This window comes from Coenobita brevimanus, chromosome 69, assembly GCF_032717465.1.
Source record: "Coenobita brevimanus isolate Jiangsu-jjx chromosome 69, ASM3271746v2, whole genome shotgun sequence".
Classification (NCBI taxonomy): Eukaryota; Metazoa; Arthropoda; class Malacostraca; order Decapoda; family Coenobitidae; genus Coenobita; species Coenobita brevimanus.
Genome location: NC_137022.1, coordinates 30,459,918 through 30,511,715, shown reverse-complemented (window position 1 = coordinate 30,511,715; position 51,798 = coordinate 30,459,918). Strand labels below are relative to the sequence as shown.

The following is a 51,798-nucleotide window of genomic DNA, read 5'->3' as shown; positions in this document are numbered from 1 at the left end:
AGTATTCTTTGTCATAGGGCATCAAAATTTTGTTCATAATGGTTAATGACATTTTTTAATTTGTATATTCCTATTATTTACGTTCCTTACCTATTGCCGCAACTTGCGTCAAAAAGTTTCTTTATTGGTTACCCACATTTCATATTCTTTGCTTTTAATGGACAGTAAAGCTCCTAGATTTGTAAATTACTGTATATTATGCTGTGGTCATTTAGTTAATGGTTTAATAGCCCATACCATATTCATTGATGTATTGGTTGGTGTTATGATCTAGTTCTTTGCTTGTCTTTGGTAAGTTTCTTCTATAGTGTTATATGGGACCTTTTTCTCCCATGATTTACTGTCACAGCTTGAATACTGTGTTGTGGTCGCATGAAATATGTTAAGTCGTAGGAATGAGATGGGAATGAGTCTCCTTGTTTACCAGTGAAATCAACCTTCCTGTGTATCTAAACTTGGCCATCAAGTGAATTGATAGGGGGATAGGGATCTTTGTCTTATTAAGAGGGAGGAAATCTGCTGTAGTGGGTAAGTGTATGCTGTCATTTGAAGGGCTGAGTGTTGACCCCACACAAGGACCATCTGCTGACATCTGGTTCCCCTGCATTGTACCTGACTGCACTTTGTAATGCGGGTTGCAGGCTTATCAAGTTAATAATCATAGGCATCCCACAAATGGCCATCAGTGTTTGGGGTTTGTCTCCTTTTGCAGTGTCAAAGTTTTACACATGGGGCCTTTAACCCTTAATTTGGTGATATTATGAACTTAGGCGTAGTCTAACTTGATAGGTGACACCTAGCTTCATGTTCTTGTTGGCCAAGGAAGCTTCCTAACACCTCCTTACCAATTTATTTTGTCATTTGGCAGATTAATACAGTATTGTCTTATATATTATTTGTGCACTATACATCAATGTTAGTGGTGGTAGTAGTAGTTGCAGTGGATTACAGGACAAAGTTGCCCTTCCCTGGCAGTCCACCATCCTCATTTGGCAGGATAGGGAGGAACTTGAGTGATGTTTGTATAACTGGGCAGTGGGTCTGTCCAGTCACATTAGTGCCACCATGTGAAGGTGTCCCTTACCAGTGCCACATCAATGTGAAAATGATAAAAATAACATACAAGAATAGATTCATATGTTGTATGGCAGATAGACCACTCAGAAGGTGCTAGAAAGCCTCCTTAGCTGATGATAATGTTAGGCTAAGTTAGGTTGATGGATGTCTTTCTGTCCCAGAGTGTGAAAGTTAATGAGGGTTTAGTCCATTCCAAGTTGAATCATACCCTGAGTCACACCCTTCCATATATACCCATACAGCCTTTCTTGAACACCAAGATCTGTAACTGTAATTCCAAGTGAGTACAAGATGGGCCAGTGTCCCCAATGCCTGTTCTGGGTTCAACCCATAAAACACCATCTAAGTGAGGTACATTTCACTGGTAAAAGTGCCAGTCTTTCTTTAAGTGGGGAAGATTTCAGCTGTATTCCTCGAATAAACATTCGATCAAAGCCTGAATTTGTAAAGAAGTTTAACATCTCTTTGTGTCTCTTAAAGAATCGAGTTTTTTGGCCTTTGGCCTTTTTGTACTCAGTCAGAAAGGAGAGGGTGGGTGTGTATGGAAGGATGGCTGAGTGTAATTATTATTTAGATTGGGCTATAGGTAGAAATTTCTCAAGGTGCAAAAACACTGCAGCTTCAGATGTGTTTCTCTTAAGTGCGACAGTGATTATTAAATGCCCACCCCATATTGTAGCAGGTTTTAAGTTGGTTAGGATGATGATTATGATAGTGTGAGTGGTTTAGTATTGCAGTGAGGTGAGAGAGAGAAAGACAGGATCCCACCCCATTTTTTGTTGGGTGCCTGGTGGCCCAGTGGTTAGGATGCCTCAATCAGATTAAGGTGATGATGATATGTGTGATGTGTGAGTGAAGTGTGGTGCAAGTGAGAAAGAATGCAGCACACTACTGCCAATAATAAAAGGGTAGGAGGTAAAAAATAAAGAAAATTAATTCTGGTCGTTGTGAAATTGACGATTGTTTTAGCACCAGATAAATAGGACATTGTAGGCAAGTTTATACATTGTTAAGGTCACTGTACAAACAGTTGTTAATGGAGAAATTAATCACCAAGGATCATTCAGTTCATCTCATATCTGTTATCACCTTTATTTATTTGCAGTTGGAGGTCAGTGCATTCATTCTGTAAGGAGTATGAAGAGTTCTTATTATGTGTGTGCTTTTTAGATGTTCTTTTTCCTGCACTCGAGTTCATGGATATCACAGAAAAATTTCCCCATCCAGGTTACATTGCTGCCTAAAAAGCTGGTTGCCTTTACTCTAACTTTGCTTAAAGTTACCATCTCTCCATCTTGAATGCTGAGTTGTAGCAAAATATTAACACTTATATATTCTGAGTTGTAGTAAAATATTAACACTTGTATATGATGTTAGTCATGCAGCAAGTGGTATGAAAACTATGGCAAGCTGTAGCATTGTCTTTTTCTGACACTGATGTACATGACATGCTGGAAAAGGACAACAATCTGGGCCCAGATTAAGGTAAAAGAACTATATTGTGGTAGTTAGAACACCTTAATCAGAGTGACTGCCTTCCTTAAGTTTGATTTCGTAAAGGTGACTGGAGGCTTTTTGATCATGTACTGCCACCAAGGGAAGTAAACTGGTCATTTACCCATAGAATGGACGACAGTAACCTAGCCCTGGACCCCTAAACATTGAACGGGGTAAAATTGGATTGCTTGGCTGCTGTACAGTACGTCTTTTACCTTAACTTGGCTCAGAGTTTCATGCTTTTGTAGCTCAGTGGCAGAAAAAGATAGGGCTACTGCTCTACATCCTTTCTATAGCACATCTTCACTTCTAGCATCATACAGTGTTAATATGTGCTTACAATTCAGTACACAACTTGGGGAGGTAGCAGTTCTAAACTATGTTTGAGTAAAAAGAGTATAGTTTCACCCAACTTGCATGACTAGTTGTATGGAAAAATTTGCAGTACCAGTATATTGGAACACATCCCTGGCATATAGTGAGTACTTACTGTAAATGCAGTCTGAATTAAAGGGTGTTGTTTAAAAATTATGTCTTTTTGCACACAGCAGGTTCTGTTCTCTTCATCTTCATATTTGGGTTGTAGCATTATACTCACACCTAAATACTATGCTAGTCAAGAAGAAGTGCTGTGGAAATATGGAGCCGTGGTATTGTGTTGCTGCCAATGAGTAACGAGCAATAATCTGCCAAAAGACAAAAATCCGATTAAGTGAAAACGGTACATATAGGTTGCAGTGGAACTTAAACCCCATGAATCCAGTTGATATCCCTTTTTAAATTTATTCTTGTTGCTAGTATTGTTTTATTCAACTTAGGAAAGGCATCTCGTATTAGAAGGGCTGTATCATGCCTCCAATTTGAAATATCTAAGTAGAAGAAAATTGTCGGATGAAAATAATAAGTTGAATAATATCCCCAGTTCAGTGGATTAATAGGGAATTTTTTTGTGGTTTACCAAGGACTTAACCCCTTCAGCCAGTACTGTATTTTTTATTCTTGTTACCTCCAGACTATTTTATTCATACTTGGAGAAGCTTCTTGAACTTGAGAGGTTAGATATAGCCTTCATTTGCCTCCTTACTACAAGAGGTCTCCCCAAAGCTGAATTTAACTGTGTGGACGTAGCAGAAATAAACTGGTAGTGTCACTGGACTTGGACTGGAGAGATTAATAGCAAAAAAGAATGTCAAAAAAGAGAGTTAGAATGAGAACTTAGCGTATCGATTATGGCGTCTAAACAAGGACGACAGTAGATGCAGCTGTGTTTTCTGCAGTATTTTACTAAGGCTATATATATTATCCAATTTGTTGTGATTGTTGCTCATTGACTTGACTCAACCTGACTTGTAATGGAAAGGAACTTTTTTATTTTTATTTTTTTATATACTGTAATGTGATTTTAATCAGTCTGGTGTGAAATTGTGGCTCATATACTCACAGGGTAAGCAGGCTCCCCAGTACCTTTTCCTTATTTATTTATTCTTGCATATGGCACTTCAAAATATTCTTGTGTGTTATTTATGCAGCTTGTGTTGTTTTTAAACAGATATAAGTAGCACAAAGCAGAATATTAATGTGTAGTTTGCAAAGTAGATGAAGAAAGAGGTACTATACTCTTTTCATTTTCACATGTCCCAAAGTTGCCACCTGTCCATCCAGAATGCTGAGTGGTAACAACATATGAATACTAAAATACAATGCCAGTCATGGAGAAGTGCTATGTAGTACAGTAGTATTCTTGTTTTCCATTGCCGAGCTATGAAGTAAACTGCAAAAGGACATAAATATGGGCTAAGTTAAGGTGAAACAACTATAGGAAGCCTACTAAGCTGACGAGAGTATGAGCCTGTGTGTGTGTGTGTGTGTGTTCCAGGGGCTTGTGTATAAATGTGTATGTACGAGAGAGTGGAGCAGGCTTCACAACTGTATAGATTCCGTTCCCCTGTCTTACCATAGCGTCATACCCGGCACTGGGAAAGTTTCAAACATAGGAGAAAGAAATTATTGTTGTTGATACATGAGGTTGTCAGGTGCTTGCCATTATTTATTTTTCTGCTTTTAGTGTCCCCCTTCCACAGCCAAAATCAACAGTGCCGGTGCATAGACACTGGCCGCTGGAACAGAGGGCCATTTTTTAGTCGCTTTGCAGATTTTATAACACCTCTTTGTCAGTGATTTATTTTGCCTGTTACATCTTATTATCCTCATGTAATTGAAACAAATTATGCTCATACCTGAAAATTATATAAGTAACAGACGAGACTGCTAAGGTGTAACATGCATAAGAAATTGTGATGAAAAATGTGGTACCAGTATGAAATCTACCCTGCGACATAGAATAAGGCCGTCCATACTGCCACATACATCTCAGCTGTAGACTTTGCCAGTGCCCTCTATTTTCAGTTACATTAGACTTTTAACTATGTCGGAGCTCCCATTCAGATAGATGAGGACTGTACAAAAGTGACATGTAATTCTTCAGTTATGTATTCCTTCCAACATTTTAAACTTGTTTTTTTTATTTTGTTATCCTTTGTGACACGGTGTCTGATTACAGTGACCGTTCAGTAGTTTAAAGTATGTACTGTACCTTAGTTTTATATCCACAATATTTCCATGTCTTTCTGTCATGGTATACTCTGTGTTTTGTATTGCCTCTCTCAAGCTGTGTTTCAAGGGTACCAGGAGTGGCCTTGCCCAGTAGTCAGGAGTTAGTGGCTGGCAGGAAGTACTGTATTTGCTATACCACTATATTGTGGCAGTGAAACAATGTTAGCATAGTGCTTGAAAAAATGATTTGTAATTTGAACGGTGCCATCGGCAACATGAAGTCCAGGCATGTCTTCAGCTTCTCTCCTCGTGAACTTTGATAATCACTGTGGTGAATCTACATCAAATGGCACTGGTGACTTTATTTAGCCATAAGTTAGTGTCATCAGTGTTTGTTTCAGACTTCAGACTATTTTTCATAGTAAAGTACATGGAGACAAAAACAGATGTGGCAGGGCTTTTGTTGCCAGTAGTACAGTACATTACCCAAAGGCAACAAGCTTTAAAACTTTTATATGGAAAAAAGACGCTAGGGTACTTTTCCCAGATTTCCTTTTGCAACTTATTCGTCATCTTTTTATCAGCAATTACTGTGTAGAGAAGCTGCCTTAGACATGGCAGTTAAATGCAAAAGAATTTTTACACAATATGACAATATCTTGGGGAAAATACTGAACAATGAAACTGATGTGTGCTCATTGCTGTCACATGTTTTGGTAAGGCTGGTAATATTATACATTTGGTAGGGCTTGGCTGTTGGTACTACTGGTTTATCTTTGTGTATCTTGTGTACCTTAACTTGGCATTTGATTTCACATTTGAAATACTTTGTTTTGTACTTGACATAGTTAATATTCTAAACTCCACATACATTAATGAAAAAGTTGTTTTTGTAATCCTTTCATCAGTTAAACATTGCCTAACGAAAAGTAAGGCTTGAAGGAGGATACAAGTATTGAAAAAAATCAGATTTATTATGTGCTGAGCTGTGTAATATTCATGAACAGAAGCTAGTTCCCTGTGTTTGTATGAATTTCACATGAAAATACAATTCTGCAACACGTAACTCCTTAAAAATACAAAGACCGTATTATTCCAAAGGTTATGGGAACAACAATGTACAGTGCAGAGTTTACCACCTATGTAAATTACTATACTGTTCATATTTATACAGCTAGATTCCCCTCACTCCAAACACAAGTCCCACCTATGAAACAGTGGAAATTGTGAATATTCAAGAATATATTAATTAGCATTCTATGCAACACAAAGCAGAGGATTATGATGCATGTACTGGTACAGTACTCTAAAGATATGAATTTTAATAACGGCACAAAAAGTGTTAAGGTGGCTGAAATGTAATGAGTGTGGTCAGAGTTTATCCGTCCTGGTCACAGCACACCACTTCTCCCCCTGCTTTACCACACTGCCATCCTTCAATAGTTTGGTCAGGTGGTGTGACACATTGCCTGCTGCTGCTGCATGCAGGTGTTCTGGAGTGTCCTGTGGGTGAGCAAAGCTAAGAAGTATTACATGCATGAACATACAAACTGTAGATCATCTAACTACATTATGATACATAACAAGACTGTGGCTCTCCACACTGCTCAATCTTTAGCACCCTCTCTATTTACTGTAATCTCTTATCCCTTAGGTCACTCTGCATAACCCTGTTCCACACGACATTAATGCTTTATGGTCTTGTCCTTCCTCTCAATTCTTCATTTGCAACTCTAACATCCCCAGACTTGTCACTGAAGGACACACTTCACACCGTCAAATCACTATCATTTCTGTACATTTGAGCCTATGAATGTCCTCTTCCTTTACTCCCCAAGCCTCTCCACCATACAGCATTATACTCCTCACTCATGCTGCACACAAAAACACCTTAGCATGGAAAAAAAAGCCCTCTCAGTGTCAGGAGGGTCAACAGCTCCCTAAACTTCTACCAGCTACCCATCCTTTCTACTGAGCTAGCTCCAGCCCCACCTCCACCATAGATCGTGTCTCCTAATGACAAAACACACACTTAAAAGGACTCTCCAGTGAGATTAATTCTTTTTGACATCTCTCCTGTATGCTCTTCTTTACATACATGCTCAAAAGCAGCATTATTTTGCAATCTACCTCCAGTACCATTATAACTCTTATGCACCCACTTATCACAAACACTGCAATAAATGGAGTTGTTTCCCACACCCTTGTATAAACTGCACATGATCACACTCATGCTTTGACAGTATTGCCCTTAATATCATCACTTTTGTGTGTTGGCTCTCAAACCTTGTGCCCCATTCCATCTATCCACTTCCTAAAGATAGCGAGAATATATAAAATATGCCAACGGACTGAAGGAATCAGATATATGTAATGAACTAATGTACCGAACTTAGCCTTGGGTCCCTTCACCTTGAAAAGGGCAATATGGGTATGACTGTTTCAGTTTCCTTTATCTACAAAATATTAAGTTGACTGACCGTGTAGATGATCTTAACCAGTTCCATGGGTGTAAGGAACTTGTTTGTTGCACTGGTGAGGGCAGCCATGATCTGCTGCTCACGTTGATTGCGGTGGTTGATGTAGTGACTGATCTTGTCCAGAGGTTCCTCAATCACTGGACCGTGCCCAGGGTAGATCACTTGTGGTTTCAATCCATGAATCAGCTGAAATTGATATGATCTGTTTTTTTTTTGTTTTTTTTAACAAAATCTTTATAATATTAATTCCTTTAACACATTGCTCACTATAATCTGTTTACAACTTACGCTTAAGGCTGTCACACTATATATCTGTTTACAACTTGTGGTTTAAGCCCATGAATCAGCTAAAAATGGAATGGTAAGTCCTTGACATTATAAGCTGCCTACTTTTGTCGTTCCATTTCACCTATTGTAAATTACAGAAGAAAAAAAATTGTCTCCTGAAGTTTCTTTGGTACCCATGGGCTAATGCTGATGTGTTAGGTTTCCCAGCACACATTTCTCAATTATAAATGACTACCTTTAAAACCATCACTTATGCTGGATGATGCCTTCACATGGTGGCACAAATACAGCCAAATGCCTGGTTAAATTAATGTCCCTCATCTCCCACTTACTCCCTAAAAGGAGGATGGTATTGCAAAGTAGTTTCAGCCTGCAGACCACTGGGTTCATTTCTACACAAGTTTGAGACCATGAAAACAAGTCAAATTACTGTATACAGTAGCTGTGCATGGATACAGACTTGAAGTGAGGCCATGTACGAGTGTAAGTCCTCAAAGACGGCCGTGCCTTCGCCCAGGATGCAGTCACCACTGAAGATGGCACCTTCCTCGATCAGCTCCAACACAACGTGGTCTGTTGTGTGGCCAGGGGTGTGGTGGACCCTGACAGATATTTACGTATATACATGTGAATTATACCTCTCTCTCCTGCCTCTAACTGTGTTGTATTTTCCTTCATCATGGTGAAAGCTTTTGTCATTCCCTGATCTTAAAACTCATTGGGGGAATTTCTCTCTCTCTCTCTCTCTCTCTCTCATGCACAAACATATTAATAATCTCAATAAAACACAGATTAACCCTGGTATGGTAAATTGCTCACATGGTAAATACCTGCAGTACTTACTAACCTCAGTGTAGCACCCTCCGTCACAATCTCGTCTTGGTGTTTGAGCTGATGGTGTGTCGCGGTGGAGGGTATTGGTGTGTCATCGGCATCCACACGAGGGTACTTGTACACGGTGACTTTGTCTGAGGAATACACACATCACTGTCATCAATGCTGCCACTGTCATCATCACCACCATCCCCATCACCACAATCATCATCATCCAGACATAAATCATCATCATCATCTAGATCTCTTTTTCCCACCTAAGAATGGGGTGAGGCAGGGTTCAAAGCAAGAAAACCATGAAAGACAAACACTGCTCTCTGTCACTGCAGTACAGTATGGTTCTGGAGAGGGATGCCCTTATGTGGTGCTATTAATGTACTGTAATCAGGTGGTTCCACTTCCTGGAGAGGTTAAGCTGAGAGAAATCCAGTTGTCAACAACAACAGCACAATATTCTTAACTAATTACACACAGAAGACACACACTAAGTAGATACATGTAGTATGCAAACACATATGGTATGGAGAAACAGAGGAGAGACAGTAGGGACACACACAGTAAGCAAACACATGAAATAAGCAATGACATTCAATAAAAAAGACATAGGCAGTAGGCACACACATACAGAAAGGGAATACAGTACTGTACATACAGAAAGAAGACATACAGTAAGCATACACATACAGCAGAAGACATGTACACACCCTTAAGGCTGCCGAGGACATCACCAAGACCGCCTATGTGGTCGTGGTGCCAGTGCGAGATGACAATTTTGTCAATGGTGGTGTTGTGTTGCGACAGAACAGACATCAGTGACGACAGGTACTCAGTGTTATTGTGCTCCCCAACATCCAACAACACTCGGCTGCAGGAGAATTTGTACTGTTATATCTAATTCTTTCACTTTAATTTGGCTATGATTTCCATACTTTTGCATCTTGATTTCATATAATGCAATGGCACAGTGAGATAATTCTATCTATCTATCTATCTATTGCCAGATGCCATAATCCCATAAGGGGTGGCCATTTGACTCTGAGTTAGTTGTTTTACAGGTAGGGGCACTAACCCTCCACCAACCCACTTGTTGACACGTAGGGAGCTCATATAGTTTGGTTATATGGTTACCACCCAGCATTGTAAATGGTTTCTTGGCTTACAGGAAACCATTTGGCTTGTCACTCAATGTAAAGCCACCTGTAAGAAGTGACAGGAAAGATGGGAGAAATAGAAAGAGAGGAGGGCAGGCACAGAAACCGCTCTGAATTCTTTCCACAGCACTTCTTAGTGACCTGCATCATATTCTCATGTTATCTAGGCTTGAGATGACAATTTAAGGCCCAGTCAGTACAGTAAAAAAATATATATAATTTTTTGGAATACCAAAACCAAGAACAGCTATGTAGCATGTCTATTCCAACCTGACACACACTGCTAACCCATTTCAATGGAGCTGATGGTCATATGCAATCAGATTTCACCTGATGGAACCAGACCACTCCAACTTAAGTCCCATGAAATTGTATGAGCCCTATTTCTGAAAGGAATGAGCCACCTTGGTAAATTGTGGTTGCATGAAATTCAATGAGTCTGTTATGTTGTACCGTAGGAATGAGTCTCATTAGTTACTAGTCAAGTTTAAGCTCCATACTACCCCTGGGCATCGACTAATCTGAAATGGAGGTATAGAAACCCCAAACCGCAATCTGTCATGAATCAGCTGATCCAGTCAGTGTGCCAGAGATCATTGAACAAAGCCATATTTTGTACTCACTTCTTGCCAGTACCAATAAGGTATGTGTTGGTGCCCTGTAGGGTAAAGGGTCCAGGGTTACATCCTAAAATTCTGATAATACGGGGGCCAAGTTCCGCAACTTTGGATATAAATGTAGCCATCCTTCTCAACGTCTCAGATTATACTTCTCACCTGGTTAGGCTGGTTATCTCACCTCACATGGTTATAATTTGTTCTTTGGTTCATTCATTTGACTAGTTTTAGTATTAATAAGCTTGTTGTAAATTAACAGTACAGATTAATCATTATTTTTGCATTACGTCTGGTTAAAACTAGTCGTCGGACCTAAGGAAAGTGCATTAATTATTTTTAGCCATTTACTTGTACTGAAGATTACATGTGCAATCCTTCCTTATATACTGACAGGATAATATTCTCATATTTTAATAAAATATAATTTGATATCAACCGTAATATTCCCAAGTTGTGAATATAACTTTACAATTGAACATAAAATAATATAGGGTTGCAACAGCAGCGAAAGGGCTAAGTACGTCATTGCTTCCATATATTCTGCGTGTCTTATTATAAAACTTGTTATATATGTAAATGTTATACAACCAAGTTACGCAGGAGCCCCCCTAGTTGTGTGGAAGCTCAGTTGATTGGCAGGGCCGCAGGGGTCGACCAGCACGATCAGCTGTGCAGTGTTTGCAATATGTCCGCTTTGTCTCGTTTTACCCCGGTCCTCAGGAGCACTGTCAGTACGTATGGTTACGTAGTATATAGAGTAATCTTGTGATTGTAATTTTTCAATAATGAGCGCTGTGTATGTTGTGGAACATGAGGTGGAAAGTGGTAGTGTTGCGGCAAACCCCGGGTTATATAACGAAAACAAACCATTTCGTCTACCGCAATTTTCACTTTTAGTAATAAACCAAGGCAGCACCTTCGGTTTGTATCACTTCCTTTGTTTAGTATCAGGTCAAAGCAACCCATTTAATTTCTGGATGAAATCTAAGTTAAGGGGCACCACTTTTTAAAAACGTTCAATTGACCTTGCTCTTAAGATTAACCGTAGCAGCCAAGTGCTAACTTGTTAAGTTAGGCATGCAGCTCAGTCCCGGAGGGTCTATCTATCTATCTATAGCCCGACGCCCTAATCCCGCAAAGGGTGGCCGCAGACAAAACGCCTCCAAGTCACTCTGTCACCCACCATTCGACTACCCTCCCCCCAACTTACCCCCCCTCCCTCATATACCTCTCAACTCCATCCCTCCACCTCATCCTCGGTCTACCCCTCCCTCTCCCTCCCTCCACCTCACCTACATACACCCTCTTAGTCAGTCTTTCATTCTCCATTCTCTCCACATGTCCAAACCACCTCAGTGTATTTCTCCTAATCTTTTCAACCACATCCACATCTACCCCACAATGTTCCTTCACTTCTTCATTCGTCAATTGACCCGGAGGGTGGTGGACACAAATAAATGGACACAGCTTCTCCTATCCCCCACCATCTCTATCTGCATCCTACACTGGTTTAGATAACACTGCTCATCCCTCCACCTCTCCTTCTCCATGCCTCAGTTTACATTAGCAGTTGAATGCAAAATGTGATTTTTTATGCATCCCTGACATTAAACAAGGACTGCCGGTCGAGATGAGAATTTACCAGTGACTAGTACAGGCAGGCCCAATTAAAATATCACAGCTTTTTACTATGAAGTAAGTTTCCAAGTTTTCGACAGTCATGGCTACCGTAGTGTAAATTATTCTGTTAAAGTGAAGACTTAGTGAACTACTATATCACTTATTACAGATCCTGGGGCATCAGCAGTGTTGGTGAAGAGGCATAACACTACCAAGGTGAGTCATAGTTAAACCTTTCATTCCAGTTGTAACATTTCATCAGTATTTTTACAGTATCCATGTGATTTGGTTCAGCTTAGGAAGAGTCCCATTTTAATTATGTTGATGAGGATATTTAGATTATTCAACCCCTCCAGTTTGAAAAGCCTTCCCAAAATTCAAAGAAAACCATCAGGAAATAGCAATATATATGGAAATTGTGTCTCATCAGAGATTGAGAAAAAAATGAGGACCATTCATTTTGTTTTGTTTTTGAAGGTTCCAACATGCTTGCATGCCTTTGCCTTGGTCACCTAATGACAGCTCTGTGTGCTGCTCGATCTCTGGCAGCTTCCCAATGCAGTCCCTCATCCCTAAGCATCCTAGGTTGTCTTTTTCTGTCTACCTCTCACAGCCCTACTCCTAACAGTAACGTTTCTCACTTTCTATCTATCTATCTATTGCCAGACGCTTCAATCTCATTCAGGGTGGCCACAAACAAATCGCCTCCACGTCGCTCTGTCCCCCGCCATTTCACTGCCCCGCTCCCAACTCACACCCCCCTCTCTCATATACCTCTCAACCCCATCCCTCCATCTCATCCTTGGCCTCCCCCTCCCTCTTCCCCCCTCAATCTCACTCACATACACTCTCTTCGTCAGTCTTTCACCCTCCATCCTCTCCACATGGCCAAACCACCTCAGTGTGTTCCTCATAACACTTCCTATCACATCCACATCCACACCACAACGCTCCTCTATATCCTCATATGTCATCCTGTCTCTCCATGTGACTCCACAGGCTTCTCTTAAATAACTCATTTCCACTACTCTCACTCTTGACTTGTGTCCTTCCAACAATGTCCAAGCTTCACTTCCATACGTTAGAGTTGGTATCACAATACTGTCATGTAGTAACTTTTTCACTTCCATGCTCACTTCCCTGCTTCTTATTACTGCTTTCAAGGAACCAGCAGTATCCTGCTGTACCCTTTCAAGCACTTCACCCTCCAAACCTCGATCCTTACTCATCACACTACCCAAGTATGGTACTTAAACTTACTCACATTTTCCAATTCCTCACCATCCAATCTCGCTGTACATTCATTGACTTCACCTGTCTCAAAGACCATCACTTTACTCTTCCCTACGTTCACCTTTAGAGTCCGTTTCTTACACACACTCCCAAACTCATCCACCAAGCCTTGCAGCTCTCCTTCGTCTTCACTCAACAACACAGTACCATCTGCAAACAACAGTACAGGGAGTTTCTAAACACTACCCTCTCTCACCAGGGCCACTCCAACATCCACTACCCTACCTTGTACCTCTTTTATTACCCCATCCATGTACAGATTGAACAACCGTGGAGACATGACACATCCCTGTTTCAACCCAACCTTCAAAGAGAAAAATTCACTCGGTTCACCATCCACATGCACTGCAGCCTTAGCACCATCATACATACTGTTCACAGCATTCAGCAACTTCCCATCTACTCCATATATTCTTAATACTTTCCACTTTCTGCACCCAGTTATTATAATGATAATAACTGATAACCACAGACATATGGACCACTGGCTGATGAGGACCGCATCTTTACCAACCTGTATGGGCGTCATGACTGGAGGATCAAGGGAGCTCTGAGCCGAGGGGACTGGTTCAAGACCAAGGAGATCCTGCTGAAGGGTGCAGACTGGATCCTTGGCGAGATCAAAACATCTGGTCTGCGTGGTCGTGGAGGTGCTGGCTTCCCCACCGGCATGAAATGGGGCTTCATGAATAAGCCGTTAGTATTTGTATCTTTACGGTTGTCAATTTGTTATCGCATGATGGAACTCAGCCTCTCTCACACTGTGAATACCAAGTCATGGGTAGTTGAAATTTGATGAACCTAGACATAGGAATTGAAATGTACACTGTTAACCCTTTAACCGCGGGTGTCATTCCAGAATGACACTGCAAAAACTGGACCAAACCGCGGGTGTCATTCTCGAATGTTTGTGAATATTTTGAATACCCCGCGTTTTTTCCGTGCGCCAGTTGTTTCAAGGGAGAGTAGCTATTAAGTTCTTTCACTCCAGCCAACCTCCACCTCCCTCTTCCCCCCCCTGGGGCCCCACCTCCCACCCCCTGGGCCCCCCACCCCGCCCCGGACCAAACACGCATCAGTATCTGTCCAGCTGTGTGAGTGACAACACTGCTGATGTGATAGTGAAGTGCAGGCAATTACAGTGCCTTTTACCTGCCTTAGTGAACACAGAGTGGGTGTTTATCGTATGTGCAGTGTTCATATATGTTTATAGTATTATTATCAGAATGAGGTTGGCATTTGGTAATGGTGTGTGAGCGAAAAATAGTGATTACAACACCGCTGATATGGCAGTGAAGTGTGGGCAATTACAGTGCCTTTTACCTGCCTCAGTGAACACAGAGTGGGTGTTTATCGTATATGCAGTGTTCATATATGTTTATAGTATTATTATCAGAATGAGGTTGGCATTTGGTAATGGTGCGTGAGCGAAAAATAGTGATTACAACACCGCTGATGTGGCAGTGAAGTGCAGGTAATTACAGTGCCTTTTACCTGCCTCAGTGAACACAGAGTGGGTGTTTATCGTATGTGCGGTGTTCATATATGTTTATAGTATTATTATCAGAATGAGGTTGGCATTTGGTAATGGTGTATGAGCGAAGGTAATGGTGTGTGAGCGAAAAATAGTGATTTTACACCCCTCACTTCTAACGGCACTGCCCGTCCTGTGAAAGTCAACAGAGTCATGAAACCTACATCAATGGAAAGCTGAAGGTTAGTACTTTCTAATGGTACCTTATTTTTTTCTCTAGCTTTATTCTGTGCAGAATTATTAAGGTTTAAAGGTTTGTTTACATTTGGCTGAAACCCCCGCGGGAGAGGACAGTCAGGCCAAAACAATGCCCGCGGTTAAAGGGTTAATGCACACACTGCTTTCAGATATGCCAGGTTTATACAGTGTTTTTGTTACAGACACACTGCACAAATGATTGAAATTCATTGTTGAAACACAGTAAGCACATCAAATCCGGTTTTTAATGGAAAGGAAAAATTCACTTAGAAGTACCGTTTTTATATGCATGAAGGTATTAATTGCCATTCTTTGTTCCATGAAGTTCTGATGGTCGGCCAAAGTACCTGGTGGTGAATGCAGATGAGGGAGAGCCTGGCACATGTAAGGACCGTGAGATCATGCGCCACGACCCCCACAAGCTGGTGGAGGGGTGTTTGGTGGCCGGCAGAGCCATGGGAGCACGCGCTGCATACATTTACATCCGTGGAGAGTTCTACAACGAGGCTTCTAACATGCAGGTTGCCATCAATGAGGTGAGTTGGGACAAAAATAGGACAGTACCGGTAAGGAATTTGGTGATCATTGTGGCTGGCATGCCCACTTGTCATAAGTACCGGTACTCAGCTTTTACTTTTCATATTCAGGGTGTGTTTTATGGAGCCTGAAATGCATCTGATTCATATAGTAGTGGGAAATAAGGGTAGGATAATGATCAGGCAGCTATTACACCATTATCACACAGACCTTTTCTTCACACCTATAGGTGGGGTGAGAGAGGATCCAGAAAACAATGATTGATGGAGAAAATAACTAAAAGTCTGACAGTAATAACATTTACTTATATTTACAACAGGCATACAAGGCTGGATTCCTAGGCAAGAATGCATGTGGGTCTGGGTATGACTTTGATGTGTTCATGCACCGTGGAGCTGGGGCGTACATCTGTGGGGAGGAGACAGCGCTTATCGAGTCGCTGGAGGGCAAGCAGGGCAAGCCACGCCTCAAGCCACCATTCCCTGCTGATGTGGGTGTCTTTGGGTGCCCCACCACCGTTGCTAATGTGGAGACTGTTGCAGTGGCACCGGTTAGTACGCTATAGTTCATTCTCCTTAATGTGACTTAAGATTTCTTTCATTTGCTGCCAGTTGCACATTATTCAGTGGCAGAAAGACAATGCCATCGCTGTACATCCTTCTCATAGTGCTTTTTTGTGCTCAGTATCATTCAAATGTCAACCTGTAATTACAGCTCAGTGTTCAGGATGGAGACATGGCAGTTTTAGGCAAAGTTGGTGTGAAAAGATTATAATTGCATGTTTTGCTTCATTTTTACAGTAAATATTCATTATAAGTCAGGGCTGTGGTCCAAAATATCACAACTTTTTAAATACAACTGCTAAAGTAAAGTAGTAGGAACTGGGCAATGGTCTGGTGGTAACAGTGGAACTTTATTTGGTTACAGTAGCTTTTTATAATTTACTATGGATTTATTAGCAAAAATCAATGAAAAAAAATATGAGTACTTAATGCACAGGACTTCCCCATTGATTGTCTGTACAGTATATATATTGTGAAAGAACAGACAGTCTGAATGTCATGTGTATTTGCAGACTATTTGTCGTCGTGGGGGCACCTGGTTTGCCACTCTGGGTCGACAGCGCAACAGTGGGACGAAGTTGTTCAACATCTCTGGCCATGTAAACAATCCCTGCACTGTGGAGGAGGAGATGTCCATTCCGTTGCGAGACCTGATTGAGAGGCATGCTGGTGGAGTCACAGGGGGATGGGATAACCTGCTGGGGGTTATTCCAGGTGGCTCCTCAACACCTGTTATTCCCAAGCAGTGAGTTGATCTCTTTTATGCATATACAGTACAGGTGGTCGCACAGGCATGCAGTCAGTCACATAGCCTTATATATTCAGTCAGTCAGCCTTACAATCACATCTTCAGTCAGTCAGCCTTATAATCGCATCTTCGATTGGTCAGTCAGCCACACAATCACATCTTCAGTCAGCCATACAGTCACATCCTTAGTCAGTCATACAGGCGCATTGTCAGTCGTCCTTTCAGTCACATATTTATTAACATATACACATAAATACGTACACATATGGATTGTCAGTGTCATAGTTACACCTTCAAGGACTCTCGCAAAGGGGTACTGAATGACTTAATGTGTTATGTAAATTATACTCTCTTCACTTTAACTTGTCCTAAAATTTGCCATCCCTCCATCTTGAAGGCTGAGATATATCCATTATGAATGAAGAGGTGAGACAAGCTGTGGCACAAAAGTAGAAAGCATTTAGTGAGTGGATGGGAAGCAGGGGCATGGAGGAAGTTTTGAGAGACAGAAGAGAGAGTTATATGTAGAGAGGAAGAGAGAGGTGAAAAGATTATTAAGAGAATAAAAAGAGAGAGTGGATAAGGAATTTGAATGTAAAGTGGAGGAAATGTAAGAAAATGTTCTGGAAAGAGGCAAAGAGAGTAAGACAGAGTGATAAAGAAATTAGTCAGGGAGTGAAAGATAAAAATGGTAGATTGCTAGTGGAGAAGGGAGAAAAGGTGAGCAGATGGAGAGAACACTTTCAAGAACTGTTAGACATAGAAAATGAAAGTGATGCAAGGATAAGTGGCTGGGGAATGACTGGGAGGAGGAGGAAGGTGAGAAGAGAGGAAGAAATCAGTAGGATGAAAGCAATGAAGAAAGTCAAAATGAGGAAAGTCCCAGGAATTGGTGGAGTGTTTGGTGAAATGCTGAAGCTTGGGGGAGAGATAGTAGTAGAATGGATATGGAAGATGTGCAGATTGGCCTGAGAGGAAGATAGAGTCCCAGAGGATTGGAAGTCAGGTATAATTATTCTCCTGTACAAAGGAAAAGGGGGGAAAAGAAGCATGTGGTAATCATAGGGGCATTTGTCTTAAATTGTAACAGGAAAAGTGTATCGTAGGATACTTACTGACAGAGTTAGGGAAATAACAGAGGAGTTAGTTGGTAATGAACAGAGAGGTTTTAGGAAGGGAAGAGGTTTCTTAGATCAGATATTCATTCTTAGGTCATTAATGGAAAAGTTTCTAGAGAAGGAAAAGAAGTATGTGGCCTTCATGGATTTGAGAAAGCATATGACAGGGTGGCTAGACAAGGAATGTGGAAAATATTAAGAATATAATTATGGAGTAAATGGGAAGTTGTTGAATGCCATGAAGAGTATGTATGAGGGGGCTAAGGCTGTAGTGCATGTGGATAGTGAACTGAGTGAATTTTTCTATTTGAATGTTGGATTGAAATGGGATGTGTCATCTCCATGGTTGTTCCATCTGTATATGGATAGGACTATAAAAGAGTTACAAGGTAGGGCATTGGATGTTGTAGCGGCTTTGATGAGAGAAGGCAATGTTTGTAAACTCCCTGTATTGTTGTTGGCAGATGATACTGTATTGCTAAGTGAGATGAAGGGGAACTGCAAGGCCTAGTGAATGAGTTTGGAAGAGTGTGTAAGAAATGGAATCTGAAGGTGAATGTAGGGAAGAGTAAAGTTATGGTCTGCAAGAGAACTGAAGTCACTGGATGTACAGTGAGGTTGGATGGTGATGAAGTGGAAAATGTCAGTGCATTTATGTACTTGGGTAGTGTGATGAGTAAGGATGGAAGTTTGGAGGGTGAAGTGCTTGAAAGAGTACAACAAGGAAGAATGGTTGGTGGTTCAATGAAAACAGTGATAAGGAACAGGGAAGTGAGCATGGAAGTAAAAAAGTTGCTGCGTGACAGTATTTTGAAACCAACTCTAACATATGGAAGTGAAGCTTGGACGTTGTTAGAAGGACACAAGTCAAGAGTGAGGGCAGTGGAAATGAGTTATTTGAGAGGAGCATGTGGAATTACATGGAGAGAGAGACTGACAAACGAGGAAGTGAGGGAGCGCTGTGGTGTGGATGTGAATGTGATATAAAGTATTAGAAATGCGTTGAAGTAATTTGGACGTGTGGAGAGGATGGAGAGCGAGAAGCTAATGAGGAGAGTGTATGTGAATGAGGTGGAGGGAGAGCCCAAGGATGAGATGAAGGGATGGAGTGGAGAGGTATAAATATGAGAGAGTAGGGTGTGAGCTGGGAGCAGGGCAGCGAAGTGGCGGGGGACCGGGTGACATGAAGGCAATTTGTTTGTGGCCACCCTTTACAGGATTAAGGCATCTGGCAATAGATAGATAGAACACTAGAAAATGTAGTTGATCATGAAGATGTCCAATAGAAAGGATGTAATGCCTTAGTATTGCCTTTTTCTGTCACTAAGCTATACGAAATAAGCTGCAAAGGACAAAAGTTGAGACCAAATTTTTCAAACTATAGTAGCCTAGCTTCAGTTTACCATTACTCAGAGTGGGTCTTATAGCATTTGCCATTACTAATACACTTTAATTACAGTACTGTAGGTATGATGTTCAGAGATGACACAAAGGTACTTTATTTACTGTATAATATTGCAGTACAATATTCACATTTCATATGACACTAAATCTTGCAGAGTGTGTGAGGAGGCTTTGATGGACTTTGACGGCCTGGTGGCTTGTCAGACGTCACTGGGAACAGCTGCCGTCATCGTTATGAATAAACAGACGGACATTGTCAGGGCTATAGCACGCCTCATTGAGTTTTACAAGCATGAGTCGTGCGGCCAGTGCACCCCTTGCCGTGAGGGAGTTAACTGGATGTACAAGATCATGACAAGATTTGGTAAGTCCATTTTATTTAGTCCATTTACTGTTTCTTTTATAGTAAATCCATAGTCTGTGTTCTTTAGCCATAGCAAATTCATTAGTGAAATTCATTTACTGTGTTTATTGTTTAGCAGTTAGCCAGCCCATTATAGTTGGTCCATTTGATAGAGTTCATTATAGTCAGTCTATTATAGGGAGGCTGTTAACTGGATGTACAGTTGCACCATTAAGTGATGTCCCAAACTCCACTGCAGATCAGTGGACTTTTGTGACATCACATCCTAGGGTGGCTGTACAAGATCATCAGAAGATATGGTGAGATCAGCATAAGAAGTCCATTATAGTTTGTTCTGCAGTCAGTACTCCTCCTGCCTTGAGAATGTCAGCTTGACATATAGGATGGTGATAAGCTTTGATGTATGTATGTGTATTTATGTATGTATATGGTTCTTTCCAGTGAAGGGTAATGCTCGGCCAGAGGAGACTGATGCATTGTGGGCATTGTCAAAGCAGATTGAGGGAAGTGGACTTATCATTTACAGGAACTTTTCAGAGTGATACAGTGGCTCATCAGGATTTTTTTCTTTTCCTCCAGTGAAGGGAGATGCGCAGCCAGATGAGATTGATGCACTGTGGGAGGTTTCAAAGCAGATCGAGGGCCACACCATTTGTGCTCTCGGTGATGGTGCTGCATGGCCAGTTCAGGGGCTCATCAGGCATTTCCGGCCTGTGTTGGAGGAGCGCATGGCTAACTTTGCTGCCACTAAGAAGGCTGTTGCAAATTGAAATTAGAATGGGATGTAATTCTGACACAAGGAATTAAACTTGGATGCTAAGGCCTGATGAACATGTAGTTGTAATGAAGAGGCCATTGTGAATTGAATGGGGCGTAATTGTGATGAACATTCATTACTGTACTTTTTTCTTTCTCTCTCTCTTTCGTTTAGTCAGTTGCAGAAAAACTTAGTTTGTCCATTGTTACCTGTAAAACAAATTTACCAGTTTCCCCAAGTTGAAGGAATCAGTTGTATTGACAGATATATTTTAGGACATCTCAGACATACAACAGTGATTGTATACAACATAGTAAGTCCCAGTTCTGTCACCTTTTTTTATTAATTTTATATACTGTTAACTCAGGAGAAAGTTACAGAAAAATTGCCCACCACAGTTCTGTTGGTAGTAAGTATATTACTGATTTACGAGTTTTTGTCAATTTTCAGCACCGGTTGCATGAAAAGAGTTGATATTCAGGAACACATCCCTACCCTGTCATGTGTACAGCTTGTACTGTGTTATGAATGTAGGAATTACATGATGACACTAAAAAGGTAACGTTGCTACCTTTCAAATATAGTACTGTGCAGTGTGGAAAAGCACTGAGTCGCGTATTTAAATATGAGTGCATTTGAGTAAGCATTGCGAGAAATTCTTACTCATTTTTTCTCATTATTCTCTTGAACTTTCTTCCGGTAACCAGTCTGGTTATGGTATATGTTTTATGCAGATAATTGTACATAGACTAATAAATTTATAATATATAAGTTGTAATTGTTTCATTTACCTCTCATATATATTATACTGTTCTTTCTTTAACAGTTTCTGTATGCAGCTGGTCATCGGGCTTGGTTAGGGTTACAGCCCATAAAATGTCACCAGTTGTACCATGGCCAACTCCGTGAGAGGTTCCTTGACTTCACTGTTGTTGTGGCCCCATGCTCATCTCAACATGGTACTGATGAACTGCAGGCTGAAGTTGGTCTTGGGCAGTTGACCATCCTCCTCTCTAATTACAGAGGGAGGTGAGGGACATGTATAACTGTGTAACACAGCTGTCTGGCCGTGTCGGTGCCAACATGTGAAGGTGTTCGCCAGCTATGATGACATAAAGCTAGTTAATTTATGCTGCCTCCAGATGAATACTCAAAAAATGCTTTTGGAACTGTGGGGTTAGAAACAGCCTTGATTAACCCATGCGTTGAACAATCATCAGACAGCAGTTGAAATAAGCTAAAAGGGGCCATCTGGATTCAAGGGGTTAAGGGCAAGCATGGTATTTTGATTAACTGACTGGCTTACTAAAGTACGATACAGTTACTCTTAAAATCTGAAAGGATAAAGAAACCTGCTATTAACCTAAATATATTTTTTTATTAGCATAACTTACATTTGGTTGAAAAACTATATAGGCCTTGGCATATAGTCCACACAATAATGAAATCCCAATACTGTAAATGAGATCTTTCCAAGCCCATATGCCAGGTTCTGACACTGCATGAAGAGGGCTCAGGGTAAAAAAAAACAAATAAACAAACAAAAAGTTAAAATACAGGTACTCACAAAAATTCTGTTATCAGTATAAATATAAAATGTCTAACTATCTGGTGAAGCAAAATTTAGCAGGGAATAAGGATGGAAATGCCTGAAAGCAAACTCAGGGGGTATCTCAGTACCTCCATGGTAGCTTAGTGGTTGGTGTTGCTAGCTAAGTTGTTGGCCAGATAACACCATGGTCATCCTTTGTGTGTGAGTAAATATGTGAACTGAGTAACGCATCTCAAGTAACACGTATGGGAGGTAACCATGGTAACCTGGATAATGCTATAACTTCTCCAGATACTCAGGTGCTTCCCAAGTCAAATAAAACTGTCTGATGGAAAAAGGAATAAAATGAAAAAATATCTGGTTAAAGGGAGATAAATCTTAAATGTCAATTACCTTAAACCTGAGAGGTGTAACTTGGAATAAGTCTGAGTGAAGGAAGTAGTGTGGTGTGAGTGTTAACGAATGTTTGGAGTGGCTATAAGTGTTTAAAAGTGAACAAATAACAGCCTGGAAGATGTAACATGGAATAAGGCTGGGTGGATGGGGATGTATCATAATTCAAATGTGAATGAATAACAGTCAGGGAGACGTAACATGGCATATGGTTGGTTTGATGCTGGGGTGCGTAGGTCCTGCATATGCACACTAAGCACATCTTTGTCCATCCCTCGGTACACGCCCGCCACTGACACATTGTCCTGCATCACCACTGTCGCACGCTGCCCCACCAGGGAAGTCATAGCCCACAGGAATCGCTCACGTAGTTCTGCACGACACTCCTGCTTCTCTCTCACTTTGCTCTCACTCTCCACACTCCCTGGCTCCATCTGTGATGGGTATAAAGTAAATAATTGTTATAAATCACCCAGCATCACCACTACCATCCTTAGAAATCACTCATATAGTTCTGCATGACACTCCTGCTTTTTCATTATCTTTCCTCACTCTCTGGCTCCATTTATTTTGGAATTTATAATCACTGACTGCATATAACTGTATTTGCTGAAGGTGTGGCAAGACCCACCATCTTCCTTTGTTGTATGTCTGTATACCTTTACAGCAATAGCTAAATATTTCAGGCAATGAAGTAAAGTCCTGTTGTGTGATGTTTGCTATAAGATTCTTACTGAAGGGCTGTACCTATAGTTTGGTGTCAGTTGATAAAACTGTATCTGAAGCTTGTGATCCTTCAATTTGAGTAATTCTTGCTCTGTGAATCCTTTCAGTGGCAGCTTACCATTTGTACAGTACCGAGGATGAGACTGCACCTGATGTGTGCATAATTAGTTTTGTTCTTTATAATATCAATTGCTTTTAGGATTAACGCACATCGCATTTACATACGCACTTCTCAGGTGTTATAAACTATTGATCTATACAACAAATCATGGAGTTATTTATGAAGAGAATGGATGAGTGACTTTCATCCAGTTTTGTAGATAACACATCCTGCAGTTTGGATGACGTCATAGGTAAACACGGCATCAGCTGACGTATAAAGTGGCATATTTCCCCAAAATAATCTCTACTAGCAAGTTTCACGAGGCAGAAAGAGGCCAGAAAAGGGGTATCCAAGCCCTCTTCTATCTGATATTGCCTAGAGAGTATTGGGTAAGTTGCTGACGAACGGGAGAGGAGAGATGCTGTGAGGGTGTGACGAGTGATCTGGAGCAAGTGGCCACCTCAAGGTTACATGTAGGAATGATTAATGTTTATAGTTCATTTACCTTAATTCGGTACAGATTTTAGGCCAAGTTTAGATGAAACGAGTATGGTATTGAATTGGTAGTATCCTAGTTTCAACTCTTGAATCGACCCGGTCAGTTTTGGGTTGTGCTATGATAGGATCTCTCCAGTACAAACACTTTCCAAAAGGAGTATGGGATGAAAGTCGAACTTACTCATACTGTGCTGGATTTATGTGTGCATGAGGAAAACAGTGACAAGGTCAAGAACATGCACTCTGTGTTTCTTCAGTTAGGTACCCTACTCAGGTAGTGCTATACTCCCCATCACATGATTAATTGCCATACCAATGAGAGACTTGCTATAATTACAGACTTCAGAGGTTTCAGGGGTGCTACCCAAACCATATACTGAAAATCCAAAGACACCCTTTTTTGTATATTGACTATACTTTGGAATTCATTATTGTCACAACCATTGAGAATTCCCAAATTTTCTTTTCCGTGCATGTTGCAGTGGAATTTCTTTTTTGCGTAGGGAAAATAGGTCCAAAGGGAACATAGTCCAGTGGAGGGAAACATACCCATGGGTGAGGATAGGTCATATGGAGAAAATGGGTCAGTGGGGAAAAATAGGTCCATAGAAGAAAGTAGGTCTGTAGGGGAAAATAAAGCCACAGAGAAGAATAGGTCCAAGGTAGAAAATAAATCCAAAGGGGAAAATTGATCCAAGGTGAAAAACAGGTCCATAGAGGGTGGTGGTTCCAAAGGATGAAAATTAGGTCAATGGAGGAAAATAGGTCGGTGGGGAGTGATCCATATGGGTTTGTAGCCAGAGACAGGCCTCTGCGCTTGTTCATATCTTAATTCAGACATCCTTTTTTGTCATTGTTAAGTTAATTTGTGATGTTTTACTGTACCCATTTTACCTTGCCTTACCCCCAAATTACCGTATGTCAGTCTTGAATCCTGTAGCAATAGTTTAACTCTAGAATGTGCTGATAATCATGAAGAGATGCAAGGGAAATGATGTATATACAGTCTTAGTATTACCCCATACCTTGTTTTGCCATGAAGGTACATGCAATAAACTGCTGAAGGACTAAAATCCAGGCTAAGTTAAGGTTAAAAATATATTAGGTACAGTAATGCTTTAATTGCATAGAACTTTTTAAATTTTGGTAATATGTTACCTGTTAATTAGTATAGTACAGGTATATATATTGTGTGTAGTTACAGTAATATGAAGTAAATAATCATGTGTTAATTGCTGTATTTATATACAGTATGTTCTTGTTAGTTGTTGGTGATGTGTTCCAGAATATTTCAGCTTTTTCCATACAGCTGCTACTGTTAACTTGAGGGGAAAGTAATCTCCATTTTAGGGATGGTAGCAAGGGAACTTGCATGGGCTATTTTCTTTAGCTTAGCATGGACTTAATAGCAGAAAATAACACGAAAAAATGTTGAATCTGTATAATTTCTGCATTTCAGATAGAGCTTCACACACAAAAAAATGGAGTCAGTATTCAACAAGCTGCGTTCAAGCATGACAAACGCTGCAACCAGCGCTGTGTCCAATGCTGTCCAGATCGCCTCACAGGTGTCCAACTACCTGCCTGGTAACCCAGTCACACGAGAGTTTGAGGCAACACAACACATCGCATCAGCTGGCCCTGGTCAGTTGTGTGGCAGTAGTGTGGGTGTGGGCTTAGACTTACTGACTAACTTAGGATGATTTTGTCATAATTAAAATTATGCCAAACTCTCTTCACTTTGGCTTTGCCTAAGTTTTCCTTCTCACCATTTTTATTACAGTACTTAACAAGAACAGTAAATTAACATTTACTACAGTACTTAACAGGAAAAATAAATTAACACTAAAACTCAAAAACCAACATGATGATTTTTCTTCCATAAGTAAGATAATACCAGTAGCTACTTCCTTCATTGTAACTTAGACAAAACTTGCCATCTCTCCTTATTGCATATTGAGCAGCAACAAGAAATAAACTAGAAAATGGTACCAAACAGTACTGGTCACTAAGAAGTGCAGGTCATGACTGAGGACCAGGGTTGGGATGATTGTTATGATATCATGTGATGATATTCTACTGCATTGTTGTGGAAGATGTACCAATAAAAGAGATTCAGGAATATAATACAGGTATTTCAATGTTTGATTTTATAATGCATTGCATTGTAGTAAAAATCTGTTGACAGTACAGTAATGTACTAAAAGTCTGCTGTGAAATGTGTACTGCATCTTATATGTTACAGGTCTGGTGTGGAAGGTGTACAAAGGATACAAGAAGTCGACAAAACAGGACGCAGCGATCTTCCTACTGGAGAAGCGACAGTTCGACAAGTGGGATAAGGCTGAGCGAGAGACCATGTTGGAACGCCTCAGGAAGGGTGTGTCACAGCTCACACGACTCAGGCATCCACAGGTTCGTTAAAATTAAGGGTATTCTTTCACTATTTTGGTTTTCATATTAAAACTGACTCAGAGCCAGGATTATAGGGACATGAGTGATGAGTGTATGGGTGTGTGGCCCATTTCATTGGACATGCAGTTCATTAATTTTCCCACTGCCATATTTTTCCTTTTCCTTGCTTCCTGGACCCTACCTCACCCCTCTGCAGGCCAGAAAAAGGGGCAATGTGATAATGATAATTTTGTGAAACACTAGTAATTGTTAGATTTGATCAGCCTGGATCATTCGTTGCCTTGTCACCAACTCCGGCTCACCTCACCCTTAACTCACAACCTCTCCATCCTTAATGTAGTACCCTTCTATTATTTATCCTTGTTTTTCCAGGTGCTAACGGTACAGCACCCCCTTGAAGAGTCCCGAGACACATTAGCCTTCGCCACAGAGCCAGTTTTTGCCTCATTGGCCAATGTGCTGTGCCAGACCAACAACCTGCCCTCACCACCTCCACCATCACTCAAGGACTTCAAACTGTATGATGTTGAGATCAAGTATGGTCTTATGCAGGTGAGTCTTGGTTTCGTCTGTGTAATATACTGTTGTTGGTTTGTTTTCACCTGATGGAACTGGTCCTTTTCCACAACTTGAATACCATGTTCTGATTACACCTGGCCATCAGTTAAGCCAAGAGGGGTCAGGGATCTTTATCAGATTAGAAAAAATGTGCAGTACTGTAGTTCACTGTGTCACATTTTTAGTAGAATATACTGGTACCGGTACTGTATTGTTCGAATGATGATGATATTAGTAAAGGTGTCATACTGCATATTGTAATAGAAGGTAGGATGATGGTGATGGTGTGATAGTGCCACATTTTTATTGAAAAATAAAGTTAGGATAATGGTGATGATGAAAATACATGTACTGCATATGATATATTACCAGCTGAGTGAGGGCCTGGCATTCCTGCACAACTCGGTAAAAGTGGTACATCGCAACCTGTGCCCAGAAAATGTGGTGCTCAACAGCCAGGGGGCATGGAAACTCTTTGGATTTGACTTCTGTGTACAAAACCAGGCACCTGCAGACCAGCCTGTAGGTATCACTTATTCATTTTAGGGTAAGCTGTCTTTTAGAACAATGAACTTGTTGTCAAAATAATTACATGCAGTAGCTATGTTCATTTAATATTCCCAGAAATATACCGTATATGTCGTAAATAATTCCTGGTAATTTTTTTTTTTTTTTTCGATAGATTGCATCCAAAAGGCATGCATATTGGAGTAGCTGTGTCCATGATATGTTTTTGTAGTAAAGTTCTTATTTAACTCATACCTGGTTTTGACATGCTACAGTATACCAGTACTGTTTGTTTATTATTGAGTGGTATAGGGTACAGTGAAGGATCAGAGCTGAAACATTCCTTGCTAGCGTGTGTCTCAGTGTTTTTGTTTTATACCTCTGAATTATTTATGAGATCCATACATGAGCAGTATAATTTTAGTTATTATTTCAGCCATTGTGATTTTGTTGTGTCCTTACAGCCATACTACCCTTTCGAGGAGTATGAACAAGGTCGTCCACCCCCATGCCAACCTTCTTTGGATTATCTTGCTCCCGAGTACGCCCTCACACACACCTTGGACACTGCTGCAGACCTCTACCCTCTGGCGGTCATCACGCATGCACTGTTCAACGATGGTCGCCCGCTTTTCACCAACCACGGCAGTTTTGACACATTCAAGAGAAACTGTTGTGAGGTGAGCCTTATGTGTCTACTGTAGGTGGCATAAAATTTTGTTGAGGTAGGAAGAGTTGAAAAACAGTCAGATTTTATGCACTTTTAAGTGATGGTCAGTCACTGCGTACAATGCAGGGCAGTTTTAACATATTCAAGAGGAACTGTTGTGAGGCGGGTCTTGTTACAGATATATGCTGTTGCTCAGAAACAGATGCTGCTTCATTTGTCCACGACAGTTTCCCCTCTGCTACCTTTCCCTCATAAGCCTCTGCCTGACGTACTATTGTTTGTCTAGGAACAAACAAGGCTAGGGAACTGACGGATAGTAGAGCTGGTTGGATGAATGTTGTGTGGATGCATCTATGACCAAGGTTTGACACCTATTTTTAACTTGACAGTCGTTGGATTGAAATTGTCAAATGGGTGAGTGTGAAACTACATGTGGAATGTATTTTGACCTATCAGGTGGAGCCAGGATTCCAGGGAATGGTAAGTGAATGGGAGTGTGGCTTATTTAATTGGGTAACTTTGGTTAGTATCTTATTTTATCATATATTCTGGCTCTCAGGACCCTTCCTCACCTTACCTTGGGGTGGGGAAAGAGGTCTGGATGATGATGTAATATTATCCATTTTCCCCTCCCTTACAGCTAAAGAACACCAACAAGCTACATCTGGCCAGCATACCTGATGGCGTGAGGTCAGAGGTGCGACTGCTCTTACACGCTACTCCTCAGCTCCGACCAGATGCCCTACAATTCTCAAAGGTTGGTAAATGAGGCCAAAAGAAGCAAAAAAAGAATACCATATCATGCAGATTTACACAGTTAAAGTTGTTGCAGTGAAAGTAGTATTTCTCTTATTCTCTTTCCTTTTTTTGCTTTTAAATCACACCAATCTTCATTTTTTTAGTTGGAAAAAGCTGGGAAAATGATGATGATGATTAGGGTGAAGGTGGCATTATTTGTAATGATAATTATAGTGATGATGGTAATGATTACAGTAATGATGATGATCAATACAGTGATAATGATGATGATGGTGGTGAGGGTGATGAAAAGGCTTAATTAAGCTGTGATGATGATTCAGATGATTATGAAAAATAAACAGTAAAGTTGCTCTATATTCAGATTCCGTACTTTGAGGATGTGGGTGTAAAGACGCTGAGCTACTTGGACCAGATGTTTCAGTGGGATAACATGCAGAAGTCACAGTTCTACAAGAGTCTGCCCACCATCATACCTCAGCTGCCTCACCGTGTCTGTGTACTCAGGTTAGTAGAAGTAGTTGCAACACCAAGCTCAACTGAATGTTGGGGGGCGCGGTAGCACAGTGGTAGTGCACTGGACTTGTGATCGGGGGATTGCAAGTTCGAGCCTCGCCCGGGCTGCCGTGCCGGGAGGGGTAGCTCCCTCCTGTAACCCTAGCGGGGCTATATAGTCCAATACAGGGCTTAGCTCGGGGGAACTCCATTTCTCCCATTTCAACTGAATGTTAACCCATTGGTCAGTAGGCAGAAGATCCCCTCCTCCTGCAGTCCAGTATCCTCTTTTGGGGGGGACAAGAAATGAGATAAAGGGAATTTTTGTAAGTGGGCAGTGGAGCAGCTTGGGTATGTCTGCCACCACATGAAGGCATCTCTCTCCAGTAGCGTGTGCTCAGGTTAGTGCATGGATTATACTTGGTACATCATATACAGGGTTCTTATTCTGTGATTTGAGGTCACTGCTGTTTGGCAGGTGTGTGTGCAAATCAGATCAAATTAGATCATATTAGTGACACCATGTTTCCTTGTAAGGAATCCCCATACAAGATTGAGGCATTGGCCATGGTACAGCAGATGTTTTCTGTAGACTGGAAGCCAAACCTAGTGTTAAAACCACCTAATTACTCCCAGACAGTTGACAGAAGCTGTTGGAAAAAGAAATCTAAGATGTGCAGCAAGATTTGTAAGTGTGAGAGTCTCATTTTGGAGTTTGTTTACTTGTAGCTGAATGTTTCTTACCTAAGGGTGATGATTATGTAGCTAGTTTCATGTTTGTAGCCACTATTCACTCTTATGGCAGTACCTCCCAGGGTCCATAGTGGCCATCCATATACTACCTATAAAGAGATCTGTGTTATATTAGGTAATTAACTTTGCTATGGGTCCTCCTGTTTCTTGTAGTAACAAAGGCCTACCCCATTCCAGGATTGTGCCAGCCCTAAACAAGGAATGTATAAATGCTACGATGGTTCCGTTTGTGTTGCCAGTGATCCTTCTTGTGGCTGAACGTGCTAGTAAAGAAGAGTTTGTTGATCATATACTGCCACACCTCATACCCATCATGAAGATGACGGAGCCTGTCCAGGTGAGCTGATCAGGGGAATATCATCATCATCATCAGTAATTTAATGTACTCATTTAATAGAATGTACAGTTTTGCTGAGTTTACAAAAATTTATTACATTATTACAGATTAAGTTAGCCTTTAAAGAAACAAGCTAACCTTTAAAGAAACTTCAAGAGTTACTTCTTCATGTAGATTTTGTATAAGTGCATCTCTGTATGGTAAGTGTTTGTACATAATAATTACTGTACTGTATTTATAAATGTAGCAGGAGAGGATTAAGAAAGAGTAGCCAACTAGGAGAGTGTATGTGAGTGAAACAGAGGGGAAGAGGGGGAGGGGGAAACTGAGGATGAGATGGAGAGATGGGGTGGAGAGGTGCTATAAGTGAGAAAGGGGGATGTGAGTTGAAGAGAGGGCAGGTTAATGTTGGAGCATTGGCTGACATGGAAGTGAATTTTTTTTGTGACCATCCTTTTTGGGATTAAGGCATCTGGCTATAGATGTACTAATATACAACTAGTGGAGCTTTGTAATCATCCTGCATATTGATAAAAGATGACATGTAATGAGGACCTATAAATATATCCATAGACTGAATGTGTGTGTTGTGAGGACATAGAAGTTTAGGCCTATGCCACTTTTTGATATCAGGTACTCTCTCTGTGTAATTGTCAGCAGCTGTGTACCCTTTTCATTTCAACTTGGCCTAAAAATGCCATATCTCCATTTTGAATACTGAGTAGTAACAGTGGAGTAATACTAGAATATGATGCTAGTCACAGGGAATTGCTATGAAAAGGATATATACCCATAGAATTGCCATATTCTGCAACTGAGATGTGAAGTATGCCACAAAAGGATGGAAATGTATATCAGGTTAAGGTGACTGAACTCTAAATCCTTATCACTCTTCCCACAGATCATGCTACAGTTGATGCAGAAGATGGAGTTGCTGTTATCCAAGACGCCTGCCAGTGCTGTGCGTGGTGATGTGCTGCCACTGCTGTACCGTGCACTGGAGTGTGATGTGCAGCAGATACAGGAGCTGTGTCTGAGTGTCATACCCTCCTGTGCGCATTTGGTTGAGGCGCATGCTATGAAAAATGCGCTGCTACCTCGTGTCAAGAAGCTCTGTTTGGCTACTGGATATCTCTCGGTAAGTTTAACCCCTCCAGTGTGATGATATTGTTTCTTATTTTCATTCAGGTGGCCAGTAGGTGGCAGACGACCTCGACGATAGCAGTGTGCATAGCATTTTTCACTCTGACTCTGAACAAGCAGTGTGTCCTTTATCAATTTATGTATAATTATAGTGGACATGATGATGAAAGTGTTGGGTAAGTGAAATACTTTGAGATGGTTTGGCCTTGTGGCAAGGATGGAGAATAAGGGACTGAGTAGAAGAGTGTATGTAAGTAAGGTGCAGGGATCGAGGAAGAGGAAGAGATCAGGAATAAGGTGGAGGGATGGAGTGGAGATATATATGAGAGAGATGGATGTGAGTTGGTGGGAGGGCACCCAAGTGATAGAACAGGGCAGCATGGAAGTGCGTTGTTTATTGCTACTCCTTGTAAGATTAATGGCATCTGGCAATAGATAGATAGAGATAGACGATGTTGCCACTCAGTGAAAGCATTGGTTAAGTGAGAAGTTTATCGTCAGTTGGAACCAGATTTGTGTAAATTGTAACAAAGAACTTCCTACTGGAGTATGCATTGTCTGTAATTGGTTAAGGACTCATGCAGTAAGTGGACAGGGCTTCTCTTATCTTTCCTCCAGAAAGTAAGTAAATAGTATAGTGGCAGTCATACTCCAAATCAGGGTTGACATGAAAAACCCAAATCTGATTTCAGGTGCGAGTGAACTGCCTAGTGTGTGTTGGTAAGATTTTGGAACATCTTGACCGCTGGCTGGTGATGGATGATGTGTTCCCCTTCCTAGAGACTGTACCATCACGTGAGGCGCCTGTCATCATGGCCATCATTGGTTAGTGAACTTATATTTGTCTCGTTTCTTGTTGTCATAATTGTTGGTCTTGGTCACGTGATAGTGGCTTTCCATGCAGCTTGATCTCATAACAGCCTTTCTCTTCAGTTCCTTATCCCTGAGTTCAAACTTGTTATTATATTCTTTTTATTCTAACTTGGCCTAAAACTGCCATCTCATCAGTTTGAATGCCCAGTAGTAGCAATGCATTAACACTAAACGATGATGCTGGTCATAAAAAGTGCTGTGGAAGGATGTAGAGCCATAGCATCATCTGTTTTTGTCACTCAGTTATGTGAAATAAACAACAAAAGGGAAAAAGTTTGGGCCAAGTTAAAGTAAAAGAAATTCTAGTATCTTGGTGCTGGAGTGGGGTAGTAACCAAATCAACCCTTAAATAGGACTACCGTATATTTGACCCTCAGCTAAGTTGAAAGGGGTTGGGAAGTGTAGTCAGATGAAAATAGATGGACTGTAGTGGTTGGGGGTGTGGAGGAGAGGGATGCATGTTTCTCTTAGCTGTGGCAAGAAAATTTAAACTGCATTTGTGAAAGTCACAGCCTGAACAGTGGCCTGCTCTCCATGGGTTAATTTTAGTGCAAGTGTCAGTATGGAATATAGGTAATAGGTTTGGATGATGTGTTGGATCCAACCTCACCGCTGACTTGTGGTTTTGATATTTTGCTTCCTCTCATTGTTTGTCGATCTTTTGTCAATACATCTCTTAAGTGGAAGTCGTGATGAGTGTAATGATGAAGAGAATGATAAATATGATTTCATATGATAATAATGTTCTAGACAGGTATGAACTTCTTTCAGCTTAGCAGTTCAGTGGAGATGATGTACTATATGATGAAATAAATGTTTTTGTGTTTGTGTAGGGATCTTCAAAGTGGCACTGACCCACAAGAAGCTGGGCATCAGTAAGGAGATCCTGGCTACCAAAGTTCTTCCATTCCTCTTCCCACTCAGCATTGAAAACTCACTTTCACCCACACAGCACACGGCGATCATGGCGCTGATTAAGGTATGCTTTGGTATTTGTGGTGTTGTAGTTTTCTTTTGCCTAACTTGGCTGAGGTTTACATTTTGGGGGCAACTTATTTCCTGTGGCTCAGTGGCAGAATAAAATAATGCTGTGGCTGTATTCTGTGTCCATTCCATAGCATTTCTTCCTGAATATTCTAGTTTTAATATAGTGTTAATATTCTTCTGTTAATGTAATCATGTCAATAGTCTAATGTTAAGCTAATCATGGTAATATTCTACGAGTACTGTCAATCTAATTCACAACAAAGCCTTGAAGAGTTAGAGATGCTAATTTTACTGCAAGTTAAAGTGAAAAGAATTTGTGGCACATTTTCACCTGACAGAACTGGGCCACTCCTGCAGTGCTGAGTTGTGACTGCATGAAATTTGTTGAAACCTTTGTTATGAGGTAGGAATGAGTTTGCATGGATACTAGTCACATCAGCCCTCTAATCTGGCTACACGTGTCCATCAGCTGACTGGATAGAAGTTAGGAATCTTTGTCAAGGTAGAACAGATTTACTATAATCTGTAGATGATCTGTTAGGACAAGTGGAAATGGGTGGGAGAGAGATACAGGTTAGAACTTGAATTCTTTGTTTTCTTAATGTTTTGGGCCACACACTACCTTCTGATGGGTTCTGTGTAGCTTGAAGCATTAGAGAAAATATAGAATTTAACCTCTAATCTGTCTTTCTCCCACCCAACAGCCATAATATATTTTTGTTTATTATTTATTTTCCAATATATCCATTAACCACATTTAGTGGTAGTCACATAACTATCAAATGGACATCTGGAGGTCTAGTGGGCTACGGATCATCAGGTGGATGTGCTGAGATGGATTTAAAACTGTGGGTTGGTTGAGGTTTATTACGTACATAATGCGACTTGAACAAATGGCTGGTCAGGCTTGTCATAATGTCTGGACTGAGTAACAGAGCCCCAGACTCCTATGCTCTTTATGGGGCTGTAAAGGACTGGATGATAGGTAGATAAGTTTGTTATTTTATTTTCTTATTTTTTTATTAATGTAATGCTAAACCATTATATGTTGTTGCAGGATATGACAGAGAAGGTTGAGATGGAACATCGCACCAAACTGGAACAACTGAGTTCCATTAAGGATGAACAGAAGTGAGAGTCTGGAGTTGTGCATCATTGAGGGGATTATCTGTTTGCACATCACAGTTTGTCTTAAGTTTTCCCAGCCTTAAGTAATATTACTCAATAGCCTATGTTCCTTCAAACTGAGATGCTTATTGTATTATAACGTTAGATTTCTTTTTTCCTAACAGTTCCCAGCAACGTTTGAGAAATGATTACTGGTTTTTGCACTTGGTTTAACTTTCAGTCCATAGAAAACATAAACAATCTTGTTATCTAGGTTTAATTTGCAGGTTCATTAAGAACTAGTCTTGTTTCAGCCACTGCCAGGTTAAAGTGTACATACTATAGTCCCAGAATCAGTCCACTGATGCGTACTTATGGCAGATGTTGTCAGGTTTATTTGAATAGAGTATAGTTTCTGAGTCTATCAGTGTGTTTACTTTTGCTGTCCCCTTCCAGAGCACTGACCCTGGCCATGCCCACAAACCTAAATGGGGGTGGAGTGTCTACTGCCACCAATGGGACTGGTCCAGTTTCGGCCATTGATGCCACAACAGATATGTTTGCTGGCCTGGAGGTGGGTGGGGGCGGCACCAAAACAAACACCACCAAGACACCATCACCTGCCACTCCACAGTCACCACCTACATTGTCTCTCCAGGATAAACAGAGGTGAGTGGGGGGAACAGAGGGAGGTTGGTGAAGAAAGAGACAGAATTTTGGAAAGATATGATGATGCACACTATACCCACCACATTCGTTTGTAGAAATAGGGTAGGATGTTGTTTTTGTTGATGATGATGATGGTACCTGCTCCATTTATTAATGACTTTCCTAGGGTTGTGGTCCCTGCCTCACCCCAGTAGGTTGGTGAAAGCAGCTGGGATAATGGTGATGATGATGATATTGGTTCTTACTTAACATCTGTACCTCTCCCACAGGTTGATGAAGGAGCAAGGGTTACAGGAGAACCTTCGCAAACAGCCACCCCTCTTGCCCTCCCCCCCACCACCCTCCGGCTCCATCACTAAGCATCCATCAGTCTCACAAACCTCCACCTCTGCCTCCCTTAGCTCCTCCATGATCACCTCCAACCTCAGCATGATGTCCAGTCCACAGCCAGCACAAGTTCAGGGTGGTGGGTTTGGCACAATGAACAATATTGGGATGGGGTATGGTCCCATAACGTCTGCTGTTCCCTCCACGGCACCCACCACCCTTTCAATGGGGTACAGTGCCATGACATCCGCACCCTCATCGCTGCCCATGAACGGCACTGTTGGCACGTCATCACCGGGGTATAACTCCTGGACGCAGCCACAGCAACAACAACAAAGGCCGCCAAACATGTCTGCCTTTGACAACCTCCTCCCGGCACAGAACCGAGCCCCCACCATGAACCAGATGGCACACATTTCATCCACTGCATCCTTGGGTAGTATGAATACCATGCCTCCTGGTGCCTCACTGGGCACCATGAACAGTGTATCATCATGCAATATGATGTCCCCAATGTCCAGTGCAACATTTGGCAACATGATGACCCCACTGCGTCCCACCTCGCTCTCCCCGGCCATGCCACCCCAGGCTTCCTCTGTCAAACCCCTCACCTCCTCCGACATCAATGACTTTCTCAGCTGAGGAATGTCTGCCTCATCCCCATACCTAATTACACACATCATTACACCCTTATTCCATCCTTATTATTCCATACTGCACCTTTATTATTTGTTATTACATCCTGTTTGTTCCTAATTACACCCAAATCTACTCTTAAATACAGGGTCGTATTTTAAGTGACTTGGGGATTCCGTAACACCTCTTCCTTACTGAATTATTCTGCCCATGAGTCTGTAGTATCACTTGTATGTTACCGGTACTGATGCAGACTCTATCAGTATTAAAATGATATAAATAATGTACCGTACAAGGAAATGTTAAGATGTAATATGCTTTAGAGAGTCATAGCACCTATTCTGTATCAGGACTGGATATTCTGTGCATTGCATATCACTATCCTCCTCATGTATGGTACTGAGACAGACAGTTTCAATATTAAATGGATATGAATTATGTAAAAGAGAAAGTTAAGGTATAATAAGCAGAATAAATGGTTAAGTAAGAGTTGCTAAGAGGCCTCCTGTGCCAGAATATGACCTATAGTTAATTGTATGGCTTGAGAGTTCCTTTAGTTTATTTTTATTACTTGTCATCATTCCATGGCTGATCTGCATAACCTCTTCATTGCAGTGATGTCTTTTTTTCACTTTATTGTGTTTGTTCCAAGATTATTTTTTTAAGGTAAGGGACATCCATACACAACAGGTGGGTAATGCACGCATGCACGCACGCACACGCGCACACACACGCACACACACGCACACACACGCACACACACACACACACACATTAGCTTTTGATTAATCCTTTGCAGAGTAAATGATCATTTAGGTATTTTATTCAAGCTAATGACAAATTATTTTATTCAGCACAACAAAGGTGTAAGAGAGAATTGTAAAGCTAGAGGGGTTAGATATAGCCTTCTTTAACTCTTTCAATGGAAGAGGGCTTTCCTGAGCTACATAAAACCAGTGGAGGTTGGAAGAATGAAGTAAAAAATGGATGTCAATGCACTGAAGGGGATAAGATATTTTTTGTGATATAATAGGCTGTAGTTGTTTGATTTCAGTTGATATTTTATACCAAGCATTTATGTATATATAACACTGTATACAGTGATTCATCTTTATTACAGCCCACCAGTATTCCCAGGATTTGTTTCTGGTTACTGGGACTTCTCACAGATGCATAAAATATTTTTTTGTTTTAATCCAAATGAGATACATAAATATGTGTATAACAGCTAAAGGGGTGACAGAGAGGTTTTAACCCTGTGACTGTTAAGACATTTCTGTGCTGGATAGATTGTCTGGTGATAATGTGACTGATATTCACTCAGGGACAAAGGTTTACCCAACATTTCAATGCTTCTACTTGTCACTTCCCTCTGCTAGTTAATATTGCAAGGTTGCCTAATATTTCGCCTCTTCTACTTGACACTTTCCTCTGCTGGCTAATATTGTGTGTTTGCCTAATATATTACCTCTTCTATTTGTTGCTTTCCCCTCCTTGCAGTACTGCATGTTTGCCTAGTATTTCACCTCTCCTGTTGGTGCTTTCCCCTGCTAGTTAACCTTTGAAAGTCAGTCCCTGTTCTGGAACTTGTGTCATGGGGACATTGGTCCCTTTTCCAGAACGTTTACTATACACCCTCAACCACTGCACCCCAACAGATCATTGGAGAAACTTTTGCCACCATTCATTTTGAAACTAAGGGTTACTACTTTCTTCTGTGTAACATTATTGTGATATATCTAACAGTTTTTACAAAAATGATTTTTGAAAATGACCTATTTTCAGCATCTGTGAGTGGGGGGAGAAAAGTCATTCCTCAGACACTCTTACATTCTCAGCCACTGCTTTGCAATAAAGAGTTGTACAGCAGCATGCTGGGTATAAAGATTTTTGTGATAGGTTTAATAGTCTCCATAGGAGCAATTTTTGAAAAATCACCTATTTTTTTGCGAAAATGCCCGCTCGTGACGGTTGATTTTATAAACAATGCCTGACTCCGAGGGGTTAATGCCTGTATTGCTATTTTGCCAAATATTTCACCTCTTCTGCTTGTTGCTTTCCACTGCTGGCTAATATTCCTAAGCTGAGAGAGATATTATGTTTCATTGCCTAATAATATCCTCTTCAGCTGGTCACACTCCTCAACTGAGTAATATTCCAAAGGAGAGAGGGGCTTGTTACGTTTTTCTTTCACTTTCCTCTGCCGGCCAATACAGTTTATCAGATCTGAGAGATGCTTGGTTTGTTTGTCCTTACATTTCACCTTTTTACTCTCACTCTCTTATGCTGTCTGATATTCCTAAGCTTAGAGAGGATTGGTATATTTCTCTGCCCATAAATGATGATCTTTGATGTGATACGTCAGAAAGTGACAATTATGCCTTAAATGTGAAGCAGATGCAGTGGAATAGTAGGCCAAGTTTTGTCTTTGAGTGTTCCTGAATGCATTCCTAACAGCAAAAAGGTTCATTGAGATGGTGTATAACTCCTTTGATTGTCATATTTTTCTCAGTTAGATAAAAAGAAAAATCACCTGGTATTAGCATGAGTGATCGACATAAATGTTTAACGACAGAAGGATTAATGGAGCACATTTTCAGCCCCATCCCTGGACTATTTAGTTGCTTATTCGTGCTACCTCCAGTTTATTTTATCCAGCTTAGGAGAGACTTTTCAAACAGGAGGGGTTAGATGTAGCTTCCATTAACCCCTTCACTACTAGAGGTCTTTTCTCAACTAAATAAAATCATCTGGCAGTTGTGGGAATACAGTACAAGCTCTGTCCATTTATCTGTATCTTGAGCCAGATGCCTAAATCCTGTAAGGGGTGACCACAAAATCTGCATCCAAAAACTTCCACTTTACAGAATAATTTTTCATGTGATAAGGGTGTGTTGATATCTCCTGTCTTCACGCGGTTAATGCATGTACAGTGTGAAGAATGATTTTTTTTGTGGATATTTATAAGAACAAATATCACTAAACAAGGTACTTCACTGTATTTACTATTAATGATACTGTAGACTGTTTATGACATGATTTTTCTCAGTTAAGTTCACGTTTCCAAATTTTCCGTTTTCTATAAAAGTCTTTGGACCCACGTATTTCAGATTTGAGAACCTGTACTGTGCACTGAAAAAGGTGTGATGATGCGGAAGATCTATATATATATATATATATATATATATATATATATATATATATATATATATATATATATATATATATATATATATTATAGTGTGCATTTTAATTTTATTCACTGCATAATAATTTGTAATCATAACTATGGTGTGATCTTAGTAGATTTTTTTTTAATTTACTTTTTTTTTGTGTGTGTGCATTGTTTCTTTATTAATCTCACAGTATTTCTTCTCTCACATCCAGGGTTTCTTTCTGTAGGATGAACGAGGGACCAGGGAATGTTGTATGCTCTCCTCTCCTAGTCAGTCCCTCAGAAACAAATCTTTTTAGGCACATTAGGAATCGTTTGTAAATTTATATTCACGAATCAACTTCCAGGAGTTTTATTTTATTCCGTCCTAGGCTCTTCCAAGATTAGGTCCTATATAATTTGGATGTGTTGTAGTGTATCATCATTATCATCATCATCATCATTGTCATTCACAGTGTTTGTTTTATCATCATCATCATCATCATTGTCATGCACATTGTCTGTTTCATCATCATCATCATCATCATCACCATCACCATCACCCTTATTCCAGTTCATTCTCATTTCTTGTTTAGGCTTTATTATTATTATTATTATTATTATTATTATTATTAAACTCCTGGTGGTGTAGTGGTTAGAACACCCCAGACAGAGTGAGGGCCTTGCACAGGTTCAGTTCTCAGTCACGTAATGCCGCCAAAGGAAATAGGCTGGTCAGCTACCCTTGAAAATCTTGGACTGCTGTTACTTATCCTCCTGCACCTCAAAGGGGGAAGTATGGGATTGGCTTATATAGTTAGTCACATATAACATTGTCCTGCCACTATAGTTTCTTCCTGTGTATTTTATGTTGGCAGTGATATGCTTTGAGCTCTGTTTTTAACTAATAATTTGCTCATGTAGGTTTTTATTGAGAGTGAAGAGTGTGATTTTATTGATGCCATAATCACTGTACATATCTGGTCATTATTTGTTTTCTAGTCTGGTGGCCTAGTGACTATCTCAGCTTGATCCCTAAGAGCTGACTCGAGACCTTTTGATCCTGTAAAGCCACTAAGGGGTGTAGTGTGGTCGTATACCCTTAAATGTTCTGGACTACAATAGACTAGCCTTATGAACCTACACCTCAAAGGGGTGTGATGGGATTAGTTGTTACCATGATGTACAGTGTAGAATATTGTATGGCATTCATTTTGTAAGTAGTAGATTGTTGTCACTAAATCATCACACTGGTCCCTTCAGTTTGGTGGTGTCTTTTTGTACAGTCAGGGAATTTAATATCTTCCTGGGGTCTGGTGAATACATTGCATATTAAACCATCTTAAATAAAACTTTGTTTATGCTGCACTGGGGGGAGCGTGGTAGCTCTCCCCCTCCCCTTATGCTGCACTGGTTTTAATTCATCTTTGGTCAAAACTGGGAAGATATTTGATTCCATGACTATTTTTGCTGCTGCTGCTAGATGATTTCACTCACCTCAGGAGACTTCCCTAGCAGAGAAGGTGTTACTGAAGGTTATTTCTAACCCCTCAAGTGCAAAAGAGTCTCTCCTGTGCATGTATCTGTGTATCCATCCCTTCCCTTTATGTATCGTTCCCTAATCATGGAAAGAGTGGCTATAGTTAAATCACCTTCCTGTTTGTGTACCCTGTGGTGAGTAAAATCATGTGGAGATAGCAGGAAGTATAATGAAATGTATATCATGGGAGTGCAGGGACCAAGCATGCATAGTATAAATGATTTTGGCTGTGGGATGGAATCGGGAGTTTTGAAAACATGGATGATGATGAGTGGGTGAGTGTATGGTCCATGATTTTACTGGGTACACTGTTAATAGTTTGTCAACCTTGTCAATTTTCTTTATTCTGTTTCTAGGAGTCATATTATGAAAACTGAGAGTGCTGAGGTATGGACAAGCTCAGAAATTGTGGATAATTTTTGAGGCATGTGATGAAGATATAACCTGCCTGACATTTCTGTATCATTGCCAGCTGCACTCACTAATATAGGATGCTGACTGATTGCATTTAACAGTGACCATTAGAAATTAGAGACTTGCTTAAATCTTTGCATAGTCAGTCTTTATATGGCTATCAATCCTACCCACCCCATGTGTATTATATCTGAGTAGGAAATAGGGTCAGGATGATGATGATGTAAGCTGGTAGAACTGCTGCCTGATATAACACTGTATTGCTTATATTTGTAAATGAGAAGTTTGTTAATATACTATATACACATGTACCAGTGTCATGGGTTTCACTGAAGCCATCTATGCACGTAGTCTTCATATTGTATCTTAAATGCTGCAGGTATGGCACAGTCCACTGGTGTGGGTGTGGGTGTGCGTGTGGCTGTGGGGGTGGGAAATGAATAAATGATACAGGATAGACATTAATATCTCTACCAGAAATGCACCTGCAACAGAGAACTGAGTGTGAAAGTTGCAGAAGTGATTTTATTTATTTTTATTTTTTTATTTTTTTTTTTTTTAAGTCACAAAAAGCTTAGAATACAGACATCAGCAGTCATAATGTTGCAGCCACATTGGCAACTGTGTACTAGGTGGATAGGGTCAAAAGGGAAACTGTCTACATCCATATCACACAACACCACACCTAACTGCCACACTAAAATACACAACACCACATTGCCACACCACACCATGCTGCCACCACACCACACTACACTCCACCATATTATACTACACTACATCACCACACCACCCCACACCACATTGCCACACCACACCTCACCTGATAACACCACACCACACTTCACCACACTGCAACACTACACACCATACCACACCACATGCCACACTACACACCACACTGCACCATACCACAATGCCACACTATACTACATCATACTACTGCCTACACCACTCCACACCGTATCACATTGCTTCACCAACAACACCACACCACACTGCAACACTGCACCACACCATACCACACCACGTGCCACGCTACACACCACACTGCCACACGGCACCATACCACAATGCCACACTATACCACATCATACTACCACCTACACCACTCCACACCATACCACATTGCTTCACCAACACCACCACACCAAACTGCTTCGCCATATCACACCATACTAGTGCAATACCACACTCCACTGCTACGTCTCGCAACACCCGACTATCGCACCGCAACACACACACACACACACACACACACACACACACACACACACACACTACGAGAATGTCTGCAAATTTAAAATGTTGCTTAACTTCATACAGTTTTATTTAGCTGAGCAGAGACATCCCACTAGGAGACCCACACACTAAACACACAGCCTGTGCAACACGAAAAAAAAATTATATATATATATATATATATATATATATATATATATATATATATATAAAATTATATATATATATATATATATATATATATATATATATCAACCCAAACTTCGTATGCAACTATTTCCCATTCTCCCAGCATCCCTACCCTCTCACAACATCTTTTCCCCTCTCCCCAGCATCTCTATCCCTCTCCCAGCATCCCTACCCTCTCCCAGCATCCCTACCCTCTCACAGCATCCCTTCCATCTCACAGCATCCCTACCCCTCTCACAGCATCCCTACCCTCTCACAGCATCCCTACCCCTCTCTCCCAGCATCCCTACCCCCTCACAGCATCCTTACCCTCTCAGCATCCCTACACTCCCAGCATCCCTACCCTCTCACAGCATCCCTACCCCTCTCCAGCATCTCTACCCTGATAATTTTTTTTTTTTTTTTTTTTTTTTTCAATAATAAATGTATCCATTGGGCCCTTTACTATGTCTAATATAAAGAAAACGCCTCCTAGATCATCCTGATTATTGTAGGCATGAAAGAGAATGCAGGGAGATGGGTAGGGAAGCAGGGGGATGAAAAAGGATGGTGACAGGTTGGTGGAGAGGCCGTGAAGTCCCGAAAAATATCTAATGGAGAAGCAGTCGTCGTCATTCAGCAGTCTTTCTTCCTTTTCATCCTCCCCCTGCTAATTTATTAAAAGCGATTAGGAATAAACAGCATACTTAAATGAGATGATATAAACCTAATAGTTCTGGGTTGAAAGGAATAACCGGAAAACTAGTATTTCTTTTCTTTTCACGGCAAGCAAGGAATCTCGGAGACTGGGCGTTTCACCCGATTCCGTGCGCGATTTCTCTGGATTCTCAATAGGGCAACATAAGTTCCTTCCTTACTCAAAAGTAGAAGGGTTCGCTGATGACATCACAGATGCTCGCTGAGTGGCCCGCTACAGCTGCACGCTGATTGGTCGACTTTGGCGGGAAACGGTATTCGAGTTGATAGTCCAAGTTTATCAATGATTATGGCCATAATAGTGATAAAATGGCTCCTGTGTTACTATCAGAACGTTCTTGCTATTATTTGTCGTCGACTTATCAGTAATACATTCATAATTATTTGTCTGTGTAGTCATTTTTCTGCCTTTGTTGAGCCCAGGAGTGATATTAATATATTATAGTTATCCCTATTCGTTTTCCTTGGTTAAAAGTCACAAAGCATGGATATGGGTAACTATAATATAATTAAAACAGTCTTGGGCTCAACAAAAGAAGATAACTGGCTTATACACTGATAATATGGTATTTATTACTGATGTATCTACGATAAATCATAGTAAGAACGTTCTGATAACTACATTATAGCCATACTACTACAATTCTGGCCATAATCAGTGGAAAATGAGGACTATCAACTCGTATACCGTTTCCCGCCAACGCTGACCAATCAGCGAGCAGCTGTGACGTCACCCAGCCAATCAGCGACCAGCAACTACGTAGCAACTCCCTAAGGAAGGGTCTTATGATTTCCTATTGAAGATTTATACAAAACTCGCTCGGAATCTTACAAACTCTGTCTCCGAGGGAGTTCGTCTCCCATCGACGCAAATTACGTCCGTTTCCGTCCGGTTTTCTTTCAACCCACAAGACGTTATTAGCTTTTTATATGATCCAGTTAGGTTATACTATTAACTAAAAATCATTATAAAAAAATATTTCATTCCCAGCATCCCCTACCCATTTCCACCACCCCTCCCAGCATCCCCACCCCTCTCACAGAATCCCTACCCTTTCCCCGGCATCCTAACCCCTCTCCCAGGATCCCCACCTCTCTCCCAGCATCCCTATCTCTCTCCAAGTATCCCTACCCCTCTCCCAGCATCTCTGCCTCTCTCCCAGCATCCCTACCCCTCTCCCAGCATCCCTACCCCTCTCCCAGCATCCCAGCCCCTCTCCCAGCAGCCCCCCCCTTTTCCTCGCATCTCAACCCCCCTCCCAGGAGCCCCAAATCACTCCAAGCATCCCTACCCTATCCCCAGCATCCCAACCCACTCCTAGCATCCTTGCCCTTCTCCCAGGATCCCTACCAATCTCCCAGGATCCCAACCACCTCCCAGCATGTTAATCCTCCTCCCAGCATCTCTACCCCTCTCCCAAAGTCCCAACCCCCTCCCAGCATCCCCACCCTTCTCCCAGCATCCCTATACCTATCTCCCAGCATCCCAACCCCCTCCCAGCATCCCAACCTCCTCCCAGCATCTGAACCCACCTCCCAGCATCCCCACCCTTTTCCTAGCATCGCAACCACCCTCTCAGCATCCTTACCCCTCTCCCAGCATCCCCCCTCCTCTCCCAGCATCCCTACTCCTCCCCCAGCATCCCTATCTCTCTTCCAACATCCCTACCCCACTCCCAGCATCCCTACCTGTCTCCCAGCATCTTCACACATTTCCCAGCATCCCTACCCCTCTCCCAGCATCATCACCCCTCTCCCAGCATCCTTACCCCTCTCCCAGCATCTGCACCCCTCCCAAAGCATCCATACCCATCTCCCAGCAGCTCCGCCCCTATCTTTGCATCCCAACCCATTTCCCAGCATCCCAAATCCCCCTCCCAGTATCTCTACCCCTATCTCAGCATCCCTACCTTTCTCCCAGCATCGCTATCTCTCTCCCACTCTCCCTACCCTCTCCAAGCATCCTAACCCTACTCCCATCATCCAATCCCACTCTTTAAGTATCTCTACCCCTCTCCCATTAACCCTACCCCTTTCCCAGCATCCTCACCCCTCACAAAACATCCTTCCTCCTCTCCCAGCATTCCCACCCCCCTCCCAGCATCCAATCTCACTCTTTAAGTATCCCTACCCTTCTCCCAGCATCCTCACCCGTCTCCCAGCAACCCCACCCCTCTCCCAGCACCCCTGCCCATTTCCCCAGTATCCCAACCCCCCTCCCAGCATCCTATCCACTTCCCAGCGTTCCAACAAACTCCTAGCATCTCAACCCTCCTCCCAGCATCCCTACCCCTCTCCAAGCATTCCTGCCTGTCTCCCAGCATCCCCCTCTCCTCTCCAAGCATCCCTACCCCTCTCTCAGATCCCCTACCCTTTTCCTAGCATCCCAACCCCCTTTTCTGCATCCTTACCTCTCTCCCAGCATCCCAACCCCCCTCCCAGCATCCCCGCCCTTTTCCCAGCATCCCTACCCCTCTCCCAGCATCCCCATCCCTCTCCCAGTATCCTTTCTTCCCGTATTTCCACCCCATTCCCAGCATCCCCACCTTTTTCCCAGCATACCAATCCCCTCCCAGCATCCCAACCCGCCTCTCAGCATCCCTACCCCTCTCCCAGCATTCCTACCTCTCTCCCAGCATCCATACCCATTTCCCAGCAACCCCACCCCACTCCCAGAAACCATACCCTTTTCCCAGAATCCCAACCCCCCTCCCAGCATCCATACCTTTATCCCATCATCCCTACTCCTCTCCCAGCATCCCTACCCCTCTCACAGGATCCCTATCCTTCTCCCAGCAATCCCACCCCTCCCCCAGTATCCCTACCCTTCTCCCAACATCTCAACCTCCCTCTCAGCATCCCTACCCTTCTCCCAGCATCCTCAACTCTCTCCCAGCATCCTTACCCCTCCCCCAGCAGCTCCATTCCACTCCCTGCATCCATTCCCTTTTCCTAGAATCCCAACCCCACTCCCAGCATCCCTACCTCTCTTCCAGCATCCCTACCCGTCTCTCAGCATCCCCACTTATCTCCCAGCATCCTTACCCCCTCCCACAATCTCAACCCCCCTTTCAGCATCCCAATCCCCTCCCAGCATCCCTACCCTTTCCCCAGCATCCCTGCTCCACTCTAACAGCATCCCTACCCTCTACCAGCATCCCCACCCCTCTCCCAGCATCCCCACCCATCTCCCAGCATCCTTACCCCCTCCCACAATCTCAACCCCCCTTTCAGCATCCCAATCCCCTCCCAGCATCCCTACCCTTTCCCCAGCATCCCTGCTCCACTCTAACAGCATCCCTACCCTCTACCAGCATCCCCACCCCTCTCCCAGCATCCCTACCTATCTCCCAGCATCCCTACCCTTCTCCTAGCATCCCCCATCCCTCTCCCAGCATTCTTACCCCTCTTCCAGCATCCCAACCCCATTTCCAGCATCCTTACCTTTTTCCCAGCATACCAACCACTTCCCAGCATCCCAACCACCCTCTCAGCATCCCTACCCCCTCCCAGCATCCCTTCCTCTTTCCCAGCATCCCTGCCCCCTTTCCCAGCATCCCTACCTCTCTCCATGCATCCCCACCCCTCTCCCAGCATCCCTACCATTCTCCCAGCAGTCCCACCCCTCACCCAGTATCCGTACCCTTTTCCCAACATCCCTACCCTTCTACCAGCATCCCTACCCTTCTCCCAGCATCCCTACCCTTCTCCCAGCATCCCTACCCTTCTCCCAGCATCCCAATCCCTCTCCCAGAATCCTTACCCATCTCCCGGCATCCTCACCCCAATCCCAGCATCCCTACATTTTTCCCAGCAAACCAACCCCCTCCCAGCATCCCAACCCGCCTTTCAGCATCCCTACCCCTCTCCTAGCATCCCTATCTCTCTCCCAGCATCCTTGGCTCCTCTCCCAGCATTCCTTCCTCTCTCCCAGCATCCTTACCCCTCCCCCAGCAGCCCCACCTGACTCCCAGCATCCATACCCTTTTCCCAGAAACCCCCCCCTCCCAGCATCCCCACCTCTCTCCCAGCATCCCAAACCCGCCTCTCGGCATCCCCACCAATCTCCCAGCATCCCTACCCCCCTCCCAGCATCTCAACCCCCCTTCCAGCATCCCAATTGCCTCCTAGCATTCCTACCCTTTTCCCAGCATCCCTGCACCACTATCCAAGTATCCTTACCCTCTCCCAGCATCCCCATCCCTCTCCCAGCATCCCAACCCCACTCTCAGCATCCCTTCCCCCCGTCCAGCATCCCTACCTCGATCCCAGCATCCTTGCCCTCTCCTTCAACATCCCTACCTCTCTCCAGCATCTCTACCCTGATAATTCGACTATTTTTGTAAAAATAAATTAATTCATTTGGCCATTTACTATGTCTTGTATAAGGAAAACGCCTCCTAGATCATCTTGATTTTTTGTTTAATACGTTTATGTATATGCAGTTCATTTTTTATATTCAAGGCATGGAAGGGAATGCAGGGAGATGGGTAGGGAAGCAGGGAGATGAAAAAGGATGCTGACAGATTGATGGAGATCCTGTGAAGGCTGAAGGAAAACATCTTAATGGAGAAGAAAGCAGTTGTCGTCATTCGGTAAAGACTTTTTTCTTTTTCATCCTCCTCAGTCACCTGGATTATTTGCTAAACGCGATTAGAAATAAACAGTATACTTAACTGGTTTGATATCACACTAAGAAAGTCATCTGGGTTGAAAGAATGACCGGAAACGGGAGCATTCATTCATTCTTCTATCACGGCAAGGGAAAACGGAGATGGAGCGTTTCACCAGAGTCCGTGCGCGATTTCTCTGAGTTATCAATAGGGCAACATAAGATCCTTCCTTACTTAAAGCTAGGGGGATGCTCGCTGATGACGTCACAGGTGCTCGCTGAGTGGCCCGCTACAGCTGCACGCTGATTGGTCAGCGTTGGCGGGAAATGGTATTCGAGCTGATAGTCCTAGTTTATCAATGATTATGGCCATAATAGTGATAAAATGGCTCCTGTGTTGCTATCAGGACGTTCTTGCTATTATTTGTCGTCGACCCATAAGCGATACATTCATAATTATCTGTCTGTAAAGTCATATTTCTGCCTTTCTTCAGCCCAGGAGTGATTTTAGTATATCATAGTTACCCCTTATCGTTTTCTTTGGTTAAAAGTCACAAAGCATGGATATGGGTAACTATAATATAATGGAAACAGTCATGGGCTCAACAAAAGAAGATAACTACCTTATACACTGATAATATGGTATTTATTACTGATGTATCGACGATAAATCATAGCAAGAACGTTCTGATAACTATATTGTAGCCATACTACTACAATTCTGGCCATAATCAGTGGAAAATGAGGACTGTCAACTCGTACACCGTTTCCCGCCAAAACTGACCAATCAGCAATCAGCTGTGACGTCACTCAGCCACTCAGCGACCAGCAACTACGTAACAACTCCCTAAGGAAGGGTCTTATGATTTCCTATTGAAGATTGTGACAAAACGCGCTCGGAATCTTGCAAACTCTGTCTCCGAGGGAGTTCGTCTCCCGTCCGACGCAAATTACGTCCGTTTCCGTCCGGCTTTCTTTCAACCCACAAGACGTTATTAGCTTTTTATATTATCCAGTTAGGTTATACTATTAACTTATAATCATTATAAAAAAATATTTCATTCCCAGCATCCCCTACCCATTTCCACCACCCCTCCCAGCATCCCCACCCCTCTCACAGCATCCCTATCCTTTCCCAGGCATCCTAACCCCCTCTCCCAGGATCCCCACCTCTCTCCCAGCATCCCTATTTCTCTCCAAGTATCCATACCCTTCTCCCAGCACCCCTACCTGTCTCCCAGCATCCCTATGCCTCTCCCAGCATCCCCACCTCTCTCCCAGGAGCCCCACCCCTCTCCCAGCATCCCAACCCCCCTCTGAACATCCTTACCCCCCTCCCAGGAGCCCCACATCACTCCTAGCATCCCTACCCTTTCCCCAACATCCTAAGCCCCTCCCAGCATCCTCGTCCTTCTCCCAGCATCCCTACCTATCTCCCAGCATCCCAACCCCCTTCCCTGCATCCCTACCTCTCTCCCAACATCCCAACCCCCTCCCAGCATCCCTGCCCTTCTCCCAGCATCCCTACCATTTTCCTAGCATCCCAACCCCCCCTCTCAGCATCCTTACCCCCCTCCCAGGAGCCCCACATCACTCCTAGCATCCCTACCCAGCATCCTAAGCCCCTCCCAGCATCCTCGCCCTTCTCCCAGCATCCCTACCTATCTCCCAGCATCCCAACCCCCTTCCCTGCATCCCTACCTCTCTCCCAACATCCCAACCCCCTCCCAGCATCCCCGCCCTTCTCCCAGCATCCCTAACCTTTTCCTAGCATCCCAACCCCCCCTCTCAGCATCCTTACCCCTCTCCCAGCATCCCAACCCCTTTCCCAGCATCCCTATACCTATCTCCCAGCATCCCAAACCCCCTTCCAGCATCCCAGCCTCCTCCCAGTATCTCAACCCTCCTCCCAGCATCCCAACCCCTCTCCCAGCATCCCTACTCCTCTCCCAGCATCCCTATCTCTCTTCCAACATCCCTACCCCACTCCCAGCATCCCTACCTGTCTCCCAGCATCTGCACCCCTTTCCCAGCATCCCTCCCCCTCTCCCAGCATCTCTACCCCTCTCCCAGCATTCCTACCCTTCTCCCAGCATCCTCAGCCCCCTTCCAGCATCCCTACCCCTCTCCCAGCACCCCCACCCTAATCCCAGCATCCAATCCCACTCTTCAAGCATCCCCACCCCGCTCCCAGCATCCCTCCCCCTCTCCCAGCATCTATACCCGTCTCCCAGCATCTGCACTCCCTTTCCCAGCATCCCTATCCCTCTCCAAGCATCACCACCCCTCTCCCAGCATCCCTCCCCCTCTCCGAGGATCCCTACCCTTCTCAAAGCATTCATCCCCTCATACAGCATCCCTCTCCCTCTCCAATCATCCCCACCCCCTCCCAGCATTCCTACCCTTCTCCCAGCATCCTCACCCCCCTCCCAGCATCCCTACCCGTCTCCCGCATCCCCACCCTTATCCCAGCATCCAATCCCACTCATCAAGCATTCCCACCCCTCTCCCAGGATCCCCACTCCTCTCCAAGCATCCACGCCCCTTTCCCAGCATCCCCACCCCTCTCCCAGCATCCCCACCCCTCTCCAAGCATCCACGCCCCTTTCCCAGCATCCAATCACTCCTTCCCAGCGTCCATACCCCTCTCCCAGCATCCTATACCTCTCTCCCAGCATCTCTATTCATTTCCCAGAAGTCCTATCCCTCTCCCAGCATTCCCACCCCTGTCTCAGCATCCCCGCCCTTCTGTTGGCATCCCACAGCATCCCCACCCCTCTCCAAGCACCCCACAGCATCCCCACCCTCTCTCAGCATCCCCGCCCTTCTACCAGCATCCCCACCCTTCTCTCGGCATCCCACCCCTCTCCCAGCATCCCTATCCCTCTCCCAGCATCCCTACACTTCTCCCAGCATCACCACCTCTCTCCCAGCATCCGCACCTCTCCCTGCCTCCACACTCCTCTCCCAGCATCTCTACCCCCTCTCCCTGCCTCCACACCCCTCTTCCAGCATCCCTACCCCTCTCCCAGCATCCCTACCCCCTCTCCCTGCCTCCACACCCCTCTTCCAGCATCCCTACCCCTCTCCCAGCATCCCTACCCCTCTCCCAACATCCCCCTGCCCCTCCCAGCATCCAATCCCACTCTTCAAGCATCCCCACCCCTCTTCCAGCATACTCACCCTTCTCCCAGCATCCTCATCCATCTTCCAGCATCCATATCCCTCTCCCAGCATTCCTTCCCCTCTCCCAGCATCCCCACTCCCCTTCCGGCATTTCTACTCCTCTCCCAGCATCCCCACTCCCCTTGCGACATTCCTACTCCTTTCCCGACATTCCTACTCCTCTCCCAGCATCCCCACCCCTCTCCCAGCATCATTACCTCTATCCCAGCATCCCCACCCGTCACTTAGCATCCCCACCCCTTTGCCGGCATCCCTACTTCACCCCCAGCATCCCTAACCCTTTCCCAGCATCTGCTTCCCTCTCCTAGCATCTCTACCCCTCTCTCAGCATCCCTACCTTTCTCTCAGCTTTCATACCTCTCTCCCAGCACCCCCACCCCTCTCCCAGCATCTCTACATCATCAGACTATTTCTTTTAAAATAAATAACTTCGCCCTGGGCATGTTTTTAATACCTATAAATACCTGTGAAAAAAAAAAAATCCTGTTATTCTTTCAAGCCAGGAAGACTGAATTAGTCTTATATGTTAGAATCAAGTGTACATTTTATTCTTAAACGTATTGAAAGAGAATAATCAGGGGTTTGTTGAGGTTGTGCCCCTAAGTGAATGAATAATCCCAACATCCC

The 51,798-nt window shown here is 42.8% G+C and overlaps 4 protein-coding genes across 4 annotated transcripts; 2 read left to right on the top strand and 2 right to left on the bottom strand.

The window, feature by feature from the left end:
- Window positions 1-3,327: 3,327 nt before the first annotated feature.
- Window positions 3,328-10,636, bottom strand: LOC145406207 (endoribonuclease LACTB2). The gene is made up of 6 exons (XM_080277413.1): window positions 10,504-10,636; window positions 9,434-9,594; window positions 8,743-8,863; window positions 8,356-8,497; window positions 7,608-7,793; window positions 3,328-6,630 (listed from the first exon to the last, which is right to left on the bottom strand). Exons 1-6 carry the CDS (start codon window positions 10,623-10,625, stop codon window positions 6,499-6,501), a joined length of 864 nt encoding a protein of 287 aa, XP_080133539.1. The 5' UTR covers window positions 10,626-10,636; the 3' UTR covers window positions 3,328-6,498.
- A 506-nt stretch (window positions 10,637-11,142) lies between these two features.
- ND-51 (NADH dehydrogenase (ubiquinone) 51 kDa subunit) lies at window positions 11,143-21,406 on the top strand. The gene is made up of 8 exons (XM_080277382.1): window positions 11,143-11,228; window positions 12,287-12,333; window positions 13,883-14,106; window positions 15,468-15,678; window positions 15,999-16,229; window positions 16,755-16,987; window positions 19,668-19,876; window positions 20,456-21,406. The coding sequence occupies exons 1-8, from the start codon at window positions 11,183-11,185 to the stop codon at window positions 20,644-20,646; spliced, it is 1,392 nt and encodes a 463-aa protein (XP_080133508.1). The 5' UTR covers window positions 11,143-11,182; the 3' UTR covers window positions 20,647-21,406.
- Window positions 21,407-22,736: 1,330 nt separating this feature from the next.
- Window positions 22,737-23,427, bottom strand: LOC145406107 (gem-associated protein 7-like). The gene is made up of 2 exons (XM_080277305.1): window positions 23,326-23,427; window positions 22,737-23,012 (listed from the first exon to the last, which is right to left on the bottom strand). The coding sequence occupies exon 2, from the start codon at window positions 23,010-23,012 to the stop codon at window positions 22,737-22,739; it is 276 nt and encodes a 91-aa protein (XP_080133431.1). The 5' UTR covers window positions 23,326-23,427.
- A 290-nt stretch (window positions 23,428-23,717) lies between these two features.
- LOC145406180 (SCY1-like protein 2) lies at window positions 23,718-36,362 on the top strand. The gene is made up of 15 exons (XM_080277377.1): window positions 23,718-23,800; window positions 25,369-25,549; window positions 26,151-26,320; window positions 26,693-26,872; window positions 27,251-27,400; window positions 27,850-28,065; window positions 28,696-28,812; window positions 29,176-29,318; window positions 30,237-30,396; window positions 31,298-31,534; window positions 32,232-32,364; window positions 33,246-33,391; window positions 34,457-34,530; window positions 34,963-35,175; window positions 35,445-36,362. Exons 2-15 carry the CDS (start codon window positions 25,387-25,389, stop codon window positions 36,142-36,144), a joined length of 2,802 nt encoding a protein of 933 aa, XP_080133503.1. The 5' UTR covers window positions 23,718-23,800; window positions 25,369-25,386; the 3' UTR covers window positions 36,145-36,362.
- Window positions 36,363-51,798: the final 15,436 nt, after the last annotated feature.

Excerpts from the sequence above, each read along its gene's own strand:
- LOC145406207 (XM_080277413.1), bottom strand. The coding sequence starts at position 10,625 with ATGGCTACATTTATATCCAAAGTTGCGGAACTTGGCCCCCGTATTATC. Across the intron at positions 8,864-9,433 it reads TGTCCTCGGCAGCCTTAAGG|ACAAAGTCACCGTGTACAAG; the intron begins GTGTGTACATGT and ends TGTATTCCTCAG. Across the intron at positions 8,498-8,742 it reads ACGGAGGGTGCTACACTGAG|GGTCCACCACACCCCTGGCC; the intron begins GTTAGTAAGTAC and ends AATATCTGTCAG.
- ND-51 (XM_080277382.1), top strand. The coding sequence starts at position 11,183 with ATGTCCGCTTTGTCTCGTTTTACCCCGGTCCTCAGGAGCACTGTCA. Across the intron at positions 11,229-12,286 it reads GGTCCTCAGGAGCACTGTCA|ATCCTGGGGCATCAGCAGTG; the intron begins GTACGTATGGTT and ends CACTTATTACAG. Across the intron at positions 16,988-19,667 it reads ACACCTGTTATTCCCAAGCA|AGTGTGTGAGGAGGCTTTGA; the intron begins GTGAGTTGATCT and ends TAAATCTTGCAG.
- LOC145406107 (XM_080277305.1), bottom strand. The coding sequence starts at position 23,012 with ATGGAGCCAGGGAGTGTGGAGAGTGAGAGCAAAGTGAGAGAGAAGCAG.
- LOC145406180 (XM_080277377.1), top strand. The coding sequence starts at position 25,387 with ATGGAGTCAGTATTCAACAAGCTGCGTTCAAGCATGACAAACGCTGCA. Across the intron at positions 28,813-29,175 it reads ATGCCCTACAATTCTCAAAG|ATTCCGTACTTTGAGGATGT; the intron begins GTTGGTAAATGA and ends CTCTATATTCAG. Across the intron at positions 35,176-35,444 it reads TCTCTCCAGGATAAACAGAG|GTTGATGAAGGAGCAAGGGT; the intron begins GTGAGTGGGGGG and ends CCTCTCCCACAG.